The sequence below is a fragment of the Malania oleifera genome, chromosome 1 (assembly GCF_029873635.1).
Source record: "Malania oleifera isolate guangnan ecotype guangnan chromosome 1, ASM2987363v1, whole genome shotgun sequence".
In the NCBI taxonomy this organism is placed as follows: domain Eukaryota; kingdom Viridiplantae; phylum Streptophyta; class Magnoliopsida; order Santalales; family Ximeniaceae; genus Malania; species Malania oleifera.
In genome coordinates, this window is record NC_080417.1 from 64,011,363 (window position 1) to 64,083,451 (window position 72,089).

Sequence of the window (72,089 nt, forward strand, 5' to 3'; positions counted from 1 at the left end):
AGTGATAAACTAATAAATTTGTCACTATTGCCCTACTAGTAGTGACGGTTATGGATTCGTCACTACTAGTTCTTTAGTAAATTTTTCCCCAATCTTCCTTCTCTTCCCTCATTTTCCTTTCCTTTCCTGCTCTGCCTCTCTGCGCTCTCTCGATCCTGGCCCCTCCTTTCCATCTTCCTTCTTTCCCCCCTTTCCCTCCTCCCTTCTTTCCCCTCCTTTCCTTCCTCCTCCAGCTACCCTCGGAGCCGCCCTCGCAGCTACCGCCTCCTCTCCCTCCTCCCTTCTTTCCCTTCCTTTCCTTCCTCCTCCGACTGCCTTCGCAGCTGCCGCCGCCGCCGCCGCTACCTGCCACTCGTCGTCGAGTCTCTTTCTGAGCCGCCACCACTGCTCCCTTCAAGCTAGTATTCTCCAGTCTCTCTCTCTCTCTCTCTTTCTCTTTTGAACAGATATATATATATATATATATATATATATATATATATATATATATATCTCAATCTCTTTGGTCTCTCTCTCTTAGTCTCGCCCTTTCTTCGTCACCACTGCTGAGTCGGGTCTGTCCCCATTGCCTTCGCCGCAGAGATCAGCTCAGAAGCTTTCCAGCCTTCAAGTAGGTATATATGTTTCTTTGAACTTGAAGAATTTGGTTTTTTTTTTTATTTTTTAGTTTTAATTTGATGTATATTTGTAGTTGAAAGGATATTTGTCATTCTTTAGTTGATTTATTTTTCTATTTGCTAGATTGAATCAATGGATCTCAATAAAATTTTTGCATGTATTTTTTAAACAAAATTTGGAACAGGTATAATAGATCAACTGAGGGCGTTGCCCCTTATTTAATAAATTTACATGTATTTTATTAATCCAAGTTTGGTGGACAAATTTGGATCAATGAGGCCTATTCTCCTATTTGAATGAATGTCATTTATTCTATTTATTTAAATTGGCTCATCCGACTTTTCTAATGTAGAATCAGGATCCATACTCTAAATTTGCATGTGAATTAGTAATCTTAATAAAATTCAACGTGGGTTTAAACTCTCTTTTGGATAAACTCTCTTAAGAAGTGAAAGATAGGAAGCATTTGGTGAATAAAGTGTTAGCTTTTGAAAATAAGTTTTTTTTTTTGGAAAAATTTGAAAAGTATTAGATTTAGAGCCTTAAAATCTAAAAGTTAGCTTCTTATTTTTTTTTTTTCTCTCATATTTTATTAGGATCATTAATTTCTTTGAATACTATTAATCAATAATGCATTTATTATATTTTTTGAAAAAGACAGTTGATTTCATTAATTTAAGTGATTTTAAGCAGCTTTAACCTTGTTTTAACCAAGATTCATGATTAGTTTTCTTTTTTTGAAATAGTCCTCTTACAAAGGACAAATTTATGATTACCTTAATCAATCTTTTTTTTATCACTTCTCCTTTAAAAATTATATACCATAACTCAACTTTAATTTGGTACATGGTAAAGGGCAACCTGCCACTGGAGCTGTTGAGGGTTTATGGATGCCACTTGGATTTAAAATTAAATTAGGACTTTTATAACAATATTTTGTCAAAATAATGCGTCTTCTAAAAATTAAAACATTTCACAAAAAGTTGAATTTTGCGACCATTTTAGTTCAGGTGGAAAAAATATGTCCTCAACTTATACTTTCCTTCCTTTTTTGATATACCATCAAATGAAATAAATGGCAAATATTTTTCAAATAGAAATACTTCAAGTGAAATCTCATGAAAAGAAAAGAAAGAAAGATCTATTTTAACTTTGCAAGAGATTTATAAAAGGAACAAGCTCTTTTAATGTTTGATAAGAAAACAAGAAAACAACCTTAAACAAGGATACAAGTGTAATAAAATGTTTAAGAAGCCTAAAATATTAGAAATTCACGTTCAAACATTAAAAAAAAGTAAATAAAACATTAGAAAAGGTTCTTTATCCTTTTATAGATTTCTTGAGAGATTAGTAACATTTGTCATAACCTCCCAAATAAGAGTATAGGGCAGATGAAGTTAGGAGTATAGGGTTGGAACACTTATTCTGATATAATAAACATGGGTATATGGAATTAAATCGTATTTAATTTGAATAAATGAATTTTTATTTGTTTTCCTAGGTCAAAATTTGCAGTATAGACACATGGGTCGAGGTTTGTAAAAGGTTGGTTGAATATTTGAGTGAGCCCAATTAGGAGAGAGTGGGCCTCAATAGTAGCATGGATAATACATGGGCTTCAAACTTGGGTTTTTGAAAGGAGACAAATTTACCTTTAGACAGTAGCATTATACATGCAAGTTGAATTCTTTTCTTTTTTATTTTTTTTTATTTTATACATTATTATTAACTATACAAACTAAGCTATGTTGCTTCCAATAATCTAAGGACAAAATAAAGATTATGCAAAAGAAAATAATTTATTCTTTGAAAATTTGAACTATAACTTCATTCTCATACTAAAATAAACACCACTTAAAGAAAGGAAAAACAAACATAAATTTACGATCAAACACTTGTGTGAATAAATTACAAATTACACAAATATGCAGTTAGATTGTTGGAAAATAGTGTGGATTATTTTATATAATAAATAATGCATAAAATAGTCAAAAAAGGAGAAAAAAAAAGACAAAAATTGTTTAACTATTTCCAAATTTTACCATGAGAATACCTCATCTAGTTGGAATGATAAAGAATAAACAAGTAACTATTAACTTTATTTCTAAATTTTTCACTGTATTCCATCTCATTTCTAAGAATTAACTAGTTTGCAAACCCAAAAATAACCTTAGTCCTACTCAAAAGACCAATGAGCCATCGATAAGTTTCGAAGGCAGAGATTTGCTAGCTCCACTCCACCTGTCTAGAATGTCATGTGAATATTTTCTCGTAATTTTTTGTTAAGTATGCCCCTCTGAAAAAAAAATTTGTTTTGAACTTAAATCGTAGGATTTCCTCTTTACTGGCTAATGCCTCCGCGAAGGGAGCCTCGGGCAGCCTCAAAGTGGCAGAGGGTTCAGGACCCACCAAAGGGAGAGTCTTCTTCCAAGAGTTGAGCTGTACTGAGTGAGCACGAAAAGATTTCGGATGAGACGAGAGCACCAAGGGTAACTCTTGAGGATGTGCACTTGCCCCCGGTGTTAGGAACCTGTGAGCATCCAAAAAATGTGACCCCAGAAATTTAACGTGGTTTAGTCAATATCAACCTATGTCCACAGAGCACACACCAAATATTCACTATTTCGCCAGAAAATTACAATTTTCACTCGAAAATAATGATGAAATTTTATTTAGGTCTGGTTTGAAACTTTGGTAAATGTTAAAAGAAAAAGGAAAAAAAAAAATACAAGGAAATTCGTTTTGAAGTAAAAAGGAATATATATATATATATATATATATCTAATTAATGAATAAAATTTTATTTTTATGCATTATTAATATTTATTTTTTAAAAATTTAATTATATTAAAAAAATATTTTTATTTTTAGTATTATTTAGTATAAAGAGAAAATATATCGAAAATATAAGTTTTCTGTGTATTTTCTTTTCATTTCCATTCTCCAATGAAAATTCTTAACACACACAAACCCTAACAGTGATATGTGGATGGTGACCGTCTGCTTGCTGCATGAAAATGCACGAGTGCAGCATGTTACTTTCCTGGAATGGAATCAAATCTCAGGAATGGAATCCCATTCCTGTGTTTAGTTTGCGGAATTAAGAATAGAATCAATCAAATATCAGGAATGGAATCACGTCTCTAGTGTTTGGAATTAAGAATGAAGTCATATATCAAATTAAACTAATAATCTTATCCGCCGAAAGACTGATTGAAAATGACCCCCAATTTGTGTTCAAAGTTTAAATTAACACTTGCTTAATTATTAATGTCGATCAAAAGTAATTGGCTACCAAACAAAAGACAATGAATTGAAATTTCAAATTTAATAGTTCTTGATACATTGGCTGGTCAAATCAAAATTTTTATATTAGAAAACAAAATTAAAAAAATAAGAATGAATTTTGTTATTATATTTTAACTCTATATTGAATGTTAGAAAAAATGAAAATTGTGTTTTAATATAAGTAAAAATTAAGAAAAATTAAATGTTAATAATAATATGTAAATTAATTTGTTCTTTTTTCTTTATTTTTCAAGTTTAAAACGTGATTTATTAAAGGTTATTCTCCCTCGCATATAAATTTTGAAATTTTTATGTGCTCGCATATCAAGAAAATTACAAAGCTACCGCAGCTCGTCCTCGTCAAGGCTCATCAAGACAAGACTTTCCGTTTCCATTTTAGCTCAACAATCTTTCATTCACAGATTTAGAAAATTATAAAATAGTGTAGCATTTTTGTAATAATTTGAAAGTGTAGAAATCGAAAAGATAACTATTTCTATAAGCGAGTTGTGGCAAGACCTTGCAATATTTTCTACCTGTTCAACAATGTTGTAAAATTAAAAAGAAGTTCATTTTTTTAGCTCTTGAAAAAATTTAAAATGAAAATAAAATTTATTTTTGACAGTTAATTTAAATATCCTTAATATATTTTTAAAATAAATTAAAATAAAAAATCGGATAAATGGTCTCAAGATCTAGCTTGCTTGACTTAGTAAAGTGCAATCCTCCCATGGGGGGTTTGTTTTAAAGCTAGTTTTTGTAATATACAAATAATTGTTGATGTTTTGGAAGACTTACTAAAGATTGAAATTTTCAGTAAAGACTCTAGTTTGAATCCTTAGAGACCAAAAGTAAGAGGTGAGAAAATGATGAGATAAGAAACAAGCTATTTTGTGCATGTGCATTTTACACTTAACAAACTTTTTGTTTATTTAAGAAAAACACAACATATATGTATAATTCATCATCAAATACATATATAAGACATACTTCTACATAATTCAAGTTAAGAAGGAGGATGTGCGTTCACATGAACATCCAAACCTTGCTAACCCAGCTTATGAAACCACATCACCAAGATATATATATATATATGAAGGAGGCCATCACATATTTCTAGCCCACCACCATCACACAAATATACTACAATTGATATTGAAACAAAAGCTTCAATACATAGGCATATAACAAAGCTACAGTTAATTAGGAATGTTGTTCATCTGTTACTTCACTTTATACCCTAAAGCAGCAGCGTATTTAACAAGGTCTTCAAGTTCATTCTCGCTGATGACACCGTCACCATTGGCATCTGCAGCATAGAGACTAAGGCATACCCTAATTTTAGGGGCACGAGAGCCCATGTGTCGGAAGGCTGTCTTAAGCTCCTCCTTGGATAGGACCCCATTCTGGTCCTTGTCGTATTTCTTGAATATGTCCCTTATCTGCTCCTTAGTGTAGAGCTTCGTTTCATTCTTCTTATCCACCCGAACCATTTTGACTCTTCGATCCATCTATATATCACGCTAGCTCCCTGATATTTCAAGTGAGAAAAATTAAAAAAAAAAAGATGCACAGCAGGTTAATCCTCTACACTACTAGCTAGGTGTTGAAGTTTGCTTGTATATGTCATGTGTATATATAGGATGGATAGGGGCATTATATTGGCTTACATGACTCAATAATTTCATTTTTTTAATATATTATAACTTAACTTAGAAGATGTCTTGTGAATGAAGGGTTTGCAAGAGTTGGGAGGAACCCTCCAACTTGGTATTCTCAATTTGTGTGCATATGCTTTCACATCTTCTTCTTCTTTTTTTTCTCTATCTTGAAGGGTCCAATCATCATGTATGCATGCATTAAAGAACCAAAAAATGATAAAGGAATGAAGGGCAAAAGGCATAACTTCACTGGGCCACACAAACTAGCTAATTAAGGAAATTAAAATATAAGATTGCGAATCATATATTTTGAACCTCATGATTAATATATATACTAAAAAATAAATAAAAGGTAAGCCATCTTAAGAAAACGCGTGCCGATCAATTGTTGCCCAAAAATTTATCAATTGTTGATGATAAGACTAGTTATAATTAATATGCATATCAATTAGAATCGTTGTTCTATTATTCAAAGAATTTTCTTGAACTCATTTAACTCAAGAATTTAAGAATTTTTCTTTTCCTATTTTCTTATTTTTTTAATCTTCTTTTCTATTTCATTTCTCTTTGGTTTTCTTTCTTCTTGTATACTTTTTATATACTTGAATAAATATTTTACCATCAAAAAGAAAATATGAGGAAACTAGCAAGGCCAAAAAGTGAATATTTTTAAAACGCAAATGTTAAGATTATGGATGAGATTATTTTTTAAAACAAAATGAAAACAAAATGAAAGGCGACAACAGTCCTTCTTCGTTGAGATAATTTTAACACTTAAAATACCTATCAAGTAGCTTTCCAACAAAAAATGAATAATTTTATTTTAATAATATTATTATAATACATTATTATCTTTAATTATCCAAATATTAAATTAATACTTTATGACAATAATTAAGCAACGGGTGATAGTCAATATGATAACTTCATCATATTAATTAAATCAATTAACCAAAAATTTAAAAAAAAAAAAAAAGATAATATGAATTGAATAAAAGAATTAGTCAGATTTTCAAAGAGGTCATTGAATTCAAAGTTTAGTGCCCTCCACAACTTTTGGGAGTACAATACAGTAGGCAGACACATATGTCCTTAAAAAAATACAATAATCAAGAATATTACCCATAATATGCATGTTTGAGTTTCAAATGAGATAGTCTATCTCCTATCTAAAATTCCTTTTTAGGTTTAAATCTTTTTATTGATACTTGAATTAAATATATATATATATATATATATATATATATATATATATATATATATGTATGATGTTTGTATACACTTTTAAGATGCCTAATTAAAAATGATAATATACTCACAAAAGTAGGTGATAATACAAAATAAGATGACAATAGAGGAATCAACTCTATTCTCATATAACTAAAGTAACTAATCCATTTAGACAATTGGTGGCTATTGTCTATTTAAATGAACTTTCATACCAAGTGGCAACATATTTTGACCAATCAAAAACGAAGATTGAGATCATCACAAGGAATGTGATCCATTGGTTCCCATTCAAGGAGAAAGAGAGTATCTTCATAATTGTGGCATGACATGTGCTTAGAAAGAAAAGAATGATATCTTGACTGCACTTAAAAAAGAGATCATGTATATAAGAGATCATAAAAATATATTGAAACGTCCCTCAATTTCTTAACATAAAGTATCACATAATAAATAAAGTGGTCAACATGGGTAGCTGGGACACCTGTCAAACACAGCGGAAAACCTAGTAGCAGTAAACATAAAATTTCAAACATCCAATCATAAAATATAATACCAGAGCATTCTATACATCCTCACATACATCAAAATACCTCTAGGGTCAAACACAAAATAGCTCTGACGCTATTACAAAATCTTACCCTTCTCACAAGGTAATCTCACTAGCTCAACGGCGGCCCTGACCCACCGGTCTCTCAAGGGCTACTGAAAAATTAATTAAGTTTGGGGGTGAGACACTTCTCAGTAAGGGAAAATAAACTAAATACAGTTGTGTGGCAACATGACTATTTAATGCATTTGTACGTATATAGTACATTTCATAATTCTATAAACATAATCATATCGTACTGAGTAAACATATATTTTCACATCTGTTAATAAATCATATCATACATAAAATCATTTGTTATAACTGTAGTACTGAAAATAAACCCAGGATGACTAGCTAGCTGGTGTCATGTATTACCCCCCATGACGGGTTGTGCAGCCTGAAGGCGGGACCTGACAATGGCTGGCCGACCACTACCGAATCAAATATGTCTGTAAGTGCAATGAGCCCGCCACACCCTGGTCCGGACTGCCAGGTGGACGTCCACACTCTACTGAAAGCCACATCGACTATCCATCTCCCATCCCCTCGTGGGACGGTAGCACTAATAAGTCCTCGTGCCAAAATTAACCCATAGCTACGGTACCGAGCTCCTGGTCTGAACTAAACTAACATCCTGGTTGTGAAAACATATAATACATGATCATACGTAACATCATTACGGCTTCGTGCCGAAAACATAAATACGTGGCCTCGCGCCAATAACATAAATACGGCCTCGTGGCGATAACATAAATACATGGCCTCGCGCCAATAACATAAATACGGCCTCGTGCCGATAACATAAATATATGGCCTCGCGCCCAAATTATTTCAGGTATATATATACTGAAAATACATCATTTATCACATAATCGTCAAAACCATCACAACATAACTCATATTTTCATAATACCTGAAATCATGCTTTGTTCGTAAAATCTTTCACATCATAATACATTTCACATAAAATAATATTCATGCCACACATATGCTGTTAAAAAAAAAAAAACCATACTTCATATTCTAAAATCGTGAATTCCTTACATCTCATACATACATATACATTTTAATCATCATAGCAGTATTTTCACAATCGTACATTTCATTCGTAATACACAATATAACATATGCTTTTCTAAAAATAAATTTACTCATAATCAATAATAATTTGTATGAAAAATTACTGCTTTAGTTTATTCTCTTACCTGACTATTGAGAAATTCCTTAGGACCCAAAATTTCACGCCCTTGGCGCCCGAAATCTAATTCCTGCAATTTACATTTTCCCCAGATTAATTAATCTATTTCTCCAAAATAATACTCATCTAGCCTTCCTTAGGCTCCATATACCTCAAATTAATATTTAAACTATTATTTAATATCCATACTTAATTTTCTAAATTTTGCCTTCGGGTCCCAAAATTACACCCGCGGCACTCACCTGAGCCCTAAATTTCAGAAATCCTACTTCAGTCCTAGATGCTTAATATTTTAGCATTTCTAAATTAATGCTAATTAATTAAAAATAAGCCCCTTAATAATCGCCGCACCCTAAATTTGGAGTTTTGGCCCGACACCCCCACGAGAATTCCGTCCCACTAGACTTGTAGAGAATCATCCCTAGATTCTCGCGGTGGTGTCCGTTCGTCAATTGGGCTTATATTTTGCAAGAAATTAAAGAAAAAGAGAAAAATGGCTTACTCCAGGGAATATGCTTACGCCGCTCCTACCACCGATCAGCTCCGGTAGAAATGACGGCAGCGGCGAATGGAGTCCAGTGGTATCTTCGGATTTTCGATCGGGCGAAAATCCGTCACGAAATCGAGGAGAGAGGGAGAGAGAACGTGAGGAGAGAGAGAGAGAGAGAGAGAGAGAGAGAGAGAGTTCAGAGAGTTACAGAGAAAGAAAAGAAAAGAAAAGAAAAGAAGAAGAAGAAGAAGAAGATAATCTGGGGGGGGGGGGGGGCCTTTAAATTTAAAACATCCTTCCTGAAGGATTCAGATCCTTCAGGAAGGTATATAATAATAATAATAATAATAATAATAATAATAATAATAATAATAAATATATTTAATTAATATTAATAATAATAATATATTTTATTAAAAAAATAAAAATTAATTTTAATTAATTTTATTTTATTTTCTTTTTTTTTAATTCGTTTAATTAATTAATTATTATTATTTTTAATTATTTATTTTTATTGTTATTTTTATTTTTTTTTTTGAAATCAATCCACTAATATTTTATATCTCTTTTTGGGGTTTTTACATTCTCCCCACCTTATAAAAATTTCGTCCTCGAAATTTGTCATTCCCCTATTTCCCTTTCTTAGCGAAAACATTTCTTATTTTTATTGATTACCCTCACTTATGGCGGAGGAATACCGTGGTTACAACGAGGGCTCTGGGAGATTACAACTAGTCAAAATTCTCCCAAAACCATTCACGTTTCAAAACTAAAAACTTTATCTATCTTATGTTACACTATACAAATAAAAACTACAACAATATTCCATTCACTTGACTGGCTCAACTCTAACTCCACTGAATAAGTGCGGATATCTCTGGCGCATCTGATCCTCTAGTTCCCAAGAAGCCTCCTCAATGACATGGTTGCGCCACAGAACTTTTACCAATGGAATCTTCTTCGTTCGTAGCTCCTGTTCCTTCCATTCAAGAATCTGCACTGGCACTTCCTCATAAGCTAACGTATCGTCCAACTCCAGTGCTTCATATCTAATCACATGGGAGGGGTCTGGGACGTATTTTCTCAGCATAGAAACGTGGAATACGTCATGGATCCTAGATAGGAGCGGTGGTAATGCCAAACAATAGACAACTAGACCCACTCTCTCAAGAATATCGAATGGTCCAATATACATAAGGCTCAGCTTACCCTTCCTCCCGAACCTCATAACACCCTTCAACGGTGCCACCTTCAGGAACACGTGATCTACTGTGCCAAACTCCAATTCTCGCCGACGAGTATCAGCATAACTCTTCTGCCGGCTCTGCGCTGTCCTGATCCTGTCTCTGATGAGTCTGACTTTATCCTGAGTCTGCTGTATCAGCTCTGGCCCCAATATTTGTCTCTCTCCAACCTCATCTCAGTACAACGGGGATCGGCACCTCCTACCATACAGTGCCTCATACGGTGCCATCCCAATGCTGGCCTGGTAGCTGTTGTTATACGCAAACTCAACCAGTGGCAAATACTGCATCTAACGACCTCCAAAATCCAGCACACATGCTCGCAGCATATCCTCCAAAATCTATATCGTCCTCTCTGTCTGTCCATCTGTCTGAGGATGAAAAGCTGTGCTGAACGACAACTGAGAACCCATGGCCCCTTGCAGACTCTTCCAAAAACGAGATGTAAATCGTGGGTCTCTATATGAAACTATGGACACTGGGACACCGTGGAGTCTAACTATCTCCTAGATGTATAACTCAGCCAATCTGTCCATGGAGTAGCTAACTCTGATCGACAAAAAGTGGGCAGTCTTCGTCAATCGATCCACCACTACCCAAATAGCGTCCTGTCCATGCAATGCTGGCTGTAATCCTGAGACGAAATCCATCGCTATATGCTCCCACTTCCACTCAGGAATGTGGAGTGGCTGCAACCATCCCGCCGGTCTCTGATGCTCAGCCTTCACTTGCTGGCACGTCAAACACTGACAAACAAACTGAGCTATCTCCCTCTTCATGTTGTTCCACCAGAAGGACTCTCGGAGATCCCTGTACATTTTAGTGCTACCCGGATGTACAGTATATAGGGATCGATGTGCTTCCTCCAATACGACTTTCTTGATCTCAGGATTGGCAGGAACACATAACCTGGTATGGAACCTCAAGGCTCCATCATCTGAAATGTTGAACTTTGGTTCCTGACCATCCTGTACCTTTCCCATAAGCTCTACTAGTTCTGCATCATTCCTCTAAGCTGCTTTAATCCTCTCCTGTAGAGTCGGCTGCAAAACCAAGTCAGCAATGAACGCCTGGTGATCGCCCTGTACCAGCTCCACATCGAGCCTCTCTAGATCCATCTGAATCGGATGCAGAATCTCTACTGCAGATATAGATGATTCCACTGATTTCCGACTCAGCATCAGCAACCACATTAGCCTTTCCCGGGTGGTAGCTACTAGTGCAGTCGTAATCCTTTATTAACTCTAACCATCTCCTCTGCCTCATATTCAATTCCTTCTGTGTGAAGAAATACTTTAAACTCTTATGGTCAGTAAATATCTCACACCTACCCCCATATAAATAGTGCCTCCAAATCTTCAGCGTGTAAACAACTGCCGCCAACTCCAGATCGTGGGTAGGGTAATTCTTCTCATATTCTTTCAACTATCGTGAGGCATAGGCTATCACTCTCCCCCGCTATATCAACACGCATCCGAGCCCTTTATGGGACGCATCACTGTAAATTACGAACCCCTCTTCTCCTGAAGGAATCGTCAACACAGGCGCAGTGATGAGTCGCTGCTTCAACTCCTGGAAGCTCTGTTCACATTCATCAGACCACTCAAATTTTGCTCCTTTCCTGGTCAATCTGGTCAACGGGCCTGACAATCGAGAAAAGCCCTCAACAAACCTGCGGTAGTACCCAGCCAATCCTAGGAAACTCCTGATCTCATGCATGTTCTTTGGTTGTACCCAATCAACTACCGCCTCAATTTTACTCGGATCAACAGAAATACCACCCTTGGATATAACGTGTCCAAGGAAGGTAACCTGTTCCAGCCAAAACTCACACTTCTTGAGCTTCGCATATAGCTTCTTCTCTCGTAATACCTGCAACACTATACTCAGATGCTCCTCATGCTCCTCTGGACTCTTCGAATACACCAGTATATCATCAATAAATACTACCACAAACCGATCCGAGTACTGGTGAAAAACCCTGTTCATAAGATCCATAAACACCACAGGAGCATTCGTCAACCCAAACGGCATAACTAGAAATTCATAGTGACCATACCGTGTTCTAAATGCCGTCTTCAGAACATCTTCCGCCCTGACTTTCACCTGATGGTACCCGGAGCGTAAATCTATCTTCGAAAAGATCTGTGTCCCCTGTAACTGGTCAAACAAATCATCAATACGCGGGAGCGGGTATTTATTCTTGATAGTTACTTTATTGATTTCTAGATAGTCGATGCATAATCTCATCGAGCCATCCTTCTTCCTCACAAACAAAACTGGTGCTCCCCAGGGTGACACACTGGGCCGAATGAACCCCTTATCTAACAGCTCCTGCAACTGCTCTTTCAATTCTTTCAGCTCTGCCGGTGCCATTCTATACGGCGCCTTCGAAATCGGTGCTGTCCCTGGAACCAGATCAATAACGAACTCTACCTCACGATTAGGAGGTAGTCTCGGCAAATCGTCTGGAAATACATCAGGAAAATCTCTCACCACTGGGATATCCTCCACCCTCAGTTCCCCTTCTGATACAGCCTTCACATAGGCTAAATATCCCTGACAACCTTCTGATAGCAATCTACATGCCTGAATAGTAGATAATAACTGAGGTGGGGTGCGCACACGTGATCCCACGAATCTGTACTCCTGTCCCTCTAGAGGTCAAAACACTACCACTCTCTGATGGCAATCAATGCTAGCATAGTGGGCAGCTAGCCAATCCATGCCTAAGATTACCTCAAACCCATGCATGTCTAAAACCACCAAATTAGCTAACAAAAACCTCCTCTGAATATCCACTGGACAGTCCCTGAGTACCTTTCTATATACCCTTACGGTCCCAGTTGGCGTAGCAACAGAGAAACTAATTTCTAACTGCTGAGGCTTAAACCCACACGATTTAACATAATCCCAGGTGATAAATGAATGCGTCGCCCCAGAATCAAACAAAATAGTAGCTTTAAATGACAGTATTGAAACAGTACCTGTCACCACATCTCCTGCTGCCTCAGCATCTCCTGGCGTCAAAGTGAAAACTCTGGCTGGGACCACATTCCTCTGCTGGCCTCCTCGTGGTGCCTGGTAACCTCCTCGTGTAGGTCTAGGAGCAGTACTAGTCTGTGTCGGACACTCCCTCATCATATGTCCTGACTCCCTGCATTTGTAGCAGACACCTCGCCCAGCACGACACTCTCCCAGGTGTCTCTTCCCGCAAGATGGGCAAGCTAGAGATGGCTGCACACCCTGGAAACCATGATTCCCGGTCTTCTGTCTCTGGTTCCTATAATAGCCACCTCTCTTCCACACGGCACGGTCAGCTCCCTGCTGGAAATGAGAAGGTATGGATCTCTTCTTCTGCCTCTGCTCCTCAGCCTCCAATCGCTCATCAATCTCTGCTATAGTGGCTCGGTCAACTAACTCGGTGAAGTCCTGCAACTTCAATATCGATACCTGCTTGCAAATTTCTCTCTTCAAGCCTCTTTCAAACTGTCGTACCTTCTTCGTATCATCTGGAATAATGTACGGGGCGAAGCGAGATAGCTCGATGAACCTCGCCGCGTACTGCTGTACTGACAGCTGCCCCTGCTTCAGATTCAGGAACTCCGTAATCTTAGCCTCCTTGGAAGAGGCTGGAAAATACCTGTCAAAGAATATCTCTCTAAATCGCTCCCAAGTTATCTCTACAGGTATAGTCCTCTGCTGCTCTAACAATCTCACTGCTGACCACCATCTCTCGGCCTCTCCAGTCAATCTGTAGGAGGCAAACAGCACCTTCTGCTCCTCTGAACACTGCAGTATTACAAATATTTTCTCCATCTCCTGCACTCAATTCTCAGCGATTGCAGGATCCGTTCCTCCTGAGAAAGCTGGAGGATTCATCTTTATGAACTTCTCGATCGTACAACCGTGGCCTACAGACGGACCACCCTGTTCTCTCGAACTCCTAGCAATTTCTGTCATAACCTGCTGTGCTACGCTACGTAAGACTGCATCTAAATCACTACCCGCAGCGCCTGAGGGTCCAGCACCCTCACTCCCACTGGCGTGGGCACTATTTCCACCGTGGTCCATCCTGAAAGAAGAAATAACTTAAATCAAAACCTCTTTTCCTACATGTATCCCCCAACTCATATAGTATATTCTCCTAATTAACTTATCACTCCTAATCTTAATTCAAGGTTCAATCCTGCAACCTAGATACCCAACCCGACGATAGTTTACAATGAATTTCCTGAAATCGTCACCCCAGGAAAATCATACAAACCACCACGGAAGTCCAGCATCTAGACTACAAAACCAGACCTCAAGTTCTCTTATCCTATACTCTGGTATTATTACTGCTGCACTCTAGAGTCAACAGAACCTAGTATCCTAGGCTCTGATACCAAATGAAACGTCCCTCAATTTCTTAACATAAAGTATCACATAATAAATAAAGTGGTCAACCCGAACCCGTGGGTAGCGGGGACACCTGTCAAACACAGCGGAAAACCTAGCAGCAGTAAACATAAAATTTCAAACATCCAATCATAAAATATAACACCAGAGCATTCTATACATCCTCACATACATCAAAATACCTCTAGGGTCAAACACAAAATAGCTCTGACGCTATTACAAAATCTTACCCTTCTCACAAGGTAATCTCACTAGCTCAACGGCGGCCCTGACCCACCGGTCTCTCAAGGGCTCCTGAAAAATTAATTAAGTTTGGGGGTGAGACACTTCTCAGTAAGGGAAAATAAACTAAATACAGCTGTGTGGCAACATGAATATTTAATGCATTTGTACGTATATAGTACATTTCATAATTCTATAAACATAATCATATCGTACTGGGTAAACATATATTTTCACATCTGTTAATAAATCATATCATACATAAAATCATTTGTTATAACTATAGTATTGAAAACAAACCCAGGATGACTAGCTAGCTGGTGTCATGTATTACCCCCCATGACGGGTTGTGCAGCCCGAAGGCGGGACCTGACAATGGCTGGCCGACCACTGCCGAATCAAATATGTCTGTAAGTGCGATGAGCCCGCCACACCCTGGTCCGGACTGCTAGGTGGACGTCCACACTCTACTGAAAGCCACATCGACTATCCATCTCCCATCCCCTCGTGGGACGGTAGCACTAATAAGGTCTCGTGCCAAAATTAACCCATAGCTACGGTACCGAGCTCCTGGTCTGAACTAAACTAACATCCTGGTTGTGAAAACATATAATACATGATCATACGTAACATCATTACGGCCTCGTGCCGAAAACATAAATACGTGGCCTCGCGCCAATAACATAAATACGGCCTCGTGGCGATAACATAAATACGGCCTCGTGCCGATAACATAAATACATGGCCTCGCACCAATAACATAAATACGGCCTCGTGCCGATAACATAAATATATGGCCTCGCGCCAAAAACATAAATACGGCCTCGTGCCGATAACATAAATATATGGCCTCGCGCCAAAATTGTTTCAGGTATATATATACTGAAAATACATCATTTATCACATAATCGTCAAAACCATCACAACATAACTCATATTTTCATAATACCTGAAATCATGCTTTGTTCATAAAATCTTTCACATCATAATACATTTCACATAAAATAATATTCATGCCACACATATGCTGTTAAAAAAAAAAAAAACCATACTTCATATTCTAAAATCGTGAATTCCTGACATCTCATATATACATATACATTTTAATCATCGTAACAGTATTTTCACAATCGTACATTTCATTCGTAATACACAATATAACATATGCTTTTCTAAAAATAAATTTACTCATAATCAATAATAATTTGTATGAAAAATTACTGTTTTAGTTTATTCCCTTACCTGACTATTGAGAAATTCCTTAGGACCCAAAATTTCACGCCCTTGGCGCCCGAAATCTAATTCCTGCAATTTACATTTTCCCCAGATTAATTAATCTATTTCTCCAAAATAATACTCATCTAACCTTCCTTAGGCTCCATATACCTCAAATTAATATTTAAACTATTATTTAATATCCATACTTAATTTTCCAAATTTTGCCTTTGGGTCCCAAAATTACACCCGCGGCACTCACCTGAGCCCTAAATTTCAGAAATTCTACTTCAGTCCTAGATGCTTAATATTTTAGCATTTCTAAATTAATGCTAATTAATTAAAAATAAGCCCCTTAATAATCGTCGCATCCTAAATTTGGAGTTTTGGCCCGACACCCCCACGAGAATTCTGTCTCACTAGACTTGTAGAGAATTATCCCTAGATTCTCGTGGTGGTATCCGTTCTTCAATTGGGCTTATATTTTGCAAGAAATTAAAGAAAAAGGGAAAAATGACTTACCCCAGGGAATATGCTTACGCCGCTCCTACCACCGATCCGCTCCGGTAGAAATGACGGCAGCGGCGAATGGAGTCCAGTGGTATCTTCGGATTTTTGATCGGGCAAAAATCCGTCACGAAATTGAGGAGAGAGGGAGAGAGAACGTGAGGAGAGAGAGAGAGAGAGAGAGAGAGAGAGAGAGAGAGAGAGAGAGAGAGAGAGAGAGAGTTCAGAGAGTTACAGAGAAAGAAAAGAAAAGAAAAGAAAAGAAGAAAAAGAAGAAGATAATCGTGGGGTGGCCTTTCAATTTAAAACATCCTTCCTGAAAGATTCAGATCCTTCAGGAAGGTATATAATAATAATGATAATAATAATAATAATAATAATAATAAATATATTTAATTAATATTAATAATAATAATATATTTTTTTTAAAAAAATAAAAATTAATTTTAATTAATTTTATTTTTTTTTCTTTTTTTTAAATTTGTTTAATTAATTAATTAATTAATTATTATTTTTTAATTCTTTATTTTTATTTTTATTTTTATTTTATTTTTTGAAATCATTCCACTAATATTTTATATCTCTTTTTGGGATTTTTACATATATGCCAAGAAGATTGGAGCGAATTAGGGTCCAATCTATAACAAATCTCATGTTATCATCTTCATCAAGACAAAGATTGACCTAACTACAAGCCTACAAGATTTTTTAGATGAAATGAACTCCATCCTACACATCCAAAGTGCCCCCAACTTGCATAAAGAGAGTAGAGAGAAGAAATGTTAGAATTTGTCTAGTATTTATGTTTTTTTTTTCTATTTTAATTTATATAAAATTAAAACATAATTTATGATGCAAAGTATATCTGTTTATATTATTGTAAGTTTTTTGTTATTTTAATTTTAGATCAGATTTTATGATTTTTAACTCTTTGTGGCCACTTGTTGGCAGATTACTTTAATATTTAGAATTAACTTCTATAGATTAAATCATTCATTTTGTATATAATTTTCAATTAAAATTAAATGATCAGGTGAATTTAAAATATCCATAAATTTTACAATAAATAAATAAATAATAATTAAATTAATTTAAAAAAAAAATAGTACTTTTCAATTGTCATGGACAATAATAGTAATGTTCCGGTAAAAATGAGTCTAAAATACAAAAAATAAGTAAAATAATTATAACAGTTCTGTTATTATAATATTTTAAATTTGTATCATTTTGCACTTTTATCATTGTAATCACATTTTTTTAATGATATTTGATTGAAGGGCAAAAAATGAGAATATGTTTAAATCAAAATTTTAATTAATTTTAGTTTAGAAATATTAACTTAATAGGTTTCTATTTTAAATTTTTACTTTTTAATACTAATTTTTAATTTTTATTTTATTTTCTTAAATTTTGATAGTAATATCAAACAATCCCTTAGGTGCTCTTCTATCTCATCATAATTATTGATTTTTTGAACTTAATAATTACTATGAATTAGTAATAAATTTTAGGGCAGCAAGCTTCGATCTATATGCAGCTAAACTGAAAGCAAAGATGGAGTAACCAGTAAGTGACAGAAGCCCATTTGCTGGCCCTACAATTCGATCCATATGCAGCTGAACTGAAAGCAAAGATGGAGGAACCAATAAGTGACAGAAGCCCATTTGCTGACCCTACACTTTGATCCATATGCAGGTGAATTGAGTTCATACTAAATGTATATGAGCATTGGCCTGTTTATCTCTTTTATTTTTCATAGAAAATGAAATTTCATTAATAAGGAAAGAATTTACAAGGGAGAATAAAATATTTCCCAATAAAAATCTAGGAGAAAACAGAAAAAAAGAACTAAGAACAACAAAAAGAGAAATAAATCAAACCAGCAAGTTAAGATATTTTCCAATAAAAATTTGGGACAAAATGGAAAAAAGAACTAAAAACAACAAAAAGAGAAAAAAATCAAACCAGCAAGTTTCTCTAGTCTCTTTGTAAATCCAAAATACTAGCACCCCTAAAAATTTCAAACCCAATGCCGCGCCAGAACCTAATGACAGATTTATTAGATCTGTAGAACAACTGAAGAAGAAAAAGAATACTTACGAGTTACGAAGGAACCGAAGGGTATTTTGTAGCTGTGTTTGTGTAGCGAAAGCTCCTACAGCCCTGCTGGTTTGAAGCCCGAAGGGTTCACGACGAACTCATGAAGGCCAGAACTGAAGCTCGAAGGGTCTCCGTCTCTCACTCGCTCCTCTCGTGCTGGCTCTCTGAAGTCCGAACAGAGATGCTCGCGACTCGTCAGTCGCTCACGGTGGAGAATCGAATAGGACAGCGGCACTCTCTGGCAATAAAATCCAGGCTCCAACTGCTGGTTGATCAGATTCAAGGGCTTGTGATTCTAGGGCTCGAATGGAATAGGGGTTGTGACTTGTGAGGTTGTCGCTGTGATTCTAGGGCTTGAAATCTCGAATGGAATAAGGGTTGTGAGTCTTGTGACTTGTGAGTTGTGAGGTTGTCGCCTCTTGAGCTGGGCTGGGACTTGGGAGTGGGATTGTGGGAGAGGGCTAGAGGCTGAGGCAGTGAGGCACTGAGCTGAGCGGTGCATGTGGGCCCTGTCCGTGTGAGCACTTGGGCAGTGAGCTCACTGGGCTGGGTGGGTTAAAGCCTTAAAGGGTTTGGGATGGGTTGTAGCTTGTTGGGCTTTCCTGGGTTAATACTGTGAGTAGGTTGGTGGATATCCGCCGGATATACCCGACCCGACCCGCTAAGGGGGCGGATATGAAAATGAAAAACTATATTCGACTCATTTAGCAAACGGATAATTATAAGTCGGTTAAAACGGGTTGGATGCGGTTCAGATTAACGGATTTTTATTCATTTTACCAGGTCTATACCTCACTTAAGGTTTTTATCAAAAATGTACAAACATCTCCTTATATTTTATAAAAAATTAAATTTCTTTTCGAGGGAGATTTATGATTTTTTGACAAATCTCAAGAGAGGTCTATGATATTTTTGAAACTTCAAGGGAGGTTTGTGTTATTTTTGGACAAATCTTAAACCTCAAGGAGGTATTTGTTATTTTGTCAAACCTCAGGGGAGGTGAGTATTTTTGCCCCATAACACCCATAAATATTGCCATATTTATTGAATTTATTATTTGGATGACATCAATTCCAAATTCCCCATTTGTCATGAATGTTTAGGAGCGTAATTTTAGGATTTAGATTTGGATTTGAACTTGTATGGAAGATAGTATTTCAAAGCATAGATTTCAAGACATGGATTTACAGATTGAAGATAATTGATATAATTTTTTGTTGTCTTGTCTAAATATCTCTCAACATAGGATTAATTGAAGTGGCATTGGCACTTCATAAAAATATTACCGACACTCCACATCTATTTTATCATGCATTAAATAAAAAATTAACTTTTTAATTTTTTTACTTCGCAAGTGAGAAAGTAGAGAATAAATTCGAAAGTTATTTAGAATATGAAGGAACATAATTTTTTATTATGTGTTATCTAAATCTTCACAAATCTAAATATAAGAATAGACTCCCAAAATTTTTAAAACTCAAATACCATCACCAATACCCTTGACTACAGTCTTCCATTTCTTCCTGACTAGGAAATATGAATGGAAGTGAGAAATTGATTTCGGCCTAATTCATCATGAGAAGCCATTTTTTGTTGAAATTTGCCTTCAGTGGTTTTCTTCCTTTCTCAAAAAATTGGTTAGCTCTTGGAGTCTTTACCCTGAACCCATCTCTCCTTAAATAGTTCCCCATTTGCACAGCAGTAGGAAGCGTGATGTTGAAAAGAAAACTACCATTAGGGCTCTTGTAAGATAGGAAGAAAGACATCTTTCTTGGCATTAACTTTCTTGACATATTTAAATGCGACATGCATAATCAATAATCACATCAAGCAGAAAGCTAGAATTTCTTAAGAGAGATTGAATTGCTGTGTTAAAAAGGCCCGTCTGCTCTGCCCATCTTCAGAGTTAGAACGGGCATGAAAATTCAAAGAAAAATTTACAGCTAAGACACCTTTAAAAATAAATTAAGGGAAATATAAAAAAAAAAAGATGAGCATGATGTTATGACGGATTTACTGCCACTGGAGTAATGCGCCTCTTGGCTGGTTTATTTGAACCCGAAGTACTCACAGGAGTTGGTGATGCCTGCTTGTCTTCATTACTTTCTGCTTCTGGCTTTTGGCTCTCTTCTGCAGCAAAACCATCATCTGCTGTTGCTTCCATCGCCATCTCTTCCAATCTCTGAAAAAATGGGCTTGTATTCTCATTGCCCAAGACTTTCTTTTCTTCTGCAACAAAAAAATTAAGCGACACGAGGATGAAAAATAATATTATCATCATGCATGTGAAAGGAGCAGCAATTGTGAAGGAATAAAAGCAAACCAGGTATGGACACAGGTGACCCCAGTTCTCCATTTTCAAATTCCACGAGAGTACAATAACCATCTTGTGATGATAAAGCTAAATATTTAGCATTTGGTGACCTTCAAACCAAAAAGAAAAAAGAAACTAATCAATTAAAATATCTAAAAACTAAGCAATTCAAATTAAATATGTATATACAATGACAAGAAACTGTAGGCATGTGGCTTGAAATAGAGTACAGAACTTACCATGCTATGTCTGTTATGGGTGCATAATGGAGACCAGCTAAGACCGCTATAGGGGCAACACTCTCAGTATCATAGATGTACAAAGAATTCAAAGTTGCCACCGCAAAAATCAAGCGTTGAGGAAGCTTGAAGAACCCAGCTGTACAAGTTGCCAACGACAAGTCATCATATCATAATTGCCAAGATTCTGTTCACATCTTCAAGGAACAGATTTAATTGACATTTAAATACCTGAATTTGCTCCCAAAAGACTAAAAGCCATGGGGCAGAATCGTACAGCCACAACAGGCTTGCTAGCACCGGGGAGCTGTAAAGCAGGCCTGCATATTGAAAAGAAATAAAATCAAATGCAGGAAGGAAAACTCAAGTAAAGAAGCTTGCTTCTATGTTTGGTATGGCCAATCTCATGCATTAAGGAAATTAGGCTCCATTCAAGGAGGCAGTTCAGGAGGAAGTTCATCTTGAAAATGAGAATGAAAATTCAAAACTGAACAGAGCCTGGAGTGTATGGCTTGCCTTGAGAGATCCTTTCTCGAAAATATATAAGCAGTATTCACTGGTTCAGAGGCAGGAGAGAATTTGAAAGAACCTGAACCAGAGAAAATGTTAAGAGAGAGAGAGAGAGAGATATTGCTGCAACAAAATTTAAGCTATTGGAATCAATGAATATAAAAGTATGCTTTGCTTAGAAAATAGTCTTTGGAAAATGTCAAATGTCACATATTTGGAAACTAGTGAAATAGCCTGGAAATGCCCAACAGTCTTGATTTACCAAAACAAGTGGGCTGCGATGGGAAATCATCTAATTCTTGAAGTAAATTTACATGTGAACCTGGAAATGTTTGCATGCCAGCAAAGTGATATGGATGTAGTGGAAGAAAAAACAGTAAAACACACGGCATAACATTATTTATTGTGTTCTCATAGTTTAATAACGTAGAAAATTGCACTAATAATTTCCTTATATATGTATTGGACTAAAAACACTACTAAAAATCAATATCAAAAGCTCCAGGCTGAGTGCCAGAAACTGCACTGCAACTCTTTACACCAAGGGTCTCGGCATCAACTGATCCAAAACCAATATATTTTATCTTGACCAAACTAACAGGAACCATAAATTTTGAAATTGAAAATACTGCTTCTTCTTCCAAAGTAGGTGTCAAATGGTGGTGTAGCCATGTAGGAAAACATTTTTATTTGGCAACAATAATGCAATAACAACAACCAAACCTTAAGTCCCACTGGGCGGAGTCAACCTCATGATTCCTTTTCCACCAACTTAACACAATCTTGGCAATATTCTTTGACAAATGAAGGGCTGTTGAAATCCTCACTATTTCATTCCTAGTTATTCTAGGTCTTACCTATTGTTTCTACTGTCAGACATTAATTAGCTCACTACGCATAATTCAGCCATGTTGTTCGTGCCCAAACTATCTCAATCACCCTTCCCTCATCTTTTGTACAGGCACTATGCTTAACTTATCACAAATGTGTTCATTACTTAACTTATCTTTTAGACATACACCACCCATTCACCTTAGGATTCTTACTTCGGAAACTTTTACATTTTGGATATGTCGTTTATTAGTTGCCCAACATTTTGATCCATATGGCATAGCTGGTCTTATAGTCATCATATAAAACCTTTTTTTTTAATTTTAATATAACGGTATTTCACAATCATATAATAGGCCCAAATAACTTCTCCATTTTAACCAACCTGCTTTAAATTTATGCACTACATCTTCCTCAATTTCTCCTTTAGTTTGCATAATAGATCGTAAGTATCGAAATCTACTATAAATGTTAATTTCTTGTCCATCAAGGATAATCTTTTCTCTAATATTCCTCTTACCATGACTAAAATTAATTTTATATATTTTTCTTATTTCTACTGATCTTAAAAACTTTAGAATCTAAAGTATATCTTCACAATTTAACTTAGATTCTACTCCACCTCTAGTCTCATCTATCAAGACAATTTCATTTGCAAACAACATACACGGGCCTCATCTTGGACATGGAAGTAAGATTATCCATAATTAATGCAGAACAATACAGCTATTGTGAGTGGAAATAGGTGCTATGCCTTAGATACTCTCCACTAGTAGTTTGAATGCAAGTCATTACTCTATCGCCCATATATATACCTACCACTCACTTTGTTCTAGAAACTACAAGAACTTCCCTAGATAACCTATCATAGGCTTTTCTCTTAGTCAATTAAAACCAAGTGCAAGTCCCTCTTCTTTTCCCTAAACTTTTCCATTAACCTTCTTAATAGATATATAGCTTTTGTAGTGATTCTCCTATGCATAAAACAAAAATTATTTTATATAACCCTTATTTCTAACCTCAGTTTTTGTTCAAATACCCTTTTCCAAAGTCCCATTATATAACTCATTTGGTCCTCCAACTTTTCAATTTTTCGTCCCTTTTTCCTTCTAATGTAAAGATTTCATTAACTCTGATTTTGTAGATAAATCTCAAACTTTTAGCATTTTCCACATTTCTCAATTCTAAGTCTAAGACTTATAATTAGTTTTCATTAAATACCTCACTAAAGTAACTATTTATGCTTTTTTATGTCTTTTAAAAAAAAAATGACCATCTTTTTTTTTTTTTTTTTTTAAAAAAAAACCCTAATTCCTTGCTATTTCTTTCTCCGACTCTAGCATGTTTAAATGCCTCCTTTCACTTCTTTTTGTATCTAGTCTAGTATTTAAATTATTGTGTGCCCTATGTTTAGCTTCACTAGTGACCTTTTTGCATCTTTCATTGCCTCTTTATGTTTTTCAATGTTGGTCATGCTTTGATATTTTTTTTCATGTCTTAAACCACATTATTTTTGTCTTTGTAGATTTTTGGACATCTTGATCCCACCACCAACTCTCTTTACTCACCAAGAATTATTCTTGATTCACCTAAAACCTCTTTTGCTATCATTTTAATAAAACTAACTATCCTACTCCAAATAGTTTAGACTATGTCCTATTGTCCAATGACCATCATTGACCATTTTTTATAAGAAAAATTTTATTAAAGAATGAAACAAGGTACAACAATAAGAGGACAGGGTGTCCTTCAAAAAGCAAAGACCAAGAACCAAAGAAAGTACAAAAGAGCTGCATTCCAATCCTTTTGAAGGTTGGAACAATAAACCCCAAAAGAAATCCAAACAGATGAGCCTAGGAAGATGCCAAGAACACAACTCCATATCCATAATAGACTAGGAGGGGTTGTGCGAACCTTGAAGATTCTTGAATTCCTCTTTATCCACGGGGTCCATAAGACTGGAAGGCTGCACTAGACCATTAAACGCGACCCTTCCTACTTAAGCCAAAACCGCAATGTTTCATGAGCAAGATGTCTCCCACATTCTGCGGCCCCACCCAAGCTTAACTGAAACAAGAGAAGAGGACATTCCAAAGGTAGGTTGCCATCTAATAGTGGGGGAAAAGGTGAGTGCTCATCTCATTGGACTCACAGCACATCAAAACACATCGGAACTTCTTGACTGAGAAAAATCATGCATAAAATAGTTCTAGTTAGAGATAAAAATCTAGATGAAGGTACAAAACTTAAAAGGAACCTCTGCATTCCAAATGATGTGGCTCCAAGGGAAAAAATTGGGAGAAAGGGTTATTAAGAGGTGGACGAAGAAGGATTTTAAAGGAGCAAAACAATCCAACACAATAAGCAAGGTGGTAAAATTTCCAAAAAAAAATGGAAATCCTACCACAACAACAACAAGCCTAAGTCCCACTAGGTGGGGTCAGCTACATTAATCCTTTTCCGCCAATTCACAAAATCAAAGGCATTAATCCTTCAACAGCTTAACTATTACATCCTTGCTATCTCATTCCATGTTATTTTAGGTCTACCCCTACCCCTTCTACTACCAATAATAGTGACTATCTCACTCCTCACAGGTGGCCTGTTTGGCCACAATCCAACACAAAAAGCAAGGTGGTAAGATTCCAAAAGGAAAAAAAAAAATGGAAATCCTACAAGAACAACAACAAGCCTCGAGTCCCACTAGGTGGATCAGCTAAATGAATCCTTTTCCACCAGTTCACAGGATCAAAGGCATTATCCTTCGATAGCTTAAGAGTAATTAAATCCTTGCTTATCATCTCATTTCCAAGTTGTGTAGATTCAAGTTGATTTTTAAGTGCCTCGTTTTGTTGTTTCAAGCTAATGTTCCTTTTTGAGACTTTAATAAACTTGCTATGTAAAAAGAGTAATTCATTTTGAAGTTCTTTGTAAGAGGACATACTTTCACACGAATTACTACAAGATTCATTACATGAATCTTCAGAGAGGGAATAATAAGAGTTTACCTCTTCGTTATGCGCCATGAAGCACATGTTTGCTATTTCTTGATCACTTGGTTCACTTTCCGATTCACTCGAACTAGTGTCATCCCAAGTTGTCTTCATTGCAGGCTTCTTTTTCTTCTTGTCCTTCTTGAGTTGTGGGCATTCCGGTTTGATGTGCCCTACCTTTTTACAATGATAGCAAGTGGGAGGATCATTTTTGTTTTTGTATTCTTTTTTATTACTTTCTCCCTTTTCAGCTTTTGATCTGTTAAATTTTCTAGCGAATTTTTTGTTTCTCCTTAAGAATTTTCCAAGTCTTTTAGTTATGAGTGCTAAGTCCTCATCTTCTAATTCATTAGATTCATTATCTTCCTCACTTGAATATTCTTTCAAAGCTTTTAGAGCTATAGACTTCTTATTTTTGTTTTCAGTGCTTCTTTCTTTCAACATCATTTCATAGGTTAGAAGAGATCCTATGAGTTCATCTAAGGAAGTTGTTTTAAGATTTCTTCCTTCCGTAATGGCTGTGGCTTTTGGTTCCCAAATAGGTAGAAGTGCTCTTAGAATTTTACGAATCATCTTATGGGTGGAATAAGTTTTTCCTAAGGCACTTAATGAGTTTATGATATGGGTGAACCTAGTGTACATGCTTGTTATACTTTCATCAGAGTTCATCCTAAAGGCTTCATATTCACTGGTTAACATATCAATTCTACTTTCCCTAACATCTACTGTGCCTTCATAGGTTACTTCTAATTTATCCCAAATCTCTTTGGCTGTTTTACATGTCATTACTCTATTGAACTCATTTGCATCAAGTGCACAGTATAAAGCGTTTATTGCACTTGAGTTAATTTGCAACATTTTATAATCTGAATCGTTTAGCTCTTTATCTTCTTTAGGTACCTCTTTTCCATCAAGTAGTTTAGTGGGGATTAGATTTCCATTTGTTACAACGTTCCATGCCTTCCAGTCCATTGTTTGAAGATAGATTCTCATTCGTTGCTTCCAGAAGGTGTAATTTATTCCACAAAAAATTGGTGGCCTAGTTGAGGATTGACCCTCACCAAAGGGAGCTACGCCTATTTGTGCCATTTAGATCTTTATATAGCTACTTGTTAGGTTTTGCTATAATTAGGCTCTGATACCAATTGAAATTAGGATAGCTTCCCAAGAGGGGGGTGAATTGGGAATTTAAAAACTTTCTTTTTAATCCCTTTTAAGAACACTTAACTTCTTTTATTATTTATCTAATTCTTTTACTTGTTTGTTTAATTTGTCAAACACACAATAACTTGGTTTCTTTTATTCAACAACACAAACACTTAAACAACTAAATCACCAATCAACCTTTCAATTAATCACACCATCCAAACTAACCAAACACAATTTGAAGGCAAACAACCAAACCAAAATTAAGATATACAGTAATAAGAAATTAGGATGGTTGTTTGTTTATGTATGCCTTATAAATATGAATCAAGCCTTGTAGTTGAATGATATGCTTGTTAAAATAGATTTGCTTCTTTCATATGATTTACAACCACACATCCACACTCTTCCCAAAATTCAGAATTCAAATAAACTCTTAGTTAATTTTCTTTAGGTGTTTTAACCAAGTAACGTACTCCCGTATGGTTTTCGCAAAGTATGGTTTAACCAACGTACTCCCTTTCGGTTTCCGCAACCCAAATCAAAATTAAACTTTAAGTTTGTTTGATTTCCAAATAAGCGTAGTGTATATGATTTCAAATTTAAACCATCCACGCAATATAAATATGTTGAAAATAAAGAGTAAGGGAAAGAGAGAGTGAGACACAGGATTTTACGAGGTTCGGCTTCAACACAGCCTACGTCCTCGCCTTTGGCAAAACCACCAAAGGATTCACTAAACCTGTTCCTTTACTAGGTGGAACAATACCTTTATACACTCCTTCAGAAGGCTAGAGCAGCACCTCTCTAAGCGATAATCCCTCGCCTAGCCAACAATCCAGCAAACCTAGAATCGTCACAATCTACAAGAATATAATATAAATTCTGCGTACAAAAAATACTCCCAAAATTTAGAGCAGGTTGTACAAATTGAAATGTAAATTGTACTTCAAAAAAACTAAAGCAAAATAGAATATATGAAGCTCTAAAGTTTTAGAAGTCACCAATGGTTCGTTTAAAAGAGAAATGGAATTGCAACCCGGAACAGAACTTTGATTTTTTCAATCTACCAAAGTTGTAGAATTCCTCTCCAGCAAAAGATGTGAGCAAAGAAGAGCTTCAGAAGAATTTCAGCACAAGATGAATTTCAAATTTTGTCTGATTTCTCTCTTTTCTTGTGTTTTCTAGTATTATGTTTTTTCATTACCCAAAGAGGTATTTATAGGCAATTTAAAAGATCAACTTCCACATCAAATTAGGTAAACTTTGAAAAAACATTTAATTTTGAATTTCAAAATTTTGAAAGATCAACATTCACATCAAATTAGGTAAACTTTGAAAAAACATTTAATTTTGAATTTCAAAATTTTAAAAGATCAACATTCACATCAAATTAGGTAAACTTTGAAAAAACATTAAAATTGTTGACTAAATTTTGAAATTCAAAATTTTGAAAGATGTTGTTCATATCAAATTAGGTAAACTTTGAAAAAACATTAAATTGTTGATTAAATTTTGAAATTCAAAACTTTGAAAGACGTTGTCCATATCAAATTAGGTAAACTTTGAAAAAACATTAAATTGTTGATTAAATTTTGAAATTCAAAATTTTAAAAGAAGCTTCCCTTTGAGATTTAAAATTTGCTCCACGTAGCAGTCGTCTGCCATGACATGGCAGTCATCTGTCATGGTTAAAATTTAAACCCAAAATACTTTTATTAAACCCTTTAACTTGCCAGTCGTCTGTCCATAGACAGACAGTCATCTGTCAGATGCACTGCTTATCAAAAATTCAATTTTTATTTTGAACACTTTCCTTCCTTTAAGACCTTTGTTACTTTAATTTCAAAAACATGTTTTAAGCTCTTTAAAACAAAGTGTTTCTTAATTTCTTTTGTTTTTATAAGAGCTTCACATATCTAAATGACATTTGGTTTTGAAGTACTTACAACAGTTCTTCTAATTATAGTCTTCTTAAATCCTTCAGCCTCCTTCAGCCTTTTGAGGTTCACTTTTGACTTTGAGTTTGCTTGCCCTTAAGCTTCTTCATTTGTTATTCATTGCCTTCAATATTCTGAGGCGCTTTCACTAGAATAACATTGAGCTTCAATTTATCAACCTTGAGAGTTCTTTTACCTAAAACGCATCACTTAACATTATATGTTAAAGTGCTCTTCATTTTGTTATCATCAAAACAGGATTGAAAAGTCCAGTTAAGTCAACAAAACCCCTTTCGCCTCTAAATCTAACACTCTTCCCACATTCTCTCACTCCCCCAAATGAATGCTACATTAACCACATGTTCTAAAAAATCGAAAAGGGTAGCACTCACTACATCAAGTTAGAATCTAAAGTTTGAAAAGAGGTCTTGTAACTCGCAAGGGTCTCCTGCACTACATGTGGAGAAGTGTCTTCCCACACATTGGAGAATAGGATTCTATCATTAAAAGAGGAAGCATGTCTACCTCCTAACACCGTTAAAGTAAAGATGCCATTGCTTGAAGGAATGTCCATAAGCCAATAATCGTAAACAAAGAAATTGAACCTCCTCATTTGCCTTGAGATCCTTAACCTCCTAGTTTATCTCTAGAACTACGAAGAAAGTTAAGGCCTCCAACAACATCCACTGTGGAATGCAGAAGCCAAAAACACTAACTTACAAAAATAAAATAAAATAAAATAAAAAAAGAGTTCTACAAGGATGAATTAGGATCATAAATAAACGTAAACCACCACTCCTTGAAACCTAATCTCTAAAAAATAAATCATTCAAGAGAAAGACCCCACTAGACAATTCTTATTCCTTAATCGAAGTTACCCTTAAGTCTCATGCCACAATTTGACCCTACGATGCCCCAAAAGAAGGGAGAACCACCCAATCTCTGTTCCTAAAGTCCTAAATACTCTTGAAAAGAAAAAGGGTCTACTTTCCTTAACTCAGTCTCTTGCAAAACAAGATTTTAGGATAAAACACCATGACTTTCCAAGAAAGAAGCTTCACTACAAAGGACCCTCGACGAGCTGCTTCCCTTGTCATAGTTAACCAATGACACACCACCAAGGTGGTAGCCTAGTGGTACGGGCTGATCTTACGCATCTCCAAAGTCAAGAATTCAAGTCAAACGTAAGTTGAAATCTCTTTTGGGAGTACTACCTAACCTTGGAACTTGCAGATGGGTTCTAGAACTCTAGCACTTCAGTGGTGCTGTGGTGAGAGTCCCAATCTTTTGGTCAGGTATCTATGGCTCATTTTGCACATTTTTTAGTAGGGGTGAGCCCTTATGGTAGCTATGTTGATCACTCCTCCACCCCCCACCCCCCCTCCCGGCGCCCCCGCCGGAACCTAGGAGAAAAAAAAAAACGTTAACCTATGACATTAACCTATCCAACACCTAGCTTAATTTCTTAGCCTTTTTCATATCCTTGGGCTCCCCAATCCTTAACCCAACTCTTTTTGCACTAGGATTCACCAAACCTAGATACAACCCACCAAGGAAATGCCAAGCAACTTGGTTATCCCTTTAATCATCTAAAAAGTCCAAAGTTTTGGAAAAACCCTCATTTGTTGACTCCCTACAGCCAAACGGTGACTTAAAGATTGTATAAGACAACATCAAGAGGGAACACCATCATAAAAGTCATTGTTTATGTTGATTGAAATGATATTTTCCCACTTGACAATCATGGGGGTTGATCAAAACTCTAGAAAAAGGTGAAAAGGTTTCAAGGATAGCTAGAGAAGAATGGAGGTAGCTAGGGAAGCCGAAAGAAGGCAAAGGGTAGAAAGGTATGAGGTGAGAAGGGAATATGTAAGAAACTTAGTGTTGATAGATGAAGAAAATGGGTAGGAAATTCAGGGTCGATGGTTAAAAGTAATGAAAAATGTATGAGGTGAATGGAGATGAGGAAAGAGATTGTCAAATTCCATTGCTAATGCAGAGAGAGATATAGAGAATTAGGTTGCTCAAAAATTTTCTCTTGCAGACCTGCAATCTAGGAACACAACTGCATGCTGTTTTCAATCATTTTATATTAAAATTTTATTATATTTTCTCCCTTTAGTTCCACCACCCAGATATGTAACATTGATTTATGTTACCCTTTCTGTTCCATTTTTCATGCATATCCAACACAAATACTCTAGTTGTGTAGTTAAACTTGCACCTCAACTCACTTTGCAATCCTTCCATGATAAACAATCTACCCTCCTGATCCTAGTTAATAAAATATCTAATTGACTTTTATTTTTCCCATTCTTGAAATAGTGTTTTTCTCACTTCTTAAAGTAAGTATTTATTGTTATAAGATCATATCACATGGCAAAGCCTATAATCATATCAACAAACTCATTTTTGTCTACATATCCGTGCCCTTAATGTATCCTCTCTTAGCCTTTATTGTCCTTTCCAATGTAAATATCTTAGAATGACACAAAGCAACCACTAAGTCCACTAATGCAATATGCAAGCAAGACAAATTATGTGTAATTTTTATTTTATTTTAGTTTTCATTATTTAGGTCATCTTTAAGATTTCAATTTGAGGAACTAGTATTTTAGTTTTAAGCTTCTAAATATAGTTTCCTTATCTCCAAAGCAATGTAAACGAATTGACTTGAGAATTAAATTGTTCAAATCTTGGTCCCATATGAAGTGGTATCAAAGTAGACAAGCTCTAATCCAACGCATATATCACTGTTTTTGACACGGTTTATCATTTTAACAAATCATTGTAGTCGTCAATGTTTCAAAGGGTCGTATGTCAGTTTCCACTTGAACTCATAGGGTTCAAAATGCCAATTAATATTGCCATGTGCTGCCTCCAAATGCACCTCCGCCACCATAAGCATTCAATACAAACCTCTATTGCCCCTCTGCCACTTTCAACCAACTGCATGATTATTTTTAAAAAAAAAACAAACACTTGTACAACTGAACTCACCCGTCAACCCTAATCATCCCCCAAAAAATTCACATCAGATATGAGTCCCTCAAGCCCCAAAAAAGAAGAAAATAAAAAAAAGATATATATCACCGCATTAGCTGAAGCTCATCAAAACAATCAAAAGCCACCACCTTCTTAGCCATCAATAAGTAATAATCAGTGTCAAGCTGACACTGCTTCAAGTTGTTAGCATCATTCCTAAATCTCAATGATGCAATCAACGTGCAGAGATTTAAATTTAATTTAATGTTCGTTTTTTATGGTTTTTTATTATGATCATGTCTTCAAAATCCTATGGAATTATTGTTTATGAAAGTAACATTTTAGCCCTATTATTGACTGAAATGGGGAGGGAATGGACTAGAATAAAAAGCTGAGTGGAAAAGATGCAGAAATCAAATACCAAATCCAATTCCATTTCATTCCTATGTACCAATGCCTTATTTAGGTTTCATAAATTACTTCACTCCAGTTTCCTTGTCTGAAAAGCATTGTTAAGCCAATAAAAAGGCCCCTTTGTGTCAGTCATTGGTCTTGCATCAAGTGGTATCAGAGCAGACTCTGTTTTATTGGGTTTGCGATTTTAACTTAAATTTTCATGACCATCAGTGTTCTACAAGGCTTACAACAGCTCAAGCCTTCAATAAATCCTAATCATCCTCCCCAACATCAGATCTGGAGCAAAAGAAAAAAGCAAACAAAAACAAAATGTTGCCTTGATTGAAGCCCTTCGAAGCCATCAAAGGCTTCCATCTTCTTGCTCATCAATTAGCAACAGCATTGTTGTTAAGCCATTGTGCTTTCAGCTGCCCATGCCATCTTTGAATCCTAGAGTGATCAACATACTTGTCCCCTGGGTCTCCTCAAACCCTCCAGCACTATAGTGAAAGGCCCATCCACCTATACCAGATCTACTCCATAATCAGACCCAATAACAGGATCAGATCCCTTCAGTGAGATTGACAACTCTTTGACAGATTGTACTCCCAGCGTCCATCACTGCTGCATCATCAATAGTCTTCTCTGCACAAACCACATTACAATTTCATCGTATCATCATCATTTGAAGCCATTGGAGTTGCTTGGCCATTGTGCTGTTGCCCCAGTTACATTTGCCACCGTAATTGTTGTTTTCGGTTACATGTTGCCAAAAATGCACAGTTTTAAAGAGGAAGTAGTGAGGTCTTTGTTCGAAGGAGATGGGCAATTTTAGCAAAGGTTTGCTTTGATCATCTAGAACTGTTCTATCAAACTAGACCAGACCGACCTCAACCACTTCATTCAAACCAAACCAACCTCAACCAGAACAAATGGAACCCAAGATACAGTGAAAAATATGGTGACAAAGTACCATTTTGATCTTATTGTTCACAAAGTGATTCAGTGTCTATGTGAAGAAAATGGGCAAAAAAGAAAATCCATGAATTCATCGTTTGAGTAGCTTCTCTCAATTCTCAAGAAATCATCTTTCCAAATTAAATTGTCTCTAATTTAATCAAAATGATCAATGCTCAAGAGTCCACAATTTTTTCTCTCTTATCTTTTACTGATACAAATAAAAATAAACGGGAGTTGTCAACCTTGATAGCAGTCTGAATTTTGTTCATGTTCATAATACTTTGCCTACTCTATTACCAGATTCTTGAAAGCCCAATTATGGAATCGGGGTCCCTTTGCCTTTCAGCAGAGTGGTCAATCAAAAGCTACTATTCGATTAATTCAACCAAATCAAAAGCATCTTCACTTATTGTGGTGTCCACCCAAAAGAAAAGGCTGGCATGGCTATTCTGTCTCGAGGGTCTCTAGTACTGGGTGGCATAGTCTTGTCACTAGCACCATCTTCGGAGGCAAGACCCAATTATTGAATGGATTCTTATGCAGCATATGGAGGAAAAATCACTTCTGATCAATTATGAGCAAGAGATGTACTTCAAGTTGTGCTCCCTGACCCAACAAGTTAGAGATTTTGATGAACAATTGCCCAATGTTCTTTTGATGAAGATGAACATGTCATTCGGTACACTACACTGGGGGACTTCTGTTACAGCCTACACATTGACCTATAATCCAACAACTTTCATTGCATGGATCAAGCAGTTGCCTTCACTAGGAATGTTGAGAAAAAAGAGTAAGCACTAGAAGGATACTTGTAAGGAACTGTCTGTTCCTAATGGACTACCTCCTGCCCCGACCAAGGCACATGATTCCAAGCAGGATGAATGCTTTTCCATTGAAATCTACAATTGGGGGCAGAAAGGACACTATTGCCCTACAAAGTCTCATGTTTCCTTAGTAGAGAGTATTCAAGATTGTGAATACACTTCAGTATTCTGATATATATAAGATTAGATTCTGAGTGCAATTGAATATCTTGGGGGTGAAGAAGAAGATGGTAATGTGGTTAGCACGCACATGCACTCTAAATTGAGGTCGATTTCATTTTTTACATTTGGGGAGATTGATGCAGCGCACAAGGAGAGATCTAAATTGGAATTCAATTTTCATTTTTTGTGGCATTTTATTAGGATCATGCATTCAAGATTCTAAGGTATTATTATTCAAAGGATATAGTATTTAAGTTTATTTACAATTCCTGTACTTTAGTTTAACTATGTTTCCTTGCATTTTAGTTTACTAGATTTCCTAAACATGTCTCCTTTAGTTTCTGTATTTTCCAATCATTGTAAGCCTGTAAAAAGGGCCCAGTGTATTAGATTTTATTTAGAGTTAAAATTGAGGATTCAATAGTCGCACATTGGTCCGATACAACCAAGTACTCAAATCAAAGCCCTCGTCTTCGATTCGATTAATAGAGCTTGTTGCTTTGAGCCTTGAGCGTCATCAGAATCCCTAAATCTTGGGACTCTCACCTACACAGTATCCTAAACAACCATTGCCAGATCTAAGCTCTTTGTAGTCTTCATTCATTGAGTTCTTCCTATAGCCCCACCTATGAGTTCTTTGCCCAATATTGTCATTGCTTTGCTCTCACCGTCATTCAATGCATTTCATTACCATTGTGCACCCACACCCTCACCGAGAAAATTCCTCCTCACAGTCAGAGATTTGGCATGCAGAGAGGTAGGGCACAAGCTGCACAACATCCTAGCCACCACTCTAGATTGACAATGAAACACATGAAGAGAAGGGATTTAACAATCCAAACAAAACTAGGATTCAATGTGAATTAGAAGAGAGGTCTTCCTTCCATCCCATTAAAAAGGAAGTGGTCTAGAAAGTAGAGTTAGTCGAGGAAGCTACTGTTAAGATTAAAGAACCACTGCAGGAAATAAGATGCCTCAAAATTAGAGCCCAACACCCAATCAATTGCATTCATCATTCCACATAAATTTGTCAACTGCGCCTCCAATGGCTTTCCCATTATATAATACTACTGTTACTTTTTTATGCAAAACACTTGCCTTGGTCATGCTCAAGTTAACCTATGGCCTATGTTCTACATCCCAACCGTTAAAAATTCAAGGTTTAATTTTTCTAACTAGGGAAGAAGGACGCAGTACACAAGCAAGATAAGTTTCATTTTTATTAATTTGTAAAACGGGCAGCCCAGTGCACAAAGCTCCCGCGCATGCAAGGTCCAGGGAAGGGGCGGACCACAATGGGTCATTTTTATTAATTTTTAATTATTATTATTTTTTTCATTTAGGGTTGTTTATTATGGTAATATCTTTAAGATCTTTAGGATATTTTCTAAGGATTCTAGGATATTTTTATTTAAGAACTTAGTTTTTTGATTATTTAGGTTTCTAAAAATAGTTTCCTTATCTTCCAAGCACTGTAAGCCTATAAAAGGACCCTACATATTTGTTTTATTGGGGATTGAATTGACAATTAAAGTTGTTAGATGTTCGTCCTGCAGCATCAACCCACTTATTATTCAAGCATTTTCATACAGTTGGCAACATAAAGGTAAAATATGACAATTTGTACGGTTCATTCACATTAAATTAAACAGGATGAGGTCCATACCAGCTGGCACGAGTAAAAATGATCCATCAGGAGACCAAGCTAATCTTCGGAAGAAAGATGGCAATGTTTCATCATGAAAGAGATGGTTTTTAGTAGACTGCATCGCAAAGATATGTGAGACTATGATCCATGACAAAGTTATGGAAGTGGAAAAAAAATGCAAGTTTCAAACCTTAGAATCATCTGTCATCTGATGTTCAGTCTTTGTGATGACATGTTGACATACATAATTCATCTTCTCTATGCCTTTTGCTTTGTTTTTGGGCTTATTCATATAAATACGAAAAGTTCTATCCGAACTAAGTGAAGCTACATACTTGGACAATGGATCCCAGGCTACTCCTTGAACATAATGAAAATGAGCATCCAAAATCTGATGGACAGAACCTAAAGACAAACACAAGTAACAAAAGCACATATTAATAATGCAGTTGGAATGATTTATGCAACAGTTGTGCATTGTCTTTCTTACCTTTGTTAACATCCCATATGATGCAAGAATTGTCAACAGATCCAGAAATGAGAAATGAACCATCGGTAGACCACTCCAGGTCCAGGACATCCTTGCGGTGAAACCTGACCCAAAATATCCATTATTCAGCAATATAACCAAAGCTGCCTAAGACAAATGTTTAGGCACAACATTATGAAGAGTGGCTCAAATCTATATTTCACACACTTGACTTCAATTTATATGCCCAAGGGGCTGAAGGTAGGCTCCTCAGCCTTAACCAACCTAGTTTCTCCCTGATCTCCACCATTAACAACATCCAAGAAGCAATAGATCAGATGATAGCTTGAAGCAAAAAAAATGCTTAAAAAGGTTCCATCAAGAAGGAGGTTGCAAAGAGCAATTGAACCAAATCAATAGTCTGAAAACCTTGCTTCCCCAAATAACCACTAAAACATTGACAGTTAGCCTCCCTGAACACATGCTACTTACCTGATTGCATTTTTTATTTAAAAATTTAAGTTTTACTTATATTCAGCTTAATTTTATTTCCTTTTAATAAACTTCTAACTATGATTAGAACATTGGGATTTGGATCCAAGAGGCTTCCCAACCAAATTACATGTGTTGGCTTCATTTATGGGATCATATGGCTCGATCTAGGTTCAACCTGACCAAAATTCAGAAGCTGCAGATCTGTATAACAAAATCCATTATGACAGCAGAAGCTTAGTAACAGATCCAGATGGAAGGCCTTACGGTAATGTCTTGAAAACTTTCCATGTTTGGCCAGCCTCTATAGAATTTAACTTCCATATGATCAGCTCACCTCCTGTGGTTAGAAGAGTTCAGACAATTGGAGAACTGTTCAACTTACATCTTTCAATCATAAATTCAATAACAAACATGTTTTGAAAGAAGTCATACCATCGGCACCAGAGGCAAGTTGTTCTCCTGTACAATTAAAAAGAGGAAAGAGGAATGTCACTTCCATCTTTAGAAAGAATTTCATTCATAGAAGGCATATTCCAGAATACAGAGAAATATACACAGAAGACATGTGCCTAGCATAACATGTCTCACCCAGTCATCTTTGAAGAGCTATTGCAGTGTATTCATGAGAAGGAGCAAATTAGTACTTTACTTTCTAAATTTCCAAATTATGAACAGAATCTCAGAATTACGAACTATATAATAATAATACTATAATAGTACTTGAAATTTAAAAATATGAAGCTTAGTGAATAATAGCATGAGAAACCATGTAGAATTCATAAGAAATATAAAGAACTTCAAATTTTAGTATACAGCACACACGTCTGAAAAAAGCATGAGTGAAAAATTTTATCCTTGGGAAAGGACAAGCTGATTTCTAAATCCAATAATTTCAAGTAAAGTTCCCCACCAATATAAATTCCACTGTGTTTCCACTCCCCCTTAAAGCCTTGAAGAGCTGAAGGGACCATCCACAATGCCATTGGAGATTATTGATGACCTCTTTGAACCTCTCTTCTCATTTGGCAAAACCATTTTATCCAGTATCTCATATTCAATTTCTTACCGCTGATATGTGTTTTATCTAGCAGCACAGTTGATTCTGTACCTCATGCTCTTTAATAATATGGTATTTCTGCCTATTCCTACTGTGGACTTCAAATATATGTTCATCTTTGAAATTATACACTTTAGATAATCATCCAATCACGCTCATTTATAATTGGTACTACCATTCTCAAAATAATTATTACAAAGAAGCCAACCAACTCCAAAAAAATGTATATCAGTCTAGAAAGTGGATAAAAATATCAAATATGAAGATAAAAAGAAATAAAGAATATCAAAACCATAGCACTCTTTGCAGTTAATAAAATTAAATACATGCCAAGCGTGATGTTTAGGTTGCATGCATTATGTATAAGAATTAATTACTCACTGAGCACAACCATGAGTTACTGCCCTTCACCATGCTGACAGATGGATGATATGTGAAGCCTACATCATAGATTGGCTATATACACTATATAGTTAATCGAAAAAGTATTTTGAAATAAAGTGGTACTCCTTAGTATGAAAATATGTGACAATCTTATCGTGTAACAAAAAATATATATTTGCACTTCATGACAAGGTTACTAGTATCATAGCAAAATCATATCACTGTCAATATCCCCTAAGGTGCATCTCAATGATTAAAACTTGAGACTTCCATATTGAGGTCTCAAGTTCGAATGAAAGGGTTGGGAAAAGGATATGGCATGGGAGATGGGCTACTTCTCATTCGGTAGCCGTCTGGCCCAGGCCTGCATGGGCCTCCAATGGAGCAAGATAATAATTCACAAGGTCAATAGGCAATGCACAAAATGACCAAAGAGCATTACGCACCCCATTAGCCTTTATGACCCCATAACAAACTAGATTTTCACCAAATTGAGCTAAACAGGGAAGTGATTACCAGAAGGAGAGAAGCGAATGACATTTACGGCAGAGCCATGGTACGAAAGGCTATTTTGATAGGAAGCTGTCGCGACTTTCTTTTGTGCTTCACCTGAATTTATTAGCCATAGCTGGAGTGGACAAAAAGAAACACAACAAAATTTTGTAATTCCAGTACTAAAGTTTGAACAGCCCTCTTTTCAGTGCTGCCGAAACAATGAAACTGATCAACTAACACAAAATCCATACAATAAATTAAATACGAAAGCATAATATAAATACTTTTATCTACATTGGTATACCTTTATGTCAAAATCGGCGCCGCCGGTGGCAAGGATTCCGGAAAGAGGATGGAAATCAAGGGTTAGAACGGGCTTTGTGTCATGCCAATTGATCTGAACTGTGCCACCCCTCATCCTCTGCTTTATTGTTCCCCCAATTGAGCAGATCAGAAAGTTAGGGTTTTGTTTCCGAAGTACAGGAAGAAGTGGTGAAAGCTACAGCCACTTATGGCGTTCGACGAGATGCTGGTTTTGGCGGGAAGGGAACCCGGGGTATCCTTCTCTGTCTAAAATACTGGAGGCTAGCGGTTGCACGCCTGTTGCCTGCCACCTGGATGTGGAGTGCCCAAGTATCACTCTTAAAATTTTAAGGGGAAAGACACCGAACCCTCCTTTGGTGAAAACAAAGTACCTCCTATGACTTCCCCTACTACATTATTGGCCTTTCATATTTGATAATTTTTTTTTAAAGTTTTAAAATTTTGATTAATTTTTCCTAAAATTTATAAATATATATATAAATATTTTCTTATATTTTATAAAAAGATAATTTTTTTAGGGAAGTGTGTCTTTTTGATAAACACTAGGAAAGGTTAGTGACATTTTAAATATGTCAGAAAAGTTTGTGACATTTTTTGAAATCTCCAGGGAGATGAGTGTCTTTTACGCTAATTTTTAAAATACTTATATTTAAATTTATTTATTTATCAAATATTAGAAGATATTTTTTGTCAATTTTTAAAAGTAAGTCTTGAGATTTTTTAAACTTTAGATGAATTCTACACCTTTTTATAAATCTTAAGAATAATCTATGTTATCTTATCAACCCCAAAAGATATCAGTTTCTCTTCCAAATTTTTATAATAATTAGTAAGTTTAAAACTTACAAACGTTTGTCATGAGTTTAAAAAGTTAAATGTATAATTTTTTTGGATCTATAATTTTAAATTAACTATATATGATTCTTTTGAATAATTAAACTATAGCGATCATATTTGTATATCTCTCTTTTAAAATTGTCATGAGTTTAAAAAGTTAAATGTATAATTTTTTTGAATATATAATTATAAATTAACTATATATGATTAAACTTGGGATTGTGTGCATGCTCTCCTCCTTCTTCCTCTTCATGAGTGGGATCATTTCATCATTATCTTTGATGAGAAAATGACACTTACCATTTAATATAGAGAAGAAAAGGTATTATCTATTACTTAGAGGGTAGTCGAGATTGGTGCTTCACAGTTGGTGTTTTACTAAATCAGAAAGTGTTTTTGGGATGGGTAACTTGCAAAATGTACGTTACATTGCGGTGACTAAGGATACGTTAAGGATTTTTTGAATGAAAAGGGGGGAAGAACAAAACTTGAGATATTGGCTAAGATGGATGGAAGTAAGAGCATGGAGACTAAGGAAGTGTTAGGAAAGGTGATGAGGATATTAAAGGGTTTGAATAACATAACAATCGTTATTTAATTTTGTCATTTAATTAGTTAGGAAGTCTCCCAGAAAACGCGGACTAGGACGCGCCATGTGTCACCACCAACTAGACGACATGTGACCCACTATATAAATTAAAAAAAAAAAAAATTAAATTTAATTTTTTTAATCTTTTCCTTTCTTTCTTTTTGAATCTCTCTCTCTCCCAAACACTCTTTACTCTCTCAACTCTCTCTCTCTCTCTCTCTCTCTCTCTCTCTCTCTCGCTCTCTCTCTCTCTCACTGCAGCCTATCTGCCACCAGCAGCCACCACCACCTCCAATGGCCTCTACTAACTCTAGTGGAGCCTGCAGGTATACCTCTCTCTCTCTCTCTCTCGATCTTTCTCTTCGTAATCTCTCTTCACTCTCTGTCTATTCTTTGTCTTGCTTCTTCAATATCTTAGTCCCACTCTCTAACTCTCTTTTCTTTCTCTTTTTTGCAAGTCAAATAAAGGCTTAAAGGAAGAGAGCTTCAAGCTCTTTGCCTCGTCTCTTCGATTAGTTCAAAAGTAAAACACACCCCTTTTTTCTCTTTCTTCTTTCGAATCTTTCAATCCCCACACTTTCACTTCCTTACATTCTTCCTTTTCCCCTCGATTTTCTTCGGTTCTCTCATATTTTCTTGTGGGCCAAATAATAGGAATGGGAAGTTACCTTAACCCGAGAGTTGACTGAAGTTGGGTTAGGGTTTGGCTAACCTATCTGGTTTAGGTTTAGGTTTAGGTTTAGGTTTAGCTTTTGTTTATGTTGGCTTAGGTATTTTGGTCTAAAGTTGGGCTTAGGTTTATGTTTGGGCTAGTTGGTTTCAATTTGGGCTTTAGGTTAGGTTCAATGTGAGCGAAGGTTTTTTGGGCCTCGGATGATTGGGCTAGAGTGAGCTTAAGTGTTAGGTTGGGCTTGGATCAACTCCAGGGCTTAGGCTAGGGTTTGGGCTTAGTTTAGGCTGGGCTGGTTAGGCTAGGCTAGCCTTAATTTCAATGGGTTGTGAGGCCTTGGATTTTTGTGGATTTGGCCTAAATTAAGTTAGGTCGGATAAAGTTTGAGTTGTAGTTTTGGTTTGTGGGCTACAGGTTGGATTAAAGGTATTTTGTGCCTGAGTTTGAATTGGGTTGGGATTGGGTTTAAGCTAGCTTGGTTTGACTCAAGTCTAGTTGGCCTAGGTTAGGGCAAGGGAATTGACTCGAATCTCATTGACTTGGGTTGGGTTTGGATCAAGCTGACTTGAATCTGGGTTAGTTGACTCAGATTCGTGTCTTCTTTAAGGTTTTTAAGTCATTTTGACCTAGGTCTAGGTGGTTTGGGAGATTTTTGGTAAGCTTTTAGGATTCTATTTGGGGTATTTTGGTAGGGTTTTTTGTAAGAACCCGACCTGAGATAGGTGTATTAAATGAATGAGAAAAGAGAAGGAAAATTTAAAAGGGTAAAAATCAGTAGGGCTCATCGACGAGACTTCTTTTCTGGACGATGAAGTCTCTTGTATAGCTCAGCGACGAGTTTCAGTGGTTCGTTGACGAGGAGATACCGAGAGATTTTGGGAAATCCTGAAATCTCAGGCTCTTCGACGAGTCCACCTTGGCATTAACGAACTTCCTTCTGCGGCCCGTCGACAAGGACGTTGTCTCGTCGACGAGTCTGGTCGGGTCAACCAACTTATAAATATATTTTGGCTTCCTTAGTTAAGAAGAAAACCAAAAACCTCTCTCTCTCTCTCTCTCTCTCTCTCTCTCTCTCTCTCTAGAATTTTGGGCCGTCTATTGTCAGAATCAACGATCCAACATTGCTATTTGGATCGAGAGGAGAATCTCTTCGAGGATAGCGGATCAGAACTCCATTTTGAGGATTTTTGGGTTTTGATTCAAAATCGAGGTAAGGGTCCGATTTCGTTTTCGTTTCGGTAGATCTGTAGAGAATAGTATTGTAAGGAAGTATTGTTCTTCATTGTTTAGGTTTTGGTACCTCGGTTCGCTATTTTGGAGCTGTTGAGCTCGTGTTTTGGTTTTCGGGTTAAGATAAGGGGATTCTGTTTATATCAATTTTTTTTTTAAAATTAGAATTGGTAAACATGTAGTTTACGATTGTATGTATGATTTGACTACTTATTTGGGAAAATCTATTACGTGAAAATACGAAATTTTTGGGTTTTTTTTTTTGGGAAAATTTGGGGGTTTCGAGTATCATCTCTATTTCTGTTGAAAAATTGTATGTTGTATAAAACTGTGATATTGAGATGACCATGCCAATATTTGTATTAAACTATATTCTCGAATTGAAAACGATATGATTTGTTGTATACTAAATAAGTGTGGAATGAACCATTGTATGTAAATGTTCTAGGTTTGTGAAACAGTTGTGACGGCTGATTACCGTAAGTTAAGAGGTATAGGAACATGAGTTCCAAATTGTTATAGGTTTTGGGAAACGTCATGTCTCGGCTAAATACTGTGGGCGAGAGTGTTCGGCTCTATATCTAAGGGTGTGAAATATCACATGTTTGTTCGGTTGGTCACCGATGGGTGTGAGTTGACACCGTATTAGCAACGATATTGCTATGGGGCTTCGGCTAATGTCAGGTTATCGAGTGCTCCATGTAATGCGGCCGGTTTTGGCCAAAAAGTGTGATGAAACTGACCGTATGTTTTGTATCGTATGTATTGGAATTGTATCGTGTTATGTTTTATGTCAAAATAACACTTGTATGCCACACACTGATATAACTTGTTTCTTCCTTACTAGGAGGTGTCTCACCTCGATTATACAAATGTTTTTTAGGTCCTTTGAGTAGCCGTCACTAGCATCCTAGCATAATAGGAGCGTGGTTGTCGGTTAGCTGCGTATAGTACTTATGTAAGTACGAATTTTGTAACCGATTTGTCATTGTTGGGTTTTGTAGGCACACAGGGTATGTACTATATCTTGGAAGCATAGACTTTGGTTATGTATAGACTCTGGTATGGTACGTTGTATGTATTAGAAAGAACATTTCTGCTACGTATGTGATGTGTATGTATGTGTATGTGAATGTGTATAGGGTATGTGTGTACCCCACGGGGTCGGACCCTCATTCAGTGTAGTATCATGTATGTTTTAAATGATACAGAGATAGGTTAGGTTACTAGAATCACACCTGGGGCCCATCTGCGGGTTCGAGGCATGACAGCTTGGTATTAGCGAAAAACTAGGTTGTTAAGTCTCTTAGTGTAACGACCTGCTTAATTTCCACATTTTTTCTTTTTTAATATAAAAAACCAATAGCATAAATCTCAACAAATCATAATCCACCTGGACCCGTGGGTACCAGGCAGAACATATAGCAGAAGCCTAAGCAGTAGGAAATATACAATCATATCCATCTTATTATACCATACATCACAATACCAGAGTTACTACAATCACTGTATATTAATATATACATCACAAAAGCAAAATCTAGGGACATTTCCCAAAAAATCCAATTGTCCCTACTAAAACTTACCCTTCAAAGAGGGCAAACAAACTGCACTAGATCAGCGGGGCTTTTCTCGCTCTCCTATCTAGGGCTCTTGAAAAATTTATAAAATTTTGGGGTGAGACACTTCTTAGTAAGGGAAATAAACTAATACCAGTGTGTGGCAACATGAGTATTCTGTGTTATACATATACCATGTAGAACATAATCAGTAATTGTTATATCAAATCTGGGAGAACATATATATATATATATGTATATATATATATATCATCAAAACATGACTAAACATACTGCATTTTCATAAACATATTTCATCTCATATCATAATAAAACAAAAACATTCCTGATAGGTTAGTTGGTTGTTGTCATGTATTACCCCCACATGACTGGGTTGTGTGGCCCGAAGGCGGGACCTGACAATGGTTGGTCGACCATTGTGAAGTCAAAAGTACAGTCTGTAAGTCTGATGGGTCTGCCAGACCTGGTCCGTACACCAGGGGCGCTCACACACTTCTTAAAAACCACATCGACCATCCAATCTCACACCACTCCGTACAACGGCGTTAACACAGATATCATGATCACGAAGACCATGGACACATAGCAACGATACCATGCAAGTGTTAGCTTAGACCAAGCCAATCAGGTTCTGATATCATATAACATATACTGAAACTATGATACATGGATATTTCATATCATTAATTATCAAATCAATCATATCATTTTGCATATACACATATATCATGAAAATCATCGGCCGGTACACCAGTATCACACATTTTACCATAGCTCGGCCCCTACGCCGGCAAATCATAGCACAGCCCGTACGCTGGCAAATCATATCCATAGCTCGGTCCATACGCCAAAAAATCATATCATAGCACAGCCCGTACGCTGGAAAATCACATCCATAGTATAGCTCGTACGCCGACAAAATATATCTATAGCTCAGCCCATACGCTGGCAAATCATACACATAGCACGGCCCGTACGCCAGCAAAACATATAAAAATCTCGGCTCGTACGCCAGTTTTCCATTATAAAAATCCATATCATTAATACATTCCTAGAAAACAATATTTCATTATCATTTCTACTCATGCCACACCAAACAGGTTTTTCGTATACTTAACATATCATCACTTTCAACAGCATTTTCCCAAATATAAATCATATATATGAACATAATTATTTTCCTAAAATCAAATGCTATATATATACATACATTTTCTCAAAAAGAACTAGCTTGGTTTATCCCCTTACCTGATTCCTGAAAAGCCCCTAAGAAAATCTGCCCTGCACCCGCAGGGTTCCCAACTCAACACCCCGAAAACGAAATTTTCCAGAACTAAAGTTCAATATTTCTATGCGTATAACACTTTCCTCAACTGTCAAAAATCCAAATATTGAGTAAAAAGCCTTACCCTAGATTTGGGATGGTTTCCACCTTACTTTCACCAATGATCCGCTCCGGTAGATTTGGAGAGAACTTCCCCAGAAGCGTTGTGGTGGCTTCGGATTGTCGATCCGGCATGAGTTTAGCCTGAAATCTACAAAAGAGAGAGAGAGAACCGAAGGGGAGAGAGAGAGAGGAGAGAGATTTCTTAATTGGAAAGTAAAAATCCGGATTTTTGATATTTATAGAACTAAATTCATCGACGAGCCACGTCATTCGTCGACGAATCCTTTAATAATTTCATCGACGAAATTCAGTCCTTGTTGATGAAATTCAGTCGGCTTAAAACCTCTTTCAATATTTCTTCGTCAATGAAATTCATTCTTTGTCGATGAATCCCTTGTATTCGTCGATGAAGCCCTGATGATTCCCCTCGGTTATTCCTTCCAAAATCCAATGTCATCGACGAAGTCGACTTTCTCCTTCTGTTATTGTCTCCATTTCCCTTCCTCTTTATTATTTAAATACCATTATTCTTCGAGTCGTTACACTTAGACTTGGTTAGGTGTGAATATATGTACATACCAGAGTATAGGAATGTAGTGAATGGGTAGAGTAGGTCGAGGATTGTCTTGTTGCTAGATAGGGATTTGTTGACGATATTATGTGTTTTTCCTGGAATGACGATTTCTGTAAAACCACGGCAAACCATTGATGCTTTTGTGTCGGTGTGGTAGGATAGGCTTGGACCCGTGAGAGTTGTAGTTAACATGATTAGCTTTCAATGATTGTGTTAGCTGTGTATGATATAGGAATTCTAACCAATTCCTATCCTATTTTCAAAATAGAGTCCAAGGATAACAACTTAGATAGTGGTTCCAAAGGGACTGCGAGTGATGGGTCTCCTTCTGTGCCTCAGGGTTTGACGAGGCGGATCATGCGAGAGATCAGGCGAAGTGTTAGGAGACATAAGCAGTCTCCTACTGCCGCAGGTTGTACCATAGAGAGGTTCACCCCCATGCACCCTCCGACGTTTATGGGAGGACTCGATCCGATAGTAGCATAGAACTGGGTGTAGAAGACTAAGAAGATATTGGAAGTTCTTGACTGTATTGACTAGCAAAAGGTTCTCTATTTTATTTTTCAGCTGGCAGGAAAAGCTAAAAGATGGTGGATTGTTGTGAGTCTTCTTGAGAAGCAGAGAGCTGGTCCATATGGTATGACTTGGAGCCGCTTCAAGGAGTTATTTTTCAAAAGATACTTCCTAGCTTCCACTCGTGATGTAAAGGTCGATAAGTTCTCGAGCCTAACTCAGGGAACCTTGACGGTGCAGAGATATGTTGTTGGATATATTGAGTTGTCTCGTTTCACGCCGTACTTGATCTCGAATGAGTATGAGAAGACTCGGAGGTTTGAGAAGGGTCTGAGGAAGGACATCCGCAGGCTTGTGGGAATGCTCCAGATTCGAGAGTTTTCTGTCCTAGTGGATAAAGCCACCATAGTTGAGGTTGACCTCAAGGGGGAGGAGATGGTACAAGAGCAGAGGAAAAGGCCAGTTTCTTCTGGTTCTCAGACTGGTCCTCGACAAGGATAGTGGAAGAAGAAGAACTATGGTTCGGGTTATCGCCAGAATACCGAACGGTAGGGTCCTCAAGGGGATCTATCTTCCGCGCAATGCACCAAGTGTCATAAATGGCATGATGGTGAATACCGATCGTTCGTGGGTAATTGCTACAACTATGGCAAATCAAGTCACATGTCCCTAAACTGTCAGGCACAAATGAGCAATGCGCCTACATCAAGCTAGAACCCGGAAAGTAATTAGGTGTCTCGGGGGAACTATTAGGCAAAAATGGCTCCGACAAGGGTATACTCGCTTACTCTAGTCGATGCTGAGCATGCTAGAAACGTGGTGGCAGGTACCATGTTATTGCTTTTGAATAGAGCTGTTGTCTTATTTGATTCGGAAGCAACCCACTCTTTTATATCTGCAAGTTTTGTGAAACTGTGTGGGGCTGAAATCCAAGTGATGAATGAGGGGTTGTCTGTGACTACACTATCTTGGAGTGTGTTGATATGTAGGAAGATGTTAGAGAACTGCCCAGTGGTAATTCAGGGAAGGTCGCTACTGGTGAATCTGGTAGTATACGACATGTACGGGTTTGATATTATACTGGGGATGGATTGGTTATCCTCCAATTTTGTGGTGATTGATTATCGTAGGAAGGTAGTAGTGTTTAGACCTTTTGGGGAGCAATAGTATGAGTTTGTGGGATCGTGTGTGCATTCAATGCCACAAATTCTGTCAGCTATGCAGGCGAGAAGGTTACTCTTGGACGGTTGTCAAGGGTACCTAGCTTGTGTGAAGGAACCACCATGGAATGATTTAAAACTTGAAGATATTCGAGTGGTTAATGAATTTTCAGATGTATTTCCTGAAGACTTACCCGGTTTACCTCCTGATCGTGAGGTGGAGTTCGCTATTGAATTGCTGTTAGGCAAGGCACCGATTTCTAAAACACCATACCGGATGACTCCAATTGAACTTAGAGAGTTGAAGGAGCAGTTGTAGGAACTACTGGACAAGGGCTTTATCAAACCTAGTGTTTCGCCCTGGGGAGCTCTAATGTTGTTCGTGAAGAAGAAAGATGGGTCAACGAGGATGTGCATTGACTACCATGAGATCAACAAGGTAACAGTGAAGAACAAATACCTGTTATCTCGTATTTATTGTAATGACCCGAAGAATGATGGTATTTAAATAATAAAGAAAATGGTAAATGGGAAACAGTAACAGGAGGAGGCAGCAAGTTTCATTGACAAACGCAACGTGGCACTTTGAGCTCGTCGACGAGAAGATATTGAGAGGGTGTTTTGGGTGACTCTGAAATTCGTCAACGAAGGGGGGAGTTCATCAATGAATTGCCTCTTGACCTCGTCGACGAGGTGACGTGGCTCGTCGACGAAACCCATAGTATAAATAGCCCAAACCTCGAATTTTTACGCAGAAAAATCAGAAAATCCTCACTCTCTCTCCTCCCTACAATTTCTCTCTCCTCTCTCTTCAATTTTGGCTCTAACGTTCAACGGATCGACGATCTGAGGTAACCACGATGCTCCTGGGGAAGTTCTCTCCAAATTTGCCGGAGCGGACCAAGGTGTTGAACGGGGAACCCTGCGAGTACAGGACCAGTGCATTTAGGGGTTTTCTTTTCGGTTTCAGGTAAGGGAATAAACTAAAACAGTTATTTTTCATGCAAATTATTATTATTTATCAGCAAATTAATTTTCAGGAAAGCATGTATTATATTTGTATATTATTGAGAAAATGCATATTTGAGAAAATACTGTTATTATGTTGAAATATATATATATATATATATATATATAAGTATGAAATGCCATAAAATATGATTTTAGAATAGAATGTATGGTTTTATACAGCAATGTGTGGCATGAATATTATTTTACGTGGAAAGTATTATGATATGGCAATTTTATGAATAAAGTATGTTTTTCAAAGAGTAAGAAATAATGCAGTACATTATGATTTTAAAATACATGATAAGTGAATGATTTACTTAGAATGATATGTATGAAACGTTTGGCACAAGGCCATATTTGATAGCCGGCGCAAGGCCGTGTTTTACGTATGATTTCGGCGTAAGGCCATATTTATGAATGTTTGGCGCAAGGCCGCAGATATGAAAGAAACTGGTGCAAAGCCATATGTATGTAGGTTATTTCAAAAAATGCTATCAATTTATTTATGTTAGACAAGTATATTATCATGTATTATATGTTATCAAAACCCGAATGATAGTTCAGTTCAGTTATAGGAGCACGGTACCGTTGCTATACATATCAAAATATCTATGTTCAGACTTGTGCTAACCACCTCACAAGGGGGTGGGAGATGGATAGTCGATGTGACTTTCAGTGTAGAGTTGTAGACATCCACCTGACAGTCAGTACCAGGGTGTGGCCGGCCCATCATACTTATAGACATTTTTTACTCGACAGTGGTCGGCCAGCCATTGTCGAGTCCCGCCTTCGACCTGCACAACCCGTCATAGGGAGTAATACATGACAACAGCTAGCTATACATCCTGGGTAAATTTCAGTATTACAGTTATATCAGATATTTTATGATTAGTATAAATAATTAGAAACTATGAAAGTATACGAATATTCAGTATGTTATGATGAATGTTATTCAGCTTATGAAATGTACTGTATATGTATTATAGCACGAAATATTCATGTTACCACATAACTGTATTTAGTTTATTTTCCCTTATTAAGAAGTGTCTCACCCCCGAACTTAAATTATTTTCAGGAAACCTAGAAAGATCGGCAGATCAAGGCCACCGTTGAGTCTGTTGTGCTACCTCGTTAGGAGGGTAAGTTTGAACTAGGATCAAGAGATTTTGGTGTGGGATCCTAGTGATATTTTTGTATTTTTGGGAGACTGTATATAAATACAGTATTTTGAATTATATTTAACTCTGGTATTATGTATTTGTGGTTATGAGAATGAGATTTACATTTACCGCTGCTTAGGTTTCCACTGTGAATGTCATATGAGTCCCCGTTACCCTCGGGTTTTGGTTAACCTTATTATTAAATATGTTTTTTTATTATATGATAAGAGAAACCGATCATTACATTGATGATCTATTTGACTAGCTACAGGGAACACAGGTATTTTCAAAGATCGATGTATGGTCAAGGTATCATCAGGTGAAAGTTAGGACTGAGGATGTTGCGAAGACTGCTTTCCAAACCAGATACGATCATTACGAGTTCTTAGTTATGCCTTTTAGGTTGACTAACGCTCCGACAGTGTTTATGGATCTAATAAACAAGGTTTTCCATGAATACCTGGATGAGTTTGTAGTGGTATTCATCGACGATATTCTAGTATACTCTAGGAGTTTGGAAGAGCACGAAAACCATCTAAGGTTGGTACTTCAGGTACTATGGGAAAAGAAGTTGTATGCCTAGTTGAAGAAATGTGAGTTCTGGTTGAAGCAGATTGCATTTCTTGGCCATGTCGTGTCAAGAGGTGGTATCTCAATTGATCCGTATAAGATGAAGCAATGGTTGACTGGGTGAAACTGAAGAGCATATAGGATGTTCGGAGTTTTCTAGGACTAGCTGGGTATTACCGGGGGTTCGTGGAGGGATTCTCTAAGTTATCTAGCCCTCTGACATAGTTGCTGAGGAAGGGTGTGAGATTTGATTGGACCGACGAGTGCGAGCAGAATTTCCAAGAGTTGAAACACCAACTGGTCACTGCTCCAGTTTTAACCATTCCATTTGGGGACGGTGGTTTTGTGATTTATAGCGACGCATCGCTAAAGGGGCTGGGATGTGTGCTGATGCAACAGGGGAAAGTAATTGTTTATGCTTCTCAGCAACTCAAGAAGTATGAGAAGAATTACCTCACGCAATATTTGGAGTTGGCGGCAATAGTATATGTGTTGAAGATCTAGAAACACTACTTGTATGGTTAACAGTGTGAGATCTTCACGGACCACAAGAGCGTCAAATACTTTTTTACACAGAAGGAGTTGAACATAAGGCAAAGGAGGTGGCTTGAACTAATCAAGGACTATGATTGTACCATTAGCTATCATCCCAGGAAAGCTAATGTGGTAGTTGATGCGTTGAGTTAGAAGTCAGAGCACGTATCAGTATCTGCAGTAGTAGGTCAGCATCATGTCATACGGGATCTGGAGAGTCTTGGCGTGGAATTGGTGGTTGGTAATCATCAGGCTTTCATTGCTAGCTTGGTGATCTAGCCGACCTTATTTGGGAGGATTAAAGTCGTGCAAGCTAGCGATTTCGTAAAGACCCAGTGAATTATAGCAATTAAATAATGAAAAGGAAGGAAAAAAAAAGGAAATTTTAAAGGGGGGTCATAACAGGATCTCATCGACGAGGAATTACTGAGAGGGCTATTTTAGGGCCTGAAATTTGTCGATGAAGGTTATGAGTTTGTCAACGAACTCCCTTCTTGGCCTCGTCGACGAAGTGACGTGTCTCGTCGACTAAGCTAGGAGTATAAATAGCTTAAACTTGGGTTTTTTGCGAGAATCCTGCACGCAACCTTTTTTTCTCTGTCCACATTCCATCCTCCACCCCTTCTCTCTAGATTTTTGGGCCGATTCTTCACTAGTTCGACGATCTGAAGTCGCCACACTACTCTTGGGAAGATTCTCTTCACATCTACTAGAGTAGATTGTTGGTTGGGCCAACTTGGGTACCATCCCAAAATTTGGGTAAGTTGATTATTTTAATATTTATTAAGGTATTTGGTATTTTTGAGCTGAGGAAAGGTAATAGATGAGTTTATATTGAAGTTTTGTTAGGAAAAATGTAAATTTCAGGGTGTTAAGTTAGGAACACCACGGGTGCAGGATAGGTTAATTTGTGGGCTTTTTAATAAGTCAGGTAAGAGGATAAACTAAGTCAGTATTTCCATGAAATTATTTATCAATATTCACCTTTTATTTTCAAGAAAATTATGTATGTTATAGAACTGAGTTTGGAAATACTGTTGTTAACGGGAAAATGATTTTAATATAGTTCAGTAGGGAATATGATTTTGTGCATATTTTACTAATAGAATAGTATTCATTTTGTGTGGCATGAGAATGCAATTCTATTATTTTATGTAGTATCAAAGTATTATGTTTTCAAAAGAAACATGTTATTACAATTTTCAGGAAGATATTAAAAACGGTACAGGGATTTCAAACTATGAATGTTATATGATATGCCGGCGTAAGGGCTGTGGTTTTTATATGATATGTCAGTGTAAGGGCCGAGATTTTTATATGATATGTTATGCCGGCGTAAGGGTCGTGATTTTTATGTTTTACTATATTGGCATAAGGGTCGTGTTTCACAAAATACAAATGTCGACGTAAGGGCCATGGTTTATACATTATGTTATGCAAAAATACATGAAAATATTATTTTGACAGATGTTATTGTGAAGTAGCTATGTATCATTATTTGAGATTTACTATATGTTATTAGAACTCGAATGACTTGGTTTAGGCTTTTAGGAAGTATGGTGCCATAGCTATATGATCACAATCATGTATATGTTAGTGTTACCACAAGTCGTAAGGGGCAGTGGGAGATTAGCAGTCGATGTGGCTTTATGATAGTACAGGCGTCCCTCTGGCATTCAAACCAGAAGGGGCAGACCCATCCTACTTACAGACTTATGTTGATCTAGCGTTATCAGCCAGCCATTACTAGGTCCCGCCTTCGGGCCGCATAGCCTAGTCATGTTGGGGTAAGATATGACACCAGTCAACTATCCATCTAGGGTGTTATTTCATGTACAGTTATATAAGATGATTTTATGTATAGAAATTCAGTATGATATACCATGTTATGATAAATTATGTTTCTTTTATATATGATACAGATAATTTTACCAAATATGATTTATGTACTGTTACATTTATAACACGGAAATACCTATGTTGCCACACACTAATATTAGTTTATTTCCCTTACTGAGAGGTGTTTCACCCCAGCTTACAAAATATTTCAAGGAATCTAACTAGATAGGCGCATCGAGCTCCGCGATAGTAGAGGTAGTCTATATCACCCTAGTATGAGGGTGAGTTTTTGAACTAGGGTCAGATGGTTTTTGGAATTTTATCCTAGTTTACCTTTTTGGTCTTTTTGGTATATATATATATATATACTTGATAGATTTGTAGTACTCTGGTATTGTAACTGTTGGATGGTATGTATGTAATTTATATTTCCTGCTGCTTAGGTATCAGAGTTGTATTTCAGGTATATCCCTGGTACCCATGGGTCTAGGTTGATTATGTTTTATTAGGATTATTATATTAAATGTTATTATGAAAAAAAATTACAGTAAAATAGGCAAGTCGTTACAATTTGGTATCAAAGTTTAGGTTGTTAGGTTTTGTAGACTTTAGAATGCAGCAGAAACAATACCAGAGTTTAGGAAAATGATTTGAGGTTTTGTTTTGTAGGTTAGAGATAGGACTTCTGTGGTGGTTTCTGTATCTTTACTAGGGTGACAATTTCAGGAAAGTCATAGTGAACTATTGTCGGGTTGTGTTTCTAAAGTGTAGGACTGAATCTTGAATTAAGAAAAGGATGTCAAGATAGGGGATTTTGGGTAGATGCATAAATTATAAGAATAGGGTTCCTGAGCCATGTTTATTGTCTTTTCAGGATGAACCCTGAAGGAGGTAGTGCCCATGCGAGCGGTAGTGATGGTGCAGGACGATGAGATTTAGTGGTTCGTCGACGAGGAGATACCAAGAGATTTTGGGAAATCCTGAAATCTTAGGCTCGTCGACGAGTCCACCTTAACGTCGATGAACTTCCTTCTACGGCCCGTCGATGAGCATGCCCTCTCGTAGACGAGTCTGGCCAGGTCAACCAAGTTATAAATATCTTTTGGCTTCCTTAGTTGAGAAGAAAACCAAAAAAAAACAAAACCCCCCTCTCTCTCTCTCTCTCTCTCTCTCTCTCTCTAGAACTCGAACACACACTCTCTCTTTCTCTCTAGGATTTTGGGCCATCTGTTGCAAGAATCAACGATCCAACATTGCTACGTGGATCAGGAGGAGAATCTCTTCGAGGATAGCAGATCGGATCTTCGTTTTGAGGATTTTCGGGTTTTGACCCAAAATCGAGGTAAAGGTCTGATTTTTTTTTCGATTCTGTAGATCTATAGAGAATAGTATTGTAAGGAAGTATTGTTCTTTGCTATTTAGGTTTTGGTACCTTGGTTTGCTATTTTGAAGCCATTGAGCTCATGTTTTAATTTTTGAGTTAAGGTAAAGGGATTCTATTTATATCAGTTATTTTTTAAAATCGGAATTGGTAAACATTTAGTTTACGATTGTATGTATAATTTGGCTACTTATTTGGGAAAATCTATCGGGTGAAAATGTGGGATTTTCGGGTTACTATTTTTGGAAAAATTTGGGAGTTTCGGGTATCATCTTTATTTCTATATGAAAATTGTATGTTGTATAAAACCGTGATATTGAGATGACCGTGCCTATATTTGTATTAAAATGTATTCTCGAATTGAAAACGATATGATTTGTTGTATACTAAATAAGTGTGGAATGAACCATTATATGTAAATGTTCCAGGTTTGCGAAATAGTTGTGACGGCTAATTACCGTAAGTTGAGAGGTATAGGAACATGAGTTCCAAATTGTTCCAGGTTTTGGGAAATGCCATGTCTCGGCTAAATACCATGGGCGAGAGTGTCCAGCTCTATATCCGAGGGTGTGAAATATCACATGTTTGTTCCGGTTGGTCACCGATGGGTGTGAGTTGACACCGTATTAGCAACAATATCGCCGTGGGGCTTCGGCTAATGCCAAGTTATCGGGTGCTTATATTAGCAACGATATCACTGTGGGGCTTTGACTAATGCCAGGTTATTGAGTGCTCAATGTAATGCAACTGGTTTCGGCCGAAGAGTGTGACGACACTGATTGTATGTTTTGTATCATATGTACTAGAATTGGATTGTGAAAATACTAGAAATGTATCGTGTTATGTTTTATGTCGAAATAACACTTGTATGTCATACACTGATATAACATGTTTCTTCCTTATTGAAAGGTGTCTTGCCTTAATTATACAAATATTTTTCAAGTCCTTCGAGTAGCCGTCACTAGCGTCCTAGCATAACAATAGCGTGGTTGTTTGTAAGCTGCGTATAATACTTATGTAAGTATGAATTTTGTAGCTGGGTTGTCGTTGTTGGGTTTTGTAGGCACCCAGGGTATGTACTGTATCTTGGAAGTGTAGACTTTGGTTATGTATAGACTCTGGTATGGTATGTTGTATGCATTAGAAAGAACATTTTCGCTACATATGTGATGTGTATGTATGTATATGTGAATGTGTATAGGGTATGTGTGTACCCCACGGGGTCGGACCCTCATTCAATGTAGTATCATGTATGTTTTAAATGATATAAAGATAGGTTAGGTTACTAAAATCACACCTGGGACCCATTCCCGGGTTCGAGGCGTGACATTTTTTATGGGTTTTTGCAACTAAATTTGGGTGTTTTTTTTTGGGGGGGGGGGGGGTAATGCTAGATTTTTTTATTCAAAGTTATAAATTCTATTTGGTGTATTTTGGGGGTTAAATTTTGGGTACTAGGGGAAGCATTTTTGTTTAATTGGGATCTTAGGCTGAAGTCTTTTAGGGTTTTGATTTTGGGTTCTGGTTAAGAGTTTCAAGCATAAATCAAGGTAGCATGTAATACATTATGCAAAAGTGGAATCCTTTGTTAAACTCAATCGAACATTCAATCAAATATTGTAAAATAAGACCAAAATAAGGATGGGTACCTACCTTCTTGATCATCTTTATCTACCTCTGTTCACTAAGCTTCTTCGCAGTCCTCTAAATCTGCTGCAATCCTTTGAATCTTGCTCCCATTTTTTATCTTTAATTTGTTTCCTCTACTTTTCTACCTTACTTCTCCTACACTTTCCATTTCAAGGATTTCTTTTCCAACTCTCTGAATTTCTTAAACCAAAATTCCCTTAAATCCTCATTCTCTGCTAGTTCCTTACTCTTTATTTCTCTAAATGATTTTTTTTTTCAAAATATTTCTCAATTTTCCTTTTCTTTTTCCTACCCTCTGATGGTGTCTTGCTTTTTCTATCTCCCTTAACAATTTTTTTAAAGTCTTTATCAATTTCCCTTTTTTTAGCCTTGCTGAATTTTGATCCTTTGCCCCTTTTTATAGACAAGTTGGCATGGGAACTAGCTCCATAGGAAATACACAACATGGCTAGCCATAGGAATCAACTCTTCTGGGAAAAAAGTTGCATAGGGAAGGGGAAGGCAGTTATATGCCTTGGCTATCACGAGGAACAACCTTAAGAGGGGCTGCCAGCTCCAACTAGAGGCCCTAAGATTGGGCTATTACTAGCCCTAGCCTAAGACTGGGCCCTTATTTCCCTCAGCCCAAATTTCCCTCAGCCCAAGACTGAGCTTCAATTCAAAATCCAAACCCATAATTGTTCTTAAATCACTCAAAATAAACCAATGGGGTTGCCAATAAATAAGCTTTAAATCACAAAATTCGCCCAAATGGGCCCAAAATGTTTTTGAATGTGAAACTAGCATTAAAACTCTTCTCTTTTGTATGCAGGTGATTAATAAGTCCTAATGAAAGCAACCCAAGAATGAAGACCCATTTTCATTTTGAACTTTCTTTTTTTGAATATTGTATTTGCATAGCAAATGGATGATTGAATGCAATAACAAGTTGCACAAAAATATCTAATTAATGCAATCTCATTTTAGTGCAATGATGCCGAGAGAGTCAAAACAAGAAATCCGATTAGGTAAAGGCCTTTGATGGCATCTAAAACTGATGACTTAAAAGAACAAAAATTAAACCCCTAGTTTTGCTATATAATAACTAGACAAAACGGGGTGTCTATAGATATCCCTCTTTATATGTTTGTTACTTAGTAGGATAGGAAAGCGCCGCTTCCGATATCCTAAGGTAACAAATATATAAAAAAAACAAAGACATGAATTCTAGTATGAACATTATATAGCAAAACTTGCAAAAGTGTGCCCTTTACTTTGCATGTGTGTATGTGTGTGTGCATTTTTTTTTTAAATAGAGGATCTCAATTCATTTTCAAAAATTTACAAAATAAGGCATAAATTGCCCTAGTTTATGAAAAGAGCACTACCTAGGATTTGGGAACTTAATTATGTGCCTTCTAAGGTAGACAATTCTAAGTTGTTTTTTGTAAAAACTAAGATTTATGAACCTAGCCATATGCCACCAAAGTAAGGTGCACACCATACCGGTTTGTGGAAAGGAAAATTACCAAGGATTGGGAAGACTCAAACCTTACACCCAAGATAGAAAAACCAATATGATTTGTAAGAAATATTTTCAAATTTGGGAATGAAGCCACATGCCTCCAAAGTAGGGTGTACACCATATCGGTCTATGGAAGGAAAAACTACCAAAGATTAGGGAGAATCGGCCCCTATACCTAAGATATACAAACCAACATGATTTTTAAGAAAATTACTTGGATTGGGGAGAATTCGTCCCTATACTCGAAATTAGGTGCACACCATACTAGTCTACAGGAAAGAAATCTACCGAGGATTGTTGTAGAGACCTGAAGGAATTATATTAATTAAATAATAAAAGGAGAAAGAAAGGAAATTGTAATTGAAATTTCAACAGGAGTCTCGTCAACGAACACAACACATTCGTCGACGAACACGCTTGAGGGGATCATCAATGGGGACACGTGTCTCGTCGACGAGAAATTACCGAGAGGCTATTTTTAGCTCTAAATTTCGTCGATGAGGAATAGCCATTCGTCGATGAACTTCCTTCGTCGTCTCGTCAATGAAGTGACGTGGCTCGTCAACGAGTGCAGGTGCATAAAAAGACTGAAATTGATTTTTCTACAGAAATCATGCGAAGAAACTCTCCACCCCTCTCTCTCTCTCTCTCTCTCTCTCTCTCTCTCTCTCGCATTCGTCCCTTCCCCCTTCTCTCTAAGATTTTGGGCCGGATTCTTATCGATTCGACGATCTGAGGCCACCACGACACTCCCGGGAAAGTTCTCTTCAAGTTTCTAGAATGAATCATTGGTGGGGCTGACTTGAACTCCATCCCAAATTCAAGGTAAGGTTTTTTATTTAGGACTTTCCCACAATTGTAGGAAATGAAGTACTCGAAGAAATACTAAAGTTTTTTTTCAGCGAGATATTGTTTTCAAGGTCTTGAATGGGGAACCCTGCGGGAGTAGGACTAGACACTATAGAGACTTTTCAGTGGTCAGGTAAGGGAATAAACTAAAGCAGTAATTTTTCATAAAAATTATTATTATTATTTAATAGCACGTTTATGTTCAGAAAGTATGTATTATATATAAGCATCTTTGTGAAAATGTATATTTGGAAAAACACTGTTGTTACACAGGAATATGTATTTTTAGTGTGAAATGTCAGGAATTATGGTTTTAGAACAGAATTCGTGATTTTATTCAATATTGTGTGGCATGAATATTATTTTACACATATTGTATTATGTTAAGTCAATTTTACAGAAAAAAGCATGTTTCAGCTATTTTCAGGAATAACATGTTAATACAGTAAACTATGATTTCAGAATATATACGATAAATAGTACATTTATTCAAAACAGTATGTATGAAATGTTTGACGCAAGGCCGTGGATTATGCATGTTTTCGGCACAAGGCCGCAGTTATGAATGTAATCGGCGCAAGGTTGTAGTTATTTATGTTATTATAGAAATCAAAAAATGCTATCAATCTATTTATGTTCAAATAGTATATTATCATGTATTATATGTTATCAGAACCTGGATGATAGTTCAAATCAGTTATCAGGAGCACGGTACCATAGCTATATAGTTCAATTCTGTTCATATTTGTGCTAACTGCCTCTACTAGTAGAGGGAGTGGAAGATGGATAGTCGATGTGGCTTTCAGTATAGAGTTGTAGACGTCCACCTGGCAGTACAGACCAGGGTGTGGTGGGGTCATCGTACTTAGAGACATTTTTGACTCAGCAGTGGTCGGCCAGCCATTGTCGAGTCCCGCCTTCGGACTGCACAACCCGTCATATAGGGTAATACATGACATTAATTAGCTATTCATCCTAGTTAAATTTCAGAATTACTAGTTCTATCAGATGATTTTATGAACAGTTAGATATAGTATGATTTAGTAAAATTATGAAATTATATGCTAACTCAGTTATGATATTATCAGTGTTTTCAAGCATGTGACATGTACTGTATATTTATCATAGTACGCAAATATTAATGTTGCCACACAACTGTATTTATTTTATTTCCCTTACTGAGAGGTGTCTCACCGTAGCTTAAACCATTTTAGGGAACCTAGAAAGATAGGCGAACCGAGCCTGCCGTTGAGATAGTTTTTACTACCCCGCTAGGAGGGTAAGTTTTGAGTTAGGATCAGTTGGTTTTGGTATTAGATTCTAGTTTCATCTTTTGGTGATTTTGAGGATTGTATATTTAAACAGTATTATGGTTGAATGTAGGTAACTCTGGTATAATGTACTTTCTAGTTTGGTGCATGAAATTTATATTTACTACTGCTCAAGTTTTTGTTGTGTACAACAGGTGTGTCCCTATTACCCACGGGTTTAGGTTAACTTTATTATGTTTTAAATTAATGATAATTAATATGGTTGATATGTGGTAAATTAAGCAGGTCGTTACAGTTTGGTATCAAAGCCTAGAATGCTAGTTTCTGTAGACTCTAGAATGTAGTAGTAACAATACCAGAGTATAGGATAAGGGAATTTGAGGTTTGGTTTGTAGTCTAGATGCAAGACTTCCTTGATGGTTTGTGTGTCTTTCCTGGGGTGACGATTTCAGGAAATTCATTGTAAACTATTGTCGGGTTGGGTATCGATGCTGCAAAATTGAACCTTGAATTAAGATCAAGGATGTTGAATTAGTTAAGGATATAATATACTAGTTAGATGATATGTTATGGTGATAGGGTCCTAAGCTAAGTTTATTGTCTTTTCAGGATAGACGCTAGAGGTAGTAGTGCCCATGCTAGTGGTAATAAGGGTGCTAGGCCCTCGGGTGCTGCGGGTGGTGACTCAGACGCAGTATTGCGCAGTGTAGCTCAACAAGTCATGGCTGAAATTGCCAAGAACTCAAGAGAGCAGGGTGGTTCATCTGCAAGCTACGACAGCTTGATTGAGAAGTTTATTAAGATGAATCCTCCGGCTTTCTCAGGAAGGGTTGATCCTATAGTCGCGGAAAACTGGGTGTAGGAGATTGAAAAAGTATTTGCAGTACTACAGTTTACTGAGGGACAAAGGGTGTTGTTCGCTACGTATAAATTGACTGGGGAAGCCGAGAGATGGTGGACGGTGGTGAAACTCCAAGAGCAACAGAGCCTATAGAGATGACATGGGAGCGATTTAAGGAGATATTTTTCAATAGATATTTTCTAGCCTTATCTAGGGAAGCTAAGATTGAGGAGTTCCTGAATCTGAAGCAGCGACAGCAGACAATGCAGCAGTATGCAGCGAGGTTCATTGAGTTATCTCGCTTCACTCCGTACATTATTCCAGATGATACGAAGAAGGAAAGACAATTTGAAAGAGGTCTGAGGAGAGAATTATAATTTATGTGTCGATACTGAAATTGTAAAATTTCACCGAGTTGGTTAATGGGGCAACTATGCTAGAAGCTGGAGAGCGGTTGGAGGACAAAGGAAGAGATTCATACCGTCTGATTCCCAGTAAGGGTCCAGTCGGAGTTTATGGAAGAGAGGTGGCTACTACTGAGATCGAAGGCAGGAGTTAGGGAGTCGTGGGTTTCAGGGTATGCAGCCATTTCCAGCTTGCCCGACTTGTGGGAAGAGACACCTGGGTGAGTGTCATGCCAGGCGAGGTATTTACTACCGATGTGGGGAGCCAGGGCATATGATGAGAGACTGTCTGGTTCGGACTAGTGCTGCTCCTGTTCCTAGACCTACTCAGGGAGGCTATCAGGCACCACGTGGAGGCTAGTAGAAGAATATGGCTCTAGTCAAAGTTTTTTTTTTTTTTATGTCAGGCGATTCTAAGATAGCCAGCGACGTGGTGAAAGGTATGGTTAGCATGCTTTTGTTTAAAGTTATTATATTATTTGACTCAGGAGCCACACACTCGTTTGTGTCTATAGAGTGCACTAAGCTATGTGGGGTAGAAACAGAGTTATTAGACATTGAATTGTTAGTAACTACACCGATCGGGTCAGTAGTGAGGTGTAGTAGGGTGCTCCGAGGCTGTCCAGTTGATATCCAGGGAAAAGTCTTACCTGCTGATTTAATAGTGCTAGACATGCACGAGTTTGATATAATATTCGGCATGGATTGGCTAGCAGCTAATTTTGCCAGTATAGATTGTCATTCACGAGAAGTGATTTTTAGACCTCTGAGAAAACCAGAAATCAGGTTTATAGGGTCGCGAGTGCAATCCCTACCTCAGTTAGTATCAGCCATTTAGGTGAAGATACTACTCCTGAGTGGTTGTCAGGGGTTCGTGGCCTTTGTGAAGGAAATGTCAGGGACTGAATTGAAGCTCACTAATACGCTAGTGGTAAAAGAGTTTACAGATATGTTTCCAGATGAGCTACCGGGTGTGCCACCTGATCGCGAATTAGATTTTCCTATTGATCTGCTCCAGGTACAGCACCAATCTTTAAAGCACATTACTGAATGGCACCAGCAGAGTTGGCAGAATTAAAGGATCAGTTGCAAGATTTGCTTAATAAGGGTTTTATACGACCTAGTGTATCTTCGTGGGGAGCCCTAGTGTTATTTTTGAAGAAGAAAGACGGGACCATGAGAATGTGTATAGATTATAGGGAAATTAATAAAGTGATAATCAAGAATAAGTATGTTAGCTTTACTGTGAACCCAAGAGGGGGGGTGAATTGATATTTTTAAATTTCTATCCCCTAGGTGTTCCTCCTAATAGCAGTATGTTCACAACCCTATAGTCAATCTAGTGCAAGTAATATCAAAATTTAATTAAAGCAGTTTAATCAATTACACATACACCAGAAAGCAGTAATGAACAGGGTAACACACAGATATGTTATCGAGGTTCGGCCAACTGCCTACGTCCCCGCCTTGGCTAACCAGCACAAGGATTATCACAATAACTTGCTCACTTATATGCGTGGAGCGGCACCTATACAAACCAGGTCAAATTATCACAGGGTTGACCTCAACCTTTACACCAATCCTTACCGGGTTGGATTACCGCCCCCTCAGGCCATGCCTGAAATCTCTCAGATATAAAATCAAAAGGTACAATGTATGGGTGCTTTCACGTAAAGCAAATTTGTACCACAAATGCGCACAATCACAAACACCATAGATGATTTAAAATGTAAGCTCGGTGTGGTCTAAATATTTCAACTCTCAAATATGTTTTCTATCCATGTAATGCATACGTGAGAGTGTCAACGATAATCTATGTATTTCAAAATATTCAATCAAACGTGTTTTCATAGAATACCAAGCAAGTCTCAAGAATATCAATTAGTAGAATATCTCAATCCCATGAATATGTATATGCTTGGATTGTAGAATAGATAATCTTTATTTTCAACAAATGATATATACTTGAATGAATATTGCCACAAAGACTAATGTAACAAACACAAATATCTTTTCACAAATAGTTCAATAAAGATTTCACAAGATATTTGAGTGAGTTTGAAAATGTTTTTGCAAACCAAAGACAAATACAAACTTTTAAAGATATTGCAATGAGAATGCAATACTCGGAAGTTCAACTAGTCTTCTTAGGACAGGCTTAATAGAAAAGCCTCCTACGAAGACTTAGGTTATGCTCTCGTAAGAAAAATCGATTCAAAGCACTTCAAGCAATGAGAGCGAACCTATAAACAATAATCACTCAATACACTTACAAATGATATAAAGAGATGAAGAAGGTAAGTTTGAGTGAGTTTTTGCAAGAGTGTGAGAAGTAGGATGTATTTAGCTTGAGAGAGAATTTTTGAATATATTTGCTAATCGATGCTTAATTCTCCCAAATGAAAGAGTATATATAGACATACAAAAATATTTGACCGTTGGGGACTTATTAGTAATTATTGGAAAAGTTTAATGACATTTAAATCAATTTAACCCTGTTTAAAAAATATTTAACCGCGGTAAATTTCAGGGCAACCCGAGAGGTCCGGTCGATTAGAAATGTTTCGATCGACCAGGAATCATATAGTTTGGTCGACTAGGGGAATTCTGAACTAAGTGGTCAGTCGACCGAAATGCCTTTTCCAAAGGTGATTTTTCATTTCTTCGAGATTCGGTCGACTAGGCCTTTTTGAACTAGCTGGTTCAGTCGACCAGACTGTTGGGATTTCTCCCGAGGACTCTCCGATCGACCAGATAGTTGGAAAACAAAAGTGCTCGATTGACTAGATGGTCAAAATGTTGACTAGGGAGGGTTTCAGTTGACCAGGGCTTTTTGAACTGAGTTGGTTCGGTTGACCGGGACCTTGGTCAATAGTTGACCTAGGTTTGGTTTGGTCAACTAGGCTAAAAATGAACTGATTTGGCCGATCGACCAAAAGTGCACCAAGTGTGCATTTCGGTCCCATCTTGATACAATCAAACTCTATTCTAGTGCCTAACAAACATATATGCAAATTTGTGTATCCTAGGGTCATTTGGGGTCCAATTTTGAAGACACCGAAAAATTTCGGTGTTGGTCGACCTTCGGTCGACTGAAGGGTACACCCTAAGGTCATGCTAAGGTCATTTTGCATTATGATTTGGTTTGAGTTTACAAGATAAACCATGCATGTGTTGTGTGTGCTTATTACAAACCAAATGTCCTAATTACTATTACAGACCAAATAGACCACTAAATATATTACAACTGAAAATACGAACTGGCCTTCAAACTTTAAGCTTTTCACATGCCATTAATGTGTCTGCTAATATAAACCTGCACATGAGCTAGATACTCGTTAGATACAAAAGTATTTGTCATTATCAAAATCGGGCGTGACCTATAAGGTCAACATTCTCCCCGTTTTTTATGATGACAAATACAATTTGGCAAAATATAGGGTTAAGCCCAAGAAGGCTCCCCCTCACAATATGCATCCAATGTATGTTTAAAACATAGGTTCTTTTACCCATTATTTTGCCTCTTTCCATCTCGCCCTTTTGGCAACAGCAAAAAGGGTCATTGGAATTAAAATCCTAGGCAATGGGTGTTTAGTACATTTATACAAGAATAATTTTGGAAGGAATTTTTTTTTGAAAAATTTCGGTAGAGTGCCGTTTGTAAACCGTACTTTCCAAAAGTAAACCTGTATAAATGTAACCTGTTTGAGTTTAAAATTCCTAACAGTTTATCCATAACTACTCAAACAGTTCTGTATGGTCCAATACAGCAAATAAATTGTCAATATGATCATGAATTGGACAAGTTGTGCAACATAGATGATAAACAATATAATCATGCAATAGATATATGTATAACATATGCACACAATCAACAATTAACTTTTCACAAAGTCTCAAGCAAGAAGATAAGTCGACAATAGAATTAGTTGCTAAGACTTGAAAAGTTCCCATGAGAGAACTCCCCCTAAAATTATGCAAGTTATGAGACATTTAAGTTTAGGAAGCTTCTCTACTATGCATTAAGCCTAACTCACGTCTAATTTGTATGAATCTATCCTTAGGTAGTGGCTTAGTGAATATGTCGGCCCACTGTTCATTAGTGCATACAAACTTAAGAGCCACATCTCCTTTTTGCACATGATCATGAAGAAAGTGATGTCTAATCTCAATATGTTTAGTTCGTGAATGTGAGATAGGATTTTTAGAGATGTTGATTGCACTAGTATTATCAAATTTAATCGTTATTGTTTCATAGTACAATCCAAAATCCACAAGTTGTTGTTTCATATAAAGAGTTTGGGCACAACAACTTCCAGCCGCAATATATTCAGTTTCAGCTATGGATAAGGCAACTGAGTTTTGTTTCTTGGAGAACCAAGAAACAAGAGATTGTCCTAAGTAATGACAAGTGTTGCTAGTGCTTTTTCTATCAACCTTACTACCAGCAAAGTTAGCATCAGTGTAACTAACAATCTCAAAGGTAGTATGCTTAGGGTACCACAAGCCTAACTCTATAGTCCCAACTAGATACCTAAGGATTCGTTTGACAGCTTTTAAGTGAGATTCCTCAGGGGCAGCCTGAAACCTAGCACACATACATATACTAAACATAATGTCAGGCCTACTAGCAGTGAGATATAGGAGACTTCCAATCATGCCACGATATAATTTTACATCAACAGGGATTCCTTACTCATCTTTATCAAGCTTAATGGAAGAGTTCATAGGTGTGCCAAGAATTTTACAATCTTCCATATTAAATTTCTTTAGCAAGTCCCTAATGTATTTAGATTGGCATATGAAAGTTCCATGATTAGCTTGCTTAATTTGTAGACCTAAGAAGAAACTAAGTTCACCCATAATGCTCATTTCAAATTCACTTTGCATGCATTTGATAAACTCATTACACAACTCGTCATTAGTTGCTCCAAAAAAGATATCGTCTACATAGATTTGAACAAGGAGCATATCATCATTTTTGGATTCGATGAAGAGTAGTGTCAATTTTGCCATGGGAAACCCATTTTCTAGTAGAAAATCACTAAGCCTCTCATACCAAGCTCTAGGAGCTTGTTTCAATCCATAGAAGGCTTTAGACAACCGGTAAACATGATCGGGATATTTATAATTTTCAAAACCGAGTGGTTGTTCTACTTGTACCTCTTCATTTATGTAGCCATTTAGAAAAGCGCTTTTAACATCCATTTGAAGCAATTTAAAATTTTTAAAAGCTGCAAAGGCAAGTAACATACGAATGGCTTCTAATGTAGCAACAGGAGCATATGTCTCATCAAAGTCAATCCCTTCCTGTTGGTTATACCCTTGGGCAACTAGTCTAGTTTTATTCCTAGTTACTACCCCATTCTCATCATTCTTGTTTCTATATACCCATTTAGTTCCAATGATGGTCATTGGGCCTAGGAACTAAGGTCCACACTTTACTTCTTTCAAATTGATTAAGCTCTTCTTGCATGGACATTACCCAAGATTCATCCTCTATGGCTTCTTTAATATTTTTAGGTTCTTCTTGGGATAAGAAAGTGGAGTGGTTAACTATATTTCTCAAGGATGATCTTGTGGCTACTCCACGGGATGGTTCGCCTATAATTTGATCTATAGGATGACTTCTAATGTATTTCCAATCTCTAGGCAACTCCTGATTTCCATTTTCATTATCTTCAAGTGATTTTTTGTTTGCTTCTTGATTTTCACTTGCATTGTTTTCAATGGACATTTTCTTTAAGCATTTTCTAAAATCAATATCGTCTTCATCATCTTTATTAGAAAATGGATCAGACTCATCAAATACAACATGAATAGATTCAATAACAATTAAAGTTCTTTTATTGAAAACCCTATATGCTTTACTATTAAGTGCATAGCCTAGGAAAATGCCTTCATCAGATTTGGAGTCAAATTTTCCTAGATGCTCATTATATCTAAGCACAAAGCATTTACAATCAAACACATGAAAATAGGAAATATTAGGATTATGGTTGTTCCACAATTTATAAGGTGTTTTATTAATTGATGGTCTAATTAACACCCTATTCATAACATAGCATGTAGTATTAATAACCTCAGCCCAAAAATATTTAGGTAAGTTATGCTCATTCAACATAGTTCTACCCATTTCTTGCAGTGACCTATTCTTTCTTTCTACTACACCATTTTGTTGAGGTGTCCTAAGTACAAAGAAGTTATGTGATATGCCCTCTAAGTCATAATATTTTTCTATGCTTTCTTTTTGAATTTCATGCCTCTATCACTTCTTATGTGAGTGATTTTATATCCTTTTTCATTTTGAATTATCCTACAAAGTTTGATGAACTGTTCACATGAATCATTTTTATGTGCAAGAAACAACACCCATGTGAATTTGGAAAAGTCATCCACAATTACAAAAGTATAAGATTTTCCACCAAGACTTTGCACAGAATTAGGTCCAAATAAATCTAGGTGAAGCATCTCCAAAGGTTTAGTAGTAGATATGAATTTATTTTTCTTAAAACTAGATTTTGTTTGCTTACCCATTTGACATGCATCACATATTTTATCTTTTAAAAGACATTTTAAGCAAGTCTTTAACTAATTCTTTTCTAACAAGTTTAGACAGTAAATCCATGCTAGCATGCCCCAAACGCCTATGTCACAACCAACTAGCTTCACTTATAGCAGAAAAACATGTTACTTGTTGTGAAGCTAAATTATCAAGAGATGTAGTATAAACATTTTCATGTCTATCAATAGTAAAGAGCACTTTATGATCTGTTTTATTTTCAACTATGCATTTGTCATTTTCAAAAGATACTTTATATCCTATGTCACACAATTGACTAATGCTGAGTAGGTTATGTTTCAGCACATCAACCAACAAAACATTATCTATAGTAGGAGAGGAATCCTTACCAACCTTACCTACCTTGATGATACGTCCTTTGGCATTGTCACCAAAAGTCATGTAGCCTCCATCCTTGGGAACAATTGAAGTGAATTTTCCCTTATCGCTGGTCATGTGCCATGAGCACCCACTATCTAAGTACCACCGGTCCTTGGAGGAGGATGATCTTAGGCATACTTACAAAATAAGCTAAGTGACTGATGCTGGTCCCCAAATTGTATTGGGTCCATGGGGGTTAGTAGCAGGATGTCCCTTAACTACCCATACCTTCCTAATTCTAGCATGCTTATTCCTAAGTGGACAATCAAATTGAATGTGACCAATCTGTTTATATTTAAAACATTTCAATCTACACTTAGGTTCTTTAGGAGGAATATGAGATTTTGACTCACATGTAAAGTGTCCTAGGTAAAGATTAGGTCGTCTAACATTTTCAATACCATTAAAACCAAGACCCTATTTACTTAAGGAGTTTCTTTGGGCACCAAGTAATTTTTCAAAATTTTCTTTGCCCTTGGTGAATTTAAAAATAATTTTGGAGCTATCCTCCAATTTCCTCTCAAGCTCAACAATAGTAGTATCCTTTTCTTTTAAAATAGAGGCATGAGAGGTTTTTGCCATATTAAATAATTTTGACCAATTTTCACATTTCTTTTTCAAATCATTATTCTCTTTGGTAATTTTGCCTAACAATTTTGATACACAAATATATTCAAATTGTAATTCTCTAAATGTAAGCATGCTGTCAGAATCACAATCATTAGATGAATAACAAGAAGACAATACCTCATCCTCGTGTGCCATCAAGCACAGATTAGCGACCTCCGTGTCACTATAATCCGAATCCGAGTCGCTGCAGCTGAATTGGTCTCATGAAGTCCCAACCTTCATGGCTTTCTTCTTTTTCTTAGCCTCCTTTTTCAACAGTGGGCAGTCAGGTTTGATGTGCCCCACTTTGTTGCAGTTGTAGCATGTAGGAGCATTTGATTTTTCCTTTCTTTTACTGGACTCACCCTTCTCATTAGTGGAGTCTCTATATTTTCTAAATGGCTTTCTGTTCTTCCTGAAAAATCTGTTAAACTTTTTGGTTAGCATGGTCATTTCATCATCAGTGTCAGATCACTATATTCACTAGATGTGTCATTAGATGCTTTCAGTGCAGTCACTTTCTTAGCCCTGTTATGCTCATTAAGTCTTTCATTTATGGATAGTTCATAAGTGATCAAGGAACCTATCAGTTCGTTTAAGCTCATGGCCTTAAGGTCTCTACCTTCAGCAATGCCCGTAGCCTTGGCTTCCCAAACAGGAGGTAAGCCTCTAAGGATCTTCCTGATCATCTCATATGTGGGATATGTCTTTTCTGATGCATGCAGTGAGTTTATGATGTATGTGAATCTAGTGTACATGCTCTGAATGGACTCACCTACATTCATCTTAAAGGCCTCATACTCACTAGTTAACATGTCTATCCTACTATCTTTCACATCTCTAGTACCCTTATATGTGACCTCTAACTTATCCCATATTTCTTTTGCAGTAGACCATGCCATGATCCTGTTAAATTCGTTTACATCAAGACTACAGTATAAAATATTCATGGCAGTGGCATTAATACTAACAGCTTTCATATCATCATCATCATCATATTCATCCTCAGTTTTAGGAACCCTAGCTGCACCCTCAATTTTCAAAGGGACATAGTTTCCCTTAGAGACAATCCTCCACACCTTCCAATAAATATTCTGAAGGTGGATGCACACCCTCTGTTTCCAGAAGGTGTAATTAACACCACTGAAAACAGGAGGTCGTGTGGAAGATGGTCCCTCAAGGAAAGGGGTCACGGAGCTATGAGCCATATGTGATCTTTTTGCAAAATAACAACTAGTCTATGCTACGTGGCTCTGATACCAATTGTTAGTTTTACCGTGATCCCAAGAGGGGGGGTGAATTGGTATTTTTAAATTTCTATCCCCTAGGTGTTCCTCCTAACAGCAGTATGTTCACAACCCTATAGTCAATCTAGTGCAAGTAATATCAAAAGTTAATTAAAGCAGTTTAATCAATTACACATACACCAGAAAGCAGTAATGAACAGGGTACCACATAGATAGCCAACTGCCTACGTCCCCGCCTTGGCTAACCAGCACAAGGATTATCACAATAACTTGCTCACTTATATGCGTGGAGTGGCACCTATACAAATCAGGTCAAATTATCATAGGGTTGACCTCAACCTTTACACCAATCCTTACCGGGTTGGATTACCACCCCCTCAGGCCACGCCTGGAATCTCTCAGATACACAATCAAAAGGTACAATGTATGGGTGCTTTCACGTAAAGCAAATTTGTACCACAAATGCGCACAATCACAAACACCACAGATGATTTAAAATATAAGCTCGGTGTGGTCTAAATATTTCAACTCTCAAATATGTTTTCTATCCATGTAATGCATACGTGAGAGTGTCAACGATAATCTATGTATTTCAAAATATTCAATCAAACGTGTTTTCATAGAATACCAAGCAAGCCTCAAGAATATCAATTAGTAGAATATCTCAATCACATGAATATGTATATGCTTGGATTGCAGAATAGATAATCTTTATTTTCAACAAATGATATATACTTGAATGAATATTGCCACAAAGACTAATGTAACAAACACAAATATCTTTTCACAAATAGTTCAATAAAGATTTCACAAGATATTTGAGTGAGTTTGAAAATGTTTTTGCAAACCAAAGACAAATACAAACTTCCAAAGATATTGTAATGAGAATGCAATACTCGGAAGTTCAACAAGTCTTCTTAGGACAGGCTTAATAGAAAAGCCTACTACGAAGACTTAGGTTATGCTCTCGTAAGAAAAATCGATTCAAAGCACTTCAAACAATGAGAGCGAACCTATAAACAATAATCACTCAATACACTTACAAATGATATAAAGAGATGAAGAAGCTAAGTTTGAGTGAGTTTTTGGAAGAGTGTGAGAAGTAGGATGTATTTAGCTTGAGAGAGAATTTTTGAATATATTTGCTAATCGATGCTTAATTCTCCCAAATGAAGGAGTATATATAGACATACAAAAATATTTGACCGTTGGGGACTTATTAGTAATTACTGGAAAAATTTAATGACATTTAAATCAATTTAACCGTGCTTAAAAAATATTTAACCGCGATAAAATTCAGGGCAACCTGAGAGGTCCAGTCGATCAGAAATGTTTCGGTCGACCAGGACTCATATGGTTTGGTCGACCAGGGGAATTCTGAACTAAGTGGTCGGTCGACCGAAATGCCTTTTCCAAAGACGATTTTTCAGTTCTTCGAGATTCGGTCGACCAGGCCTGTTTGAACTGGCTGGTTCAGTCGACCAGACCGTTGGGATTTCTCCCGAGGACTCTCCAATCGACCAGGTAGTTGGAGAACAAAAGTGCTCGATCGACCAGATGGTCAAAATGTTAACTAGGGAGGGTTTCGGTCGACCAGGGGTTTTTGAACTGAGTTGGTTCAGTCGACCGTGACCTTGGTCAACAGTTGACCCAGGTCTGGTTCGGTCGACTAGGCCAAAAATGAACTGATTTGGCCGGTCGACTGAAAGTGCACCACGTGTACATTTCGGTCCCATCTTGATACAATCAAATTCTATTCTAGTGCTTAACAAACATATATGCAAATTTGTGTGTCTTAGGATCAGTTAGGGTCCAATTTTGAAGATACCGAAAAAGTCCAGTGTTGGTCGACCTTCGGTCGACCGAAGAGTACACCCTAAGGTCATGCTAAGGTCATTTTGCATTATGATTTAGTTTGAACTTACAAGATAAACCATGCATGTGTTGTGTGTGCTTATTACAAACGAAATATCCTAATTACTATTACAGACCAAATAGACCACTAAATATATTACAACTGAAAATACGAACTGGCCTTCAAGCTTTAAGCTTTTCACATGTCATTAATGTGTCTTCTAATATAAACCTGCACATGACCTAGACCTAGGTCTGGTTTGATCAACCAGGCCAAAAATGAATTGATTTGGCCGGTCAACCGAAAGTGCACCCAATGTGCATTTCGATCCCGTCTTGATACAATCAAACCCTATTCTAGTGCCTAACAAATATATATGTTAATTTGTGTGTCCTAGGGTCATTTGGGGTCCAATTTTGAAGACACCGAAAAAGTCCGGTGTTGGTCGACCTTCGGTCGACCGAAGGGTACACCCTAAGGTCATGCTAAGGTCATTTTGTATTATGATTTGGTTTGAGCTTACAAGATAAACCATGCGTGTGTTGTGTGTGCTTATTACAAACCAAATGTCCTAATTACTATTACAGACCAAATAGACCACTAAATATATTACAATTGAAAATACGAACTAGCCTTCAAGCTTTAAGCTTTTCACATGCCATTAATGTGTCTGCTAATATAAACCTGCACATAAGCTAGATACTCATTAGATACAAGAGTATTTGTCATTATCAAAATCGGGCGTGACCTATAAGGTCAACAAAGTATCCTTTATACCGTATAGATGATTTATTTGACCAACTCCAGGGTACACGGGTGTATTCTAAAATTGACCTCAGATCAGGCTATCATCAAGTGAAGGTAAGGGTAGAAGATGTATCGAAGACGGCTTTCAAGACTAGGTACGACCATTATAAGTTTCTTGTTATGTCTTTTGGTTTGACAA

General features: G+C 36.9%; 1 protein-coding gene and 1 long non-coding RNA gene across 2 annotated transcripts; both read right to left on the reverse strand.

The window, feature by feature from the left end:
• Positions 1–4,810: 4,810 nt before the first annotated feature.
• LOC131163404 (uncharacterized) lies at positions 4,811–19,297 on the reverse strand. The gene is made up of 2 exons (XR_009139068.1): positions 18,764–19,297; positions 4,811–5,437 (listed from the first exon to the last, which is right to left on the reverse strand). It is a non-coding gene; the product is annotated as an uncharacterized LOC131163404 (long non-coding RNA).
• A 1,290-nt stretch (positions 19,298–20,587) lies between these two features.
• On the reverse strand, positions 20,588–39,304 carry LOC131166604 (chromatin assembly factor 1 subunit FAS2). Its single transcript, XM_058125191.1, has 12 exons — positions 38,916–39,304; positions 38,633–38,744; positions 37,108–37,134; positions 36,940–37,012; positions 36,202–36,305; positions 35,902–36,116; positions 35,730–35,826; positions 21,833–21,905; positions 21,548–21,636; positions 21,317–21,455; positions 21,087–21,187; positions 20,588–20,992 (listed from the first exon to the last, which is right to left on the reverse strand). The coding sequence occupies exons 1-12, from the start codon at positions 39,027–39,029 to the stop codon at positions 20,766–20,768; spliced, it is 1,371 nt and encodes a 456-aa protein (XP_057981174.1). The 5' UTR covers positions 39,030–39,304; the 3' UTR covers positions 20,588–20,765.
• Positions 39,305–72,089: the final 32,785 nt, after the last annotated feature.

Coding starts and splice junctions, on each gene's coding strand:
- LOC131166604 (XM_058125191.1), bottom strand. CDS start 39,029: ATGAGGGGTGGCACAGTTCAGATCAATTGGCATGACACAAAGCCCGTT. Junction 21,906..35,729: donor ATTTTTACTCGTGCCAGCTG/GTATGGACCTCA, acceptor TCTCTGGTTCAG/GTTCTTTCAAATTCTCTCCT. Junction 21,456..21,547: donor TCTTTTGGGAGCAAATTCAG/GTATTTAAATGT, acceptor CAACTTGTACAG/CTGGGTTCTTCAAGCTTCCT.